At 38.1% G+C, this 72,089-nt stretch overlaps 3 protein-coding genes across 3 annotated transcripts; 2 read left to right on the forward strand and 1 right to left on the reverse strand.

Moving 5' to 3' along the window:
- Positions 1-15,118: 15,118 nt before the first annotated feature.
- On the forward strand, positions 15,119-16,084 carry LOC141649582 (uncharacterized). Its single transcript, XM_074458270.1, has one exon. The coding sequence runs from the start codon at positions 15,119-15,121 to the stop codon at positions 16,082-16,084; it is 966 nt and encodes a 321-aa protein (XP_074314371.1).
- A 10,562-nt stretch (positions 16,085-26,646) lies between these two features.
- Positions 26,647-27,759, reverse strand: LOC141649593 (uncharacterized). Its single transcript, XM_074458281.1, has one exon. The coding sequence runs from the start codon at positions 27,757-27,759 to the stop codon at positions 26,647-26,649; it is 1,113 nt and encodes a 370-aa protein (XP_074314382.1).
- Positions 27,760-36,469: 8,710 nt separating this feature from the next.
- LOC141595378 (uncharacterized) lies at positions 36,470-39,657 on the forward strand. The gene is made up of 6 exons (XM_074415361.1): positions 36,470-36,749; positions 38,207-38,406; positions 38,556-38,696; positions 38,828-38,908; positions 39,046-39,173; positions 39,508-39,657. Exons 1-6 carry the CDS (start codon positions 36,509-36,511, stop codon positions 39,551-39,553), a joined length of 837 nt encoding a protein of 278 aa, XP_074271462.1. The 5' UTR covers positions 36,470-36,508; the 3' UTR covers positions 39,554-39,657.
- Positions 39,658-72,089: the final 32,432 nt, after the last annotated feature.

The following is a 72,089-nucleotide window of genomic DNA, read 5'->3' on the forward strand; positions in this document are numbered from 1 at the left end:
GCCAGAGGTGGAGGTCATTAATGTGACCGATAATTAAGTATTTTTATGTTTTGATGAACTTTTGCCAGTCTGGCCCAGAGGTGGCAGACTTGTAAGTTTTAAAACTCTCTTTTTGTGGTTGCTCCGCCAAGGTGGCGGTTAAAACTCAGGGGCCGTATTTTGGAATATCCTTGCCGTGGTTTTGGCAAGGTTTAATTTATATCTTGTGTTTGTTTCTTAGATTCCCTTAGTTTAGTAAGTTGCCGTGTTAGCCTGCTTGGCTGATTTAGGTGAGTCCTGTCATCCTGAAAAGGCTGACGTTTTGACTCAGCTAGCTGTCGTGTCAGCCTGATGGCTGATTTAGGCATATGCCGCAATGTAAGGAGGAGTGGTCGTGTCAACCTAAGAGGCTAATTTAGACCAGCCTGGTCAGCCTGAAAAGGCTGATCCAGACTAAGCTAGCTGTCGTGTCAGCCTGATGGCTGATTTAGGCGTATGCCGCAGTTTTGGACTACTTAACCTTGTTCATGACGCAAGGTGTGTTCATCATGTTTAAAGCCAACATGGGCGTAATTTAGGCAAGTTTATTGTCATTCTAGGACCAATGGGATGTTGTAGGATTCTGGTAGCGCAGATATCCCTACGTTCCATGTTCGTGTGCATGCATGCTGGGGCCCTGATTAATTGCGATTAGTGCGAGCTACGTCCAGGGGGTGGTATCAGGGGTAGCTGGGTAAGCGTGTTTAGCTCAACCAGGCTCCCTTTCGTATGTTCCACAAATCCGCTTTGGTGAGGGTACTCCTTGTGGAGAAAATAGGTTAGGCATATTGGAGTGCCATGTGCCTTGTCACCCCGCGTTGGCAGTTGACAGTCCTGCTAGATATCCTTTCAAAGTACCATAGACACCAGAATTCAGAGTGATGTACCTAGAGAAGCCTGAAAATAGAAAAATCTATTAAAATGATGTGAAATACCTGTCACCATCTCATGGGGTACCAGAGCAATTGTGGTCCCAGGACGCTGCCAGACCACACCATCTAATAGTAGTTTGAAGTTTTAAAAAGAGCTAGAGACACCAGAAATAAAAGTGAAATTGGCAGTATGCCTACTACCGGATTTTTATTTTAACTTTAAAAATGATTTGGCTTTTCATAGTACATCATTCTGAAAGCTAAAGTCTACTTATTATTAAATGTAATATCTCTTCAGGTGAAGTATGTTCCATGGGCGTTGTATGATTTGACCGTCCATAGTCATCAGTCTGTATGCACCATGGCCAACAACTCCTTCTACCTGGTATGGTCCTTCCCATTTATAGGCGAATTTGCCTGCTTTTCGATTCTTGGTGTTTTGAAACACCTCTCGGAGAACCAGGTCTCCTACCTCCAGGAGCCTGACTTTCACATTCTTGTTATAACTCCTGGCCACTGACTGTTTGTAGGCGACCCGAGACGGATTTTTGCGCTTGCTCGCGACTCGTCAATCAGTGTCCCGGGCTTCGATCATCTCTCGCATTGTTCAGTTCCCCTGTCATATTTTCATACCTGTGAGTGGGAACTAGAACTTCTGATGGAATGACTGCTTCCGCGCCAAACACCAGGCTGAAGGGTGTTTGACCTATTGCTAACTTTGGTGTCGTTCTGTCCGACCATAACACTAGTGGCAATTCATCTGCCCACTTTCCTCCTAACTCTTGTAACCTCCTTCTCAGATTGTCCATGATGATTTTGTTGCTGGACTCAACTTGCCCGTTGGACTTCGGGGTCCTGGGTGCTGACTTTTTTAGGGTGATATTCCACCTGGTGCAGTATCCCTCGGTGTAGTTGGAGATGAATTGTGAGCCATTGTCACATATGATTTCTGATGGGATACCAAACCTGCAAATGATGTTTCGTTTTATAAACGAAATGACACGTTTATCTTTTACTTCGTGAATGCTTCGCCTCTATCCACTTGGAGAAGTAATCTGTCATTGCCGCATCCGGTTCTTTCCCGTGGCTCGTGGCCGAGGTCCTACTATGTCCATGCCCCATGCCATGAATGGCCAGGGAGAAATGATAGGGTGTGCAAAGGGTTCTCACTGGTGATGGATCATTGGTGGTGAGCGCGGGCAGCGTCACATTTGCGTGCGTACTCTCTTTGCATCTGCCTTCATTGTAGGCCGCAGTATCCCCTGTCGAGGGCTTTATTTGCCAGACTCCTGCCCCCTGCATGGTTTCCACATTCACCACTGTGGAGAGCATGCAACACAGTTTGTGCTTCTTTCTTTTCCAGGCAGCTCACTTCTTTCTTGTCGTCAATGAGTATGAACCTGGAGGCCTTCACTCTGAAGGCTCTCACTTCTTTCTTGTCGTCTAGCAGCTTGTTATGACGCAGCCAGTCTAGGTAAGGTGTACGCCAATCCCAGTCATCTGCCTGCTCAGATGTTTGATCAAGTGACTGTGAGTTCTCACCTTCCTCTGTAACTGCCTGGGTTCCTTCTCCGTTCTGCGGATCCTCCAGTTCTCCTTTGTCTATTTCATCTGCCTTCTGGATAGAAGGCTCTAGCATATGCGCTATTGGAATGTTGGATAGTTCTGTTGGTTTGATTGTTGCCCCCAGAGTTGCTAAGGCATCTGCTTCCACGTTCTGATCCCTGGGGATCTGTTTAAGCTTGCAAGTTTCGAATTTCTGTTTTAACTCCTTTGCTGCTTTTAAGTATGCAATCATCTTTGAATCTCTGGCTAAAAACTCATCATTTACATGGTTGACTATTAGCAAAGAGTCACTGGATATGCGCAGGTGCCTGACCCCTAACTCCAGAGCTAGCTTCATTCCCAATATCAAGGCCTCGTTGATTGATTAGGGTCAATGCGGTCTTACTCGTTGGTTGATCGTATGATTGTTCGTATGTTGATAAGTAAAAAGAGAAATAAAGTACGTAATGTAAATTGACACGCAAGATTTGGTGACGCGGAAAATCCGATGTGGGAACAACCGCGGGAGGGACGGTACCCTGCCAAATATCGCACTATACTTGAATAGGAGGATGATTACAATTGAAGCGTAAGCTAATCCTGCTGGCGCTAGGCGTCAGGCCTGCAAGATCTTGGACGGATGTATATTTGAGTATAAGAATATGCTAATGCAGTGGTGTTGATGTGTGTGTGGATGCGTTGTTGAATGTCCTTCTTGATTTGCTTCCTTGGCTATTTATAGGGTGAGAACCCTAGATATGTCCTACTTTGATTATGGAAAGGGAATATAATTTCCATAAGAACTCTTTCCAAACTCGGCCGCCTTTCCCAATTCTCCCTGATCTCCCTAACTTCTCCCTAACTTCTCCCTAACTCGTCTTTCCTTAATCCGGACGTCTCCTCTGATGGGCCCATGGTCTTCTTTCAGCCCGCTCCCCCTTTTCCTAATTACGAGCTTCCTTCCTCCTTATTATTCCTCTCATAGCCTTTTATTTCATTAAGTGGGCCTTCCTTATTATGCTATTTTTAGCCCAAACAGGCGTCACCACTCACGTCAGCCAAGTCGACCTCTCTCTCAGCCTCAGAAGGCTCCCTAAACATCGTCCGTGGATGATCGATGGGAACCGTGAAGGTGTCACGAGAGCACTGCCGAGTCAAACGCTCGCCCAAGTACCACACGGGTCCCATGGGCGTCCTCATCAATAGCCGACTTGAGTTCCTGGGACGAAGGACCTCGTCCACGAAAGCTGGAGCCTCAGGGTAGTCCTCCTAAGGTCTAGGCACCCACTAAAATAAGGAAACGAGGGGTCATTCCTATGATCAGCTCTAGGCGGGAGGGGGTCATTCCTATGATCACTTCTAAATGAAAGACAGAAAAGGAAAAGTAACCAGATAGGAATCAAAGGCACTTACGCTGTCCAACTTCAAGGCATTCACGCCCCCTTCGACAAACATCGTAAGAAGAGCGCTGGCTCTTCCTACGGCACACCACCCAGTCCCTCACGACAGGGTACGCCCTCGGCTCAGGCTCCGTCCTCTTGGGCGCAAAGCTAGGAAAGTAGGAGTACACCCACGCCTGCAGACGGAATAATGATTATTTTTCTACAATAATGATCTTTTATAATTCAATAGAAATAAGAAATAAATAATGATCCTTCATAAATCAAAGGAAAGGTTCATACCTCCAACAAGAGTCTAGGATTGACAGTGGCAGGAGAAGTCCCCTTCTCCATCAACTCCGGACGTACCATGGCCCTCATGTAGCGAGTGAGGACCGCAAAGCCAGGAGTAAACCAGTTCCAACGACCTAGGCTACTCAAGTCAGCAAGGAAGGGAAGGAGCTTCGTCGACAGCCTCTCCCCCTTGTCTCCAAGGTAAATCAAAGACAAGAACCACCACAACCACAGACGAGCCCTCTACTCAGCAGTACAAGGAGGAGGAGGCACCTTCCTCCCATCCATCGTCACCGTCGTCGGGATCCTACCTGCAAAGTAGTCCCTGACGTAAGAACTCGGTACCAACCCGGGAATGCTAGCAGCACCTGCCGCCAGGTTCCAGCCGATCAGCCTCCTCGCCTCGGCCGAGTATACTCTCATGGCCGTCAACGGCCACACCAAAGTCTCATCTCCACACGGCAGACACGAGATCATGCCGTAGTCCTCCAAAGTGACCCCGACCTCTCCAAAAGGCATATGGAAAGTCGAGGTCATATCCCAGTATCGATCAAGGAAAGCTCGAATCAGGCTAAGGTTAGCCCGAATCTTTCTTTCCCTAATCGCCCTCCAAGCTCCCACCAAAGCCCTGAAGGCTCCCAGCTCGATGACGACCTTCTCCTCCTCCGATAGTCTCTCGAAGGCATCCATCATCGTCGTGTAAACGGAAAAGGACCTCATGTTCCCAGCCTCCTGCATTAATTCAAAGCAAAGCTATCTTTAGCATAAAGACAAATGAGAACTGAAACGGCAAACAAATAGGAAAAGTGATAGGAAATGACAAGCTCGAAACTTACCAAACTCCTCGCCGTCCTATAAGACGGGTGGCTCTCTGCCACCCAAATGAGATGCCTACCATCCCATTTCTCGGCCCACTCGGGTGCACCCACAAGCTGACGACCACCTCATCCCACATTGGCCCTCTTCGGAACCTCCTCAACCTCCTCCTTGATCTCCTCCCCGCCTCCCCCCCCCCCCCCCCCCCCACGAGAGCACGAGAAGGGTCGAAGTCCATATCCATGGGGTCCCTCCCCGACGTAGAAGGCACGTCATCTGCAAAATAAAGATATACAAGGCCATGTCAAGCCATGACAAGCCTCTTTGAGGTCGTTTCAAGCATTTTCAAGCCCTAAAGGTGGCTTTTTCCCGTCATCTTTGGCCATTTCTTTCAAAACCCGACCACACATGTGGACGGTTGGGTCAAGTCAAGTCTAAGTTCAAGCCTAGTTGCGGGTTTGAGTCAAAATTTTGGCAGCATTTCGCTACAATAGCGATTATGCCTTAAAAAAGTGTCCTGAAAGAGTTGTCACAATTCGAAAATTCGACATGATAGCAAGTTTACCCATTGCACAAGGGTTCCAAAACATCAAGTTTCATCAAAAACTAGGTAGTATTCCGCGCTTCGCGCGGCCTGTTTTGAAATTTTATGATTATAGTTGAAGAAAAATAATATAATTCATATATGACCTTCAATATTTTCTCTTATAAATATTTTTTTCTCAAATTTAATTTTTTTTATGTTTAACTTCAATGTTTTAAAATAATTTACATAACAGTTTTAATTAAAACTAATAAGTGATAATTAATTATGCATGATCAACGTTGAATAAATAAATTTGTGACTGATGAAATATCATATTAATCAAAATAAAATTTATTCGAATAATATAAAAATCAACAATAAGTTCTCAAATTATATCATTTCACGATAGTTTATGTTTCAATTCAATATTTGTCCAAAATGATGTGAACATAATTTTATGTAATTTTTAATCTTTTATGTATAACATGTGACATTTATCTATCAAACATATATGGTTCAAACTTAACTTATTCAAATGTTTTGATTGTGTCTTGCATGTGATATGTGTCAAACATATCTATGAGAAATTTGCACCTTTTGTTTTTTAAACAACTATATATAATAATGTTTAAGAGTTTACCTGTAATATAATAGGTTGAACTTTCTCAAATATTAATTTTTGATATTTAACTTCAAAGTATTTAAAAAATAATGTATAAAATATTTAACTAAAAGTAATACAGAGTATTTGGTTAGTCATAACCAATATTTTATATTAGACATATACATATTTAGTTAAAGAAATTATAGAAAAATGTAACGTGTTTTCTACTTTTTCATGTCGTTTATAATATTATATTACTTAATAATCGTTACTTTTGTTTTGATTATTCAAATGCACTCGCGATCACTATGTACATACACACTCGTACACATACTCGTTATTACACTATTGAAACCTATCAAAATCTCATATATATTCAATTTGTCAAATATAATTTTTTTCATTCACACACTATAAAAATCTATCTTTTAGTAGTTTTTTTAAAGTTGTGTTTTTAGTATATACAATGACTCTTCCAAATATATTTTTCCTAATGTATATAATAGTTTAAACTCCGCATGTGAGTGTTTTCGGGCATTCACTGCCGGTCCCAAGCCCGGATAAAGGAGGAGGGTTGCGGTAGGTCTGTTGCAGCCAGCCTAAAAACTTAGTCACATTTTATGGACATGAATCAGAAATCATTTTGGGATTAAGGCTCTGATGATGTTGTTGTTGTTGTTGTTGTTGTTGTTGTTGTTGTTGTTGTTGTTGTTGTTGTTGTTGTATATAATAGTTTAAGTTTTATAACTTTCTTAAAATGTTTTTTTACGTAAATGTAAAACATTGTGAGACACTCACTTTAATCATCTCTACATATCAAAATAAATATTTCAATAAATATAATGAAAATTATACTCAATTGAAAGCATTTTTCACAATGAACGTAATTATTTACATTTTAAAATTTTTATCAAAATAATTTTTTAGTAAATTTAGAATTAAATCACCGTAATTATTTAATATAATTTCATAATAAAATTTATTAAACTATAATTAATATTTTGCTGAGATTTATACAGCATTTATTATGTTTGTATTTAATTTCAGCTGTAACTAATACGTGTATTTAAGGCTGTGTTGACACGTGGCGCATCCACAGCGTTTCAACCTAGTTATATATATATATATATATATATATATATATATATATATATATATATATATATATATATATATAGAGGAAGGATCAACTAAGGTCCATTATATATTTGAGTCCATAAGGTCTTTTGTGAGCCATTGGATGGAGGGAGATGGAGGGATGAGATGAACCCACCAAAAGTCATTATACAAGCAAATTAACACACTTTACTAATCCACCCTAATTAACCACTAATTTACTATATATTTGTTTTCTACCCACCTATTTCTCTCTCATCTCACACATTTCACTCTTCTCTTCTCACAAAAAAAAACCCAAAAAATCCAAATAAATAAAAAACCCAAAAAATCCAAATAAATAAAAAAAACCAAAAATTCCAAATAAATAAAAAAAACCCAAAAAATCCAAATAAATAAAATTCATTTCTCTCTTCCTCATTCACCACCACCCACCACTATCCCACCCGACACCACCCACCGCCCACATCCACCGCCACCTCCACCACCGCCGTCGGTAATTATATAAACTCGTTTTTTTTTTTTTTTTCCAGATTTTGCGTCTCGGTTTATTTTCGTCACTTTTTTTTTTTTTTTTTTTTTTCGATTTTGTGTTAAATTAGTTGTTTAGGGTCGGTTTATTCTATTTCTTAATTTTTGTTAGTTTTTATTGTTATTTATTCTTTTCAAATCTATTCTTATTATACGTTTTTTAAATAAAAATTTCGGGTTTTAAATATTGTTTTTTTTGCTGATGTACTTTTTTTCAACTAAGATCTACTAAAATATTGACTAAAGTTATACAAATAAGGACTAAAGCTATACAAAAATTGACTAAAGTTATACAAAAATGAACCAAAGTTATACAAAAATATACCAAAGTTATACAAAAAAAGACCAAAGTTATACAAAAATTGGACTAAAGTTATACAAAAAATTGGACTAAAGTTATACAAAAATTGGACTAAAGTTATACAAAAATGAACCAAAGTTATACAAAAATGAACCAAAGTTATTCAAAAATCGACCAGAGTTATACAAAAATGCACCAAAGTTATACAAAAATTGGACTAAAGTCATACAACAATGGACTAAAGTTATACAAAAAATTGGACTAAAGTTATACAAAAATGAACCAAAGTTATACAAAAATGGACCGAGTTATACAAAAATGCGAGAGTTATATAAAAAAAATTGGACTAAAGTTATACAAAAAATGAACCAAAGTTATACAAAAATGAACCAAAGTTATACAAAAATGCACCGAGTTTTACAAAAATGCACCGAGTTATACAAAAGTTAGTCCATTTTTGTATAACTCGTGCATTTTTGTATAACTCGTGCATTTTTGTATAACTCTGTTCATTTTTGTATAACTTTGGTTCATTTTTTGTATAACTTTAGTCCAATTTTTTGTATAACTCTCTTTTTTTTGTATAACTCTCAGTCCATTTTTGTATAACTTTGGTTCATTTTTGTATAACTTTGGTTCATTTTTGTATAACTTTAGTCCAATTTTTTGTATAACTTTAGTCCATTGTTGTATGACTTTAGTCCAATTTTTGTATAACTTTGGTGCATTTTTGTATAACTCTGGTCGATTTTTGAATAACTTTTGTCTTTTTTTGTATAACTTTGGTCTATTTTTGTATAACTTCAGTCCATTTTTGTATAACTTTAGTCCATATTTGTATAACTTTGGATCATTTTTGTATAACTTTAGTCCATTGTTGTATCACTTTAGTCCAATTTTTGTATAACTTTAGTCTTTTTTTGTATAACTTTGGTCTATTTTTGTATAACTTTAGTCCATATTTGTATAACTTTGGTCCATTTTTGTATAATTTTAGTCCAATTTTTTGTATAACTTTAGTCCATATTTGTATAACTGTTCATACACTGTTCATCCAGCCAGATAGATTTTACAAAACAAGAAGATTATCATATACTCAATGACCACTCCAAACACCCAAAACGCCAATCCTAGGCAACACGGGTAAACAGGACGGTCCTATGAGCTTACAATAACCAGAAAGAGTTTAAACTATCAGCCAAATCTTAAAGGGTATGAAGAGTAATATTGTTTCAAGTATCATCATTACCAAAAGTATAATCACCAGGAAGAACATTAATTAATTCTTTTAGCTAGTCATAGTTCAACATAAAGGATTTAGCCTATAAGGCTCATCCTTAAACTCAAAATTTTAATTAAAAATAGAAAAATAAAAAGATAAAAAGAAATACTTACAAACTTAAGGTTGTGCTCAGTAGAAGAAAGTTTATTTGATTATTTGAGAGAATTTTTACAAGAGGAGAGAGAGAGAGAAGGCAGAAGAAAACCTGATGCCTTCAACTATGATACAAGTCCTCTTTATATAAGCAGAGGAAAAACAAAAGACAGCTAAGAGTGCGTAAGCACTTACGTCATGACCGACAGCATAATTGCTGCTTTTACAAAAGCAACTTTATCTTTATAAAAGATAAGACTGAATGATTTAAATAGTATTGGACATCTGTCCTTCTTCTAGATTTATCTTTAGTTTATCCTACTTTTCAACCACTCTGCTGCTTTCTTATCTTCATTGCTGAGTGGGATATCATCATCCGGATTTTGAGCATCCTGCATCAGATTGCTGTATGATGTTTGGCTGTGTAGTGAAGCCATTGATATATCAGAAGTAGAGGCTTCCTCGTCTCTTTTCTTCTTAAGAGTCTTTGCTAAGGCTTTCTGGTATGCTTTTTGGTAAGCCGCCCTAATCTCCTCTTCACTCATATCCTCAACATCTAGGGAATCTTCTTCCGCCCATAAATTGATGACAGCATCAATTTCCTTTCCTCTTCGGCTTTTATCAGCCTTTTCCTTATCTTCTAAGTAAGAAGTTAACTTACTTTTTAACAAATTAATTGTAATGATGGAGTTAAGTTCTCCTTTTGCATCAACCTCCATCATTGTTTTCCAAAATTTGGAATAAGACCTATTTTTAAGACAGAATAGATCTTGGGTATAACCCGTTGTAGGAACTGCTCCCCATATCCATGGAATGGAGAACTCCATAAAGAATTTTAAATCCTCAGGAATATAATCCTGATCAGAGGGCTTAAGCCCTTGCCATTTTCCATAGTACTCTTTAAAGAGTTCTGGAAGAATAGCGGGGGTGGTGCCATAAAAATTCCACCATTTAATAAACCATGAAGGGACATTCATATTGTCCACATTGATTTTAATAAACCATGTATGAGTTTGAAACTCATTTTCATATAATAATGCCTTATCAAAGGCCTGGATATAATCCCAGTAGTTATATTTCATATGGACATTATTAACCGTAATCGGTTTTTCTTCCATGGGGGATATTCCCCATTCATTTATGGAATGTATTTTTCCAATAATAATTTTTGAGAACTTAATCGTTTCTCCTGCATAAAAATGTTTAAAAGTACAGCCATTATTTTCAAGAATCTCTTCATAGAAGAGTCTGTACTTGTATGTTTCCTGGGTATAACCCAGTTTACCAAGATATCTCTTTCGCAGATACCAGGGATTTGTTTCCCATTCTTTATCAGATTCATTCAGAAGGAGTATAACTCTTTCTTCTTTATCATTGAGGATCATATCATCCTCTTTTTTAATAATAGTTTGTACTGCTGATGAATACGAGGAAGAACTTCCGGGTATATCCGGTCTCCTTATTACTTCTGATCTGTTGGTTTCCATTGCAACCAACCTTTGATTACCATATTGAACAAGGATATTAGGTCCTTGTCCCCGTCCTCTACCTCTAACAGAGGTTCCTCTGCCTCTTCCTCTGGAAGAGGTTCCTCTTCCTTTATAAGAGGATAATTCCATCTGAAATATATCTGCATAAAGAACAACCCTAATTAAAAGCATATGACAATTTTTAATTGTATATAAATCCTTCAATACATTCATGAGTTTGTAAACGATATAATTCCAAAGTTCTATATTTACAGTCTATATAATAGGCTGAAAGCCTTTTCCTTAAGGATTGCTTAAAGCTAGGTCTTGGCCTTAAATAATCATATTGGTATTTTATCTTCCTATGTCGTCTTATTCTTTGTAAATAATGCTGATATGTAATGTTGATCATAGGTCTTACTTTTTGTAAATAATGTTGATATATCTTAATCATAAATATTCTCTTGTTAAAAAATCAGGAAGGTGATTATCTTCACCTTTTTTATAGACGATTTGAAAATCAAAAGGTGCCAAATGAGATTGCCATCTAGCAAACATTTGTTTTGACACATCATGTTTGAAATCCTTTGTAAACATATATTTAGCTGCTTTACAGTCAGTTTTTACTATGAAAGGTTTATTATATAAATCATCTTGAAATTTTAAGATACATTTAACAATAGCTAATACCTCCTTAGCTATGGTAGCATAATTACCTTGAGCTTTATTCCATTTACCGAATAAAATCGCACAAGGAGTTCTTTTTTAGTGATTTGGTTCTATTTGTTTTAATATACCACCATACCCCTTATCTGAGGCATCTGTTTCCACAATTTTTTCCCAATGGGGATTGGCTAAAGATAAACAAGGTAAAGATATAACTTTAGCTTTGATTTTTCTAACAGTATTTGTATGGTCCTCTGTCCAAGGAGTTGCATTCTTTTTTAATCTATCATATAAAATAGCTGTGTCTTCAGCAATATTTTTATAATAAGGAGATATATAATTAAGGCTCCCTAGAAATCTTTGTAACTGAGTCTTATCTAATATTTCATCTGGAAATTTTGATCCAAATTCAATACTTCATTAATAGGAATTATACTTCCTTTTTCTATGTTATGGCCAAGAAAACTTATCTTAGTTTGGAAAAGTGACATTTTTGGCTTAGAAATTACTAATCCATTTCTAATAATAATTTTTTGAAAAGTATCTAAATGCTTAAAATGCATTTCAATAGTTTTGGAAAAAACTAGTATATCATCAATGTAAACAATAATAAAGTCTACATAATCATTAAAGATTTCATTCATAATCTTATGAAATTCAGAAGGAGCGTTTTTCAAGCCAAATGGCATGACATTCCATTCATATTGTCCAAATGGAACATTAAAAGCTGTTTTATACCTATCATTTGGATGTATTTGTATTTGCCAATATCCAGATTTCAAATCAAATTTAGAAAATATAACAGAGTCATATAATCTGTCTAATAAATCCTTTTTATTAGGTATAGGATATCTAATCCATTTTAGCACTTTGTTTAAAGGTTTATAATTAATAACAAGTCTAGGGACACCCCTTTCTTGCTCTGTATGTTTATTGACATAAAAAGCCGTACACGACCATGGTGATTTGGATGCTGTAATTAATTTTTTATCTAATAAAGAAGCTATTTCTTTTTGGCATAAGGCTAAATATTCCGAATTCATTTGACAGGGCCTTGCCTTAGTTGGAATGTTTTTCTCATCAAAGTCTGTTTCATAGGGAAGAGTTACTACATACTTCTTTCTGTCCCAAAATACGAGAGGATGATCCCCACATATTGTATTAGCAAAAGTATTACTTATTAAAGTAATTTTACTTTGTAATTTAGGATTTTGTAATTTTTCATCAAGAGTTAACATTGTAACTTCTTGTTTTAGAAAGTTTAATTGTTTTTCCTTATTTATTAAATGGTCATAAATTTGATGTAAAACCTTAGTAATAGGTTTGGTAATAAATTTAAAAGTAATAGAATCTCCTTTGTAAGTAGCAATAATTTTTTCATTATCCACATGAGTTATAGGATAAAGTTGATTAATAAAAGGAGTTCCTAATATAACTGGAGTGGTTAATTTATCTTTTACTAATAGAAAAGATGAAGCAATGCATTTTTTATCCACACAAATGTATGCCTTAGGGATTTTAAATTCAATATTTAACTTTTCCCCTCCCGCATGGGATAGAGTATGAGAGGTTTTTTCAAAATATTTGGTAGGTATTAATCCTTCTTGAATAACATTTAAATCAGCTCCGCTGTCTACAAGGGCAATTAAATTATTTTCAAAATGATTGTTAATTTTTAAATTAATCTTTATATACCATTTTTGGTGAATAACAGATTCAATTGTCTGTAAAAACTCTGAATTATTTTCTGTAGAAATTAGTTGGTAATTTTTTGGAGATTCTTCTCCTTTTTCTATAACTTCATTATTTTCCATAATATTTTTTAAATCATTTCTTGAATCTTTATCTTGATTAAGGACTTGTAACATTTCAAGATTAGATATTCTTATATCCTGGCTTTTTGTTTCTCCACGAATATTTTTTATTTCTGATTTAAGATTTTCTATTTCTTTAAGAACATCTTGCAAAGATGTAGGTTTAGAACCTAATTTCTTTTGTTTTATTGCTTTAAAAAGTTCATTCATAGTATAAGGTTCCATGTCATTATTTTGGGGTTTAAATGAACTATTAGAACTACTAGGTGCTTCACCCATAAGATCAAGAATTTTTGACCTAACTTCTGGATCTTTAATTTTTTGTAAAATCTCAACCCAGTGATGAGATTCTAACATATTAATCTTATGATCTTCAAATTGTGATATTAGATTGTAAAGATCATTTTCTTCTTTTAAACAGGGTTTATTAAGGAACATGGTTCACATTCTGAACTAGAAGTGTCAGAAGACTCAGATAAATATGAATCTTCATCCATTATTTTGACTTCATCCTCAGAAGATGAACTAGAGCTATCTGATTTATTATCTGTAAGAAGTATTTTATATAGCTCATCTTTGGTTTTATCATCAATATTAAGGGTAGAAATCTTTTTCTTAACCCACAATTTTTTTTGCTATGTGACCCACCTTATTGCATTTATAACATACAATTGGGGTTTCCCATTTTTTAGCCTTCTTATATGATTTTCTTAAAGTCTTTCTTTCACTTTTTTATCTAATCTTGCTGTGAATAATGATGTTTTTTTCTTTTTTTCTATAAAAGGATGTTCATTAAAATTCTTTTTATTATATTTTTTCTTTTTAGGATAGGATACATCCATACCAAACTGATTGCAAAATTCTCCTAATTGATCCTTCTCAAGAAGATTTTGTCTTTTTAATTGTTGATTTAGTTTAAGCTCATTACATAAATTTAAACCTTCTTGAATACAAGTTCCTATGATACTACCATATGTATATGTATGGTAAGGAATAGAGGTATATCCATTTCTAAGATTATTTCTTATTCTTTCAGCAAAAAGATGAGGTAATCCATCTACAAATTTAGACTTCCAGTGGTCACTGTTGGCTTCCGGTAGTTCCATAACTCTACTAAGAAAAGTGTCCTTATACCACCTAAAATCTGTAAGAGTTTTACACCTTAAATTTTGTAATAAGGTTCTAATATTTTCATTATTATCGAAATATCTTCTGTAAAATGTTCAATAATGTTAACGCGCCCGGAGTATACATCGCATTCTCTTTTTGTGTACCATCAGGCATATCTACTTTTGTGTCAAGAACCGTAGTCCTGGCTTCTTGATTTAAAAATTGTCCCACCAACCTTTTAATTGGCGATAAATCTGCAGGTAATCATTCTAGCAACGTTGACATCACTATTACCAACACTCTTACAAACGAGTACCATACATCATCATCCTATGGATCGATTATAAATTTGTTTTTACAGAAAACCATCTATGTTCCATTCATAGATGCATTTTCCACTGTAACTATTATTTAAATGGTATTCTTGTTCCTCATGAAGAACATCTATGAATGGAACATAGATAATGATGTATGGTACATCATTATCTATGTTCCATTCATAGATGTTCTTCATGAGGAACAAGAATACCATTTAAATAATAGTTACAAGATGGAAAATGCATCTATGAATGGAACATAGATGGTTTTACGTAAAAACAAATTTATAATCGATCCATAGGATGATGATGTATGGTACTCGTTTTGTAAGAGTGTTGGTAATAGTGATGTCAACGTTGCTAGAATGATTACTTTGCAGATTTACCGCCAATTAAAAGGTTGGTGGGACAATTTTTTAAATCAAGAAGCCAGGACTACGGTTCTTGACACAAAAGTAGATATGCCTGATGGTACACAAAAAGAGAATGCGATGTATACTCTGGCAGTTAACATTATTGAACATTTTACAGGAAGATATTCTGATAATAATGAAAATATTAGAACCTTATTACAAAATTTAAGGTGTAAAACTCTTACAGATTTTAGGTGGTATAAGGACACTTTTCTTAGTAGAGTTATGGAACTACCTGAAGCCAACAGTGACCACTGGAAGTCTAAATTTGTAGATGGATTACCTCATCTTTTTGCTGAAAGAATAAGAAATAATCTTAGAAATGGATATACCTCTATTCCTTACCATACATATACATATGGTAGTATCATAGGAACTTGTATTCAAGAAGGTTTAAATTTATGTAATGAGCTTAAACTAAATCAACAATTAAAAAGACAAAATCTTCTTGAGAAGGATCAATTAGGAGAATTTTGCAATCGCTTTGGTATGGATGTATCCTATCCTAAAAAGAAAAATATAATAAAAAGAATTTTAATGAACATCCTTTTTATAGAAAAAAAGGAAAAACATCATTATTCACAGGCAAGATTAGATAAAAAAGCTGAAAGAAAGACTTTAAGAAAATCATATAAGAAGGCTAAAAAATGGGAAACCCCAATTGTATGTTATAAATGCAATAAGGTGGGTCACATAGCAAAAAATTGTTGGGTTAAGAAAAAGATTTCTACCCTTAATATTGATGATAAAACCAAAGATGAGCTATATAAAATACTTCTTACAGATAATAAATCAGATAGCTCTAGTTCATCTTCTGAGGATGAAGTCAAAATAATGGATGAAGATTCATATTTATCTGAGTCTTCTGACACTTCTAGTTCGAATGTGAACCATGTTCCCGTAATAAACCCTGTTTAAAAGAAGAAAATGATCTTTACAATCTAATATCACAATTTGAAGATCATAAGATTAATATGTTAGAATCTCATCACCGGGTTGAGATTTTACAAAAAATAAAGATCCGTAAGTTAGGTCAAAAATTCTTGATCTTATGGGTGAAGCACCTAGTAGTTCTAATAGTTCATTTAAACCCCAAAATAATGACATGGAACCTTATACTATGAATGAACTTTTTAAAGCAATAAAACAAAAGAAATTAGGTTCTAAACCTACATCTTTGCAAGATGTTCTTAAAGAAATAGAAAATCTTAAATCAGAAATAAAAAATATTCGTGGAGAAACAAAAAGCCAGGATATAAGAATATCTAATCTTGAAATGTTACAAGTCCTTAATCAAGATAAAGATTCAAGAAATGATTTAAAAAATATTATGGAAAATAATGAAGTTATAGAAAAAGGAGAAGAATCTCCAAAAATTACCAACTAATTTCTACAAAAATAATTCGTAGTTTTTACGACAATTGAATCTGTTATTCACCAAAAATGGTATATAAAGATTAATTTAAAAATTAACAATCATTTTGAAAATAATTTAATTGCCCTTGTAGACAAATGAGCTGATTTAAATGTTATTCAAGAAGGATTAATACCTACCAAATATTTTGAAAAAACCTCTCATACTCTATCCCATGCGGGAGGGGAAAAGTTAAATATTGAATTTAAAATCCCTAAGGCATACATTTGTGTGGATAAAAAATGCATTGCTTCATCTTTTCTATTAGTAAAAGATAAATTAACCACTCCAGTTATATTAGGAACTCCTTTTATTAATCAACTTTATCCTATAACTCATGTGGATAATGAAAAAATTATTGCTACTTACAAAGGAGATTCTATTACTTTTAAATTTATTACCAAACCTATTACTAAGGTTTTACATCAAATTTATGACCATTTAATAAATAAGGAAAAACAATTAAACTTTCTAAAACAAGAAGTTACAATGTTAACTCTTGATGAAAAATTACAAAATCCTAAATTACAAAGTAAAATTACTTTAATAAGTAATACTTTTGCTAATACAATATGTGGGGATCATCCTCTCGTATTTTGGGACAGGAAGAAGTATGTAGTAACTCTTCCCTATGAAACAGACTTTGATGAGAAAAACATTCCAACTAAGGCAAGGCCCTCACAAATGAATTCGAATATTTAGCCTTATGCCAAAAAGAAATAGCTTTTTATTAGATAAAAAATTAATTACAAAGATCCAAATCACCATGGTCGTGTACGGCTTTTTATGTCAATAAACATACAGAGCAAGAAAGGGGTGTCCCTAGACTTGTTATTAATTATAAACCTTTAAACAAAGTGCTAAAATGGATTAGATATCCTATACCTAATAAAAAGGATTTATTAGACAGATTATATGACTCTGTTATATTTTCTAAATTTGATTTGAAATCTGGATATTGGCAAATACAAATACATCCAAATGATAGGTATAAAACAGCTTTTAATGTTCCATTTGGACAATATGAATGGAATGTCATGCCATTTGGCTTGAAAAACGCTCCTTCTGAATTTCAGAAGATTATGAATGAAATCTTTAATGATTATGTAGACTTTATTATTGTTTACATTGATGATATACTAGTTTTTTCCAAAACTATTGAAATGCATTTTAAGCATTTAGATACTTTTCAAAAAATTATTATTAGAAATGGATTAGTAATTTCTAAGCCAAAAATGTCACTTTTCCAAACTAAGATAAGTTTTCTTGGCCATAACATAGAAAAAGGAAGTATAATTCCTATTAATGTAAGTATTGAATTTGGATCAAAATTTCCAGATGAAATATTAGATAAGACTCAGCGATTAAAAGATTTCTAGGAGCCTTAATTATATATCTCCTTATTATAAAAATATTGTCAAGACACAAATTATTTTATATGATAGATTAAAAAAGAATGCAACTCCTCGGACAGAGGACCATACAAATATCATTAGAAAAATAAAAGCTAAAGTTATGTCTTTACCTTGTTTATCTTTAGCCAATCCCCATTGGGAAAAAATTGTGGAAACAGATGCCTCAGATAAGGGGTATGGTGGTATATTAAAACAAATAGAACCAAATACTAAAAAGAACTCCTTGTGCGATTTTATTCAGTAAAATGGAATAAAGCTCAAGGTAATTATGCTACCATAGCTAAGGAGGTATTAGCTATTGTTAAATGTATCTTAAAATTTCAAGATGATTTATATAATAAACCTTTCATAGTAAAAAACCGACCAAAGCAAATAAATATATGTTTACAAAGGATTTCAAACATGATGTGTCAAAACAAATGTTTGCTAGATGGCAATCTCATTTGGCACCTTTTGATTTTCAAATCGTCTATAAAAAAGGTGAAGATAATCACCTTCCTGATTTTTTAACAAGAGAATATTTATGATTAAGATATATCAACATTATTTACAAAAAGTAAGACCTATGATCAACATTACATATCAAAGATTATTTACAAAGAATAAGACGACATAGGAAGATAAAATACCAATATGATTATTTAAGGCCAAGACCTAGCTTTAAGCAATCCTTAAGGAAAAGGCTTTCAGCCTATTATATAGACTGTAAATATAGAACTTTGGAATTATATCGTTTACAAACTCATGAATGTATTGAAGGATTTATATACAATTAAAAATTGTCATATGCTTTTAATTAGGGTTGTTCTTTATGCGGATATATTTCGATGGAATTATCCTCTTATAAAGGAAGAGGAACCTCTTCCGCAGGAAGAGGCGAGGAACCTCTGTTAGAGGTAGAGGACGGGGACAAGGACCTAATATCCTTGTTCAATATGGTAATCAAAGGTTGGTTGCAATGGAAACCAACAGATCGTAAGTAATAAGGAGACCGGATATACCCTAAGTTCTTCCTCGTATTCATCGCAGACAAACTATTATTAAAAAAGAGGATGATATGATCCTCAATGATAAAGAAGAAAGAGTTATACTCCTTCCGAATGAATCGATAAAGAATGGGAAACAAATCCCCGGTATCTCGCGAAAGAGATATCTTGGTAAACCGGGTTATACCCAGAAACATACAAGTACGACTCTTCTATGAAGAGATTCTTGAAAATAATGGTCGTACTTTTAAACATTTTTATGCAGGAGAAACGATTAAGTTCTCAAAAATTATTATTGGAAAAATACATTCCATAAATGAATGGGGAATATCCCCCATGGAAGAAAAACCGATTACGGTTAATAATGTCCATATGAAATATAACTACTGGGATTATATCCAGGCCTTTGATAAGGCATTATTATATGAAAATGAGTTTCAAACTCATACATGGTTTATTAAAATCAATGTGGACAATATGAATGTCCCTTCATGGTTTATTAAATGGTGGAATTTTTATGGCACCACCCCCGCTATTCTTCCGTAACTCTTTAAAGAGTACTATGGAAAATGGCAAGGGCTTAAGCCCTCGATCGATTATATTCCCGAGGATTTAAAATTCTTTATGGAGTTCTCCATTCCATGGATATGGGGAGCAGTTCCTACAACGGGTTATACCCAAGATCTATTCTCCTTAAAAATAGGTCTTATTCCAAATTTTGGAAAACAATGATGGAGGTTGATGCAAAAGGAGAACTTAACTCCATCATTACAATTAATTTGTTAAAAAGTAAGTTAACTTCTTACTTAGAAGATAAGGAAAAGGCCGATAAAAGCCGAAGAGGAAAGGAAATTGATGTCATTATCAATTTATGGGCGGAAGAAGATTCCCTAGATGTTGAGGATATGAGTGAAGAGGAGATTAGGCGGCTTACCAAAAAGCATACCGTAAAGCCTTAGCAAAGACTCTTAAGAAGAAAAGAGACGAGGAAGCCTCTACTTCGATATATCAATGGCTTCACTACACACCAAACATCATACAAAGAATCTGATGCGGGATGCTCAAAATCCGGATGATGATATCCCACTCAAAGAATGAAGATAAGAAAGCAGCAGAGTGGTTGAAAAGTAGGATAAACTAAAGATAAATCTAGAAGAAGGACAGATGTCCAATACTATTTAAATCATTCAGTCTTATCTTTTATAAAGATAAAGTTGCTTTTGTAAAAGCAAAGAATTATGTCAGTTTCGGTCATGACGTAAGTGCTTACGCACTCTTAGTCGTCTTTTTGTTTTTCCTCCGCTTATATAAAGAGGACTTGATCATAGTTGAAGGCATCGTGTTTTCTTCTGCCTTCTCTCTCTCTCTCCTCTTGTAAAAATTCTCTCAAATAATCAAATAAACTTTCTTCTACTGAGCACAACCTTAAGTTTGTAAGTATTTCTTTTTATCTTTTTATTTTTCTATTTTTAATTAAAATTTTGAGTTTAAGGATGAGCCTTATAGGCTAAATCCTTTATGTTGAACTATGACTAGCTAAAAGAATTAATTAATGTTCTTCCTGGTGATTATACTTTTGGTAATGATGATACTTGAAACAATATTACTCTTCATACCCTTTAAGATTTGGTGATAGTTTAAACTCTTTCTCGTTATTGTAAGCTCATAGGACCGTCCCCGTTTACCCGTGTTGCCTAGGATTGGCGTTTTGGGTGTTTGGAGTGGTCATTGAGTATATGATAATCTTCTTGTTTTGTAAAATCTATCCGGCGGATGAACAAAGTGTATGAACAAGACTGTCGTGTCATGTGTCATCGTCCCATATATATATATATATATATATATATATATATATATATATATATATATATATATATATATATATATATATATATATATATATATATATATATATATATAGAGTTAGGTTCAGGTGAGTCCACAAATTTGGTTGAGTCCATAAGTCCACATCTCTACCATTTGATCCTACAAAATGAATGGTTGAGATTAAAACAAAAAAAAACACTTACCCAACACTCAATTAATGCTTTGTCTCTCCTAATTTTAATTACCAATTTTGTAATCAATTACTTTCTCTTTCCTATCAACTAATTTATTAAATTAATATACTATCATTTATATTTCAATTATCAAAATATTAGATTTATAAAACGAAATTTCATACCCGCGTAAAATAAAAGTGAGTTCGTAAAATATTCCGTAAATCTTCATCCGGACTCCGATTTAGGCGAAACAAAATGCTAAATTTATTATTTTTTCGATACCGACGTAATGGTAATATTTTCGTATACAATTGAGTTCTCAAAATTTTGAGTACTGCTAATTACTTGGAAGTTACACCCTATTTGCTTGAAATTATCTCATTTGCTTGAAGTTACACCATGCCCACTTGAAGTTACACTATTTCTACTTGAACCTAATTAATTAATCTACTCATATAATTAATTGGATTCCAAATGAAGAGGCGAGGGTGGTGGGATAGACTAAAGTTACACACTTCCTTTATTAAAGTTATATACGTCACCTATTAAAGTTACACCTTCAACAATTCAAATTAGATAGACATGTGATAAATTTACACAAATTCAAATTTCATATATACAAAATGACCTTAAAGGACTAAAGTTACACCCGTCAAGGATAAAAGTTACAGTCGCAGAGCACTAAAGTTACACTCGTAAATCAATAAAGTTTCATAAACTTGTGCTAAAATTACAAAAATTAAAAATTTTATATAAAAAATTACCATAAAAGATTATAGTTACACTCGTATAAAATTAAAGTTATACTCATAAAGCACTAAAGTTACATTCATGAAGCACTAAAGTTACATAACTTGTGCTAAAACTACAAACATTCAAATTAGTAATATTCAAATTTGTATATACAAAATGACCTTACAAGATTAAAGTTACACTAATAAAAGAATAAAGTTACACTCGTATAGTAAAGTAATAAAGTTACACCCTTACAAAACTGAAGTTACATGATATACAACTAAAGTTACAAACTATCTACTTGGAGTTACACCCTTACAAGAATAGGTTTACACACTATATAATTGAAGTTACAACCTTCATCGCCAATCACCAATCCAAATCAATCAATCTAAATCTCACATCTTCATCGTCAATCTATAACACCAAAGACTCGTCAACATCTTCATCATCAATCAATATCGCCAACGACTTATCATCTTCATCATCATCAACATCTTCATAAAAAAAACTACAATTAATAATTAAAAAATGTAGATATAATTCATCAAAAAAAACAATCATACAAATCACTATATTTCAAATTATCAAACCATTTTAAATACCTAAGCAACGATTTCAACAAAATCCAAAAAAAATTAAGAAAACAAACACAAACCGTTATATTTCGAGCACAACCGAGGAGTACTAAATATTTTGAAAACTCAATGGTATATAAGAATATCACCATTGCGACGGGCTCGAAAAAATAATAAATTTAGCCTTTTATTTCGCCTTAATCGGAGTCCGAATGAAGATTTAGAGAGCTTTTTATGAAGTAACTTTCATTTTATGCGGAAATGAAAATTAGATTTGATTTAGATATGAATAAAAATGATAAAATGGGGAAGACAACTTAATAAAGTGAGGTGATGATATAGAGAAAATAATTAATTAGATGAATTGGGAATTGAATTTATGAGAGAGACAAATTAATGCAAGTGGGTGAGTGTGTTTTTTTCTTTTTCATCTCCACCATCCATTTTCTTTGTCTCTCTCTCTCTCTCTCTCTACCTCACTAATCTACCTAATTAAATATTAATTCACTATATATCAATTATTTTCATATCCACTTCTCTCTCATCTCACAAATATCATTGCTCTTATCTCTTTAAAAAATCCAAATAATTCAAAACCTAAAAAAATAAAAAATCTCAACCAAAAAATTCAAAACCAATTACTTCCCCCACATCCGTGACCCGACCACCACGGCCAACCCCCAAACACAACCCGACCACGGCCACCACAGCCACCACCCCAACACAACAACCTCATATCCCCTCGTCTCACCACCCACCACCAACACCTTCACGCACCACCTCGACACCACAACCAACCCGACACTCACCACCACAACCAACCCTACACTACCCACCACCTCGACACGACCAGGCAAGACACCACCAGGCACGCAACACCACCAGCCACACCCCACGTCTCCTCTAACATTGCCGTCAACAATAAAACCCAGATTCGCCGCCTCCTCGTCTCCCCTTACCCCCAACGACCCTCCTCGGCAGCCAACACCAACCGACACCACCACGAATCACCATGACGCCACCCGACATCCGCAAACAACACCACAAACCACCATTCGACGCCTTCGCTCTGCCGCCATCCGCAATGGTTTCGCCTTTTTTTTTCCAGATTTGAGGTGTTTGGTGTGTGGTGTTGGATCGTAATTTACATGGTTTCAGATTTCGTTGGCTTACTGGTTTTTACGGTTTCAGATTTTGTTTTATATAATTTCAATTTTTTTTTTCATATTTTGTTCTTATTAATTATGGTTGTTTAGTCATTTATTTTCTCAAATTTTTTTTGGTTGGTTGTTTTTTTGGTTTCTCTGTTTTCACTTACTTTTTTATTTTTATTTTTTCCATTTTTTTTTTGTTTTTTTAGATCTAGAAAGTTACACCTTGGTAGTTTCAGATCTGCTTGTTTTTTTTGTGTTCTTTTACATTTACACACGTTTTTCTTTAAATTTACACTTTTCCTTCCTCACATTTACACTTTTTTTTTGTTTTTTTTCCAGATCTATACACTGTGGTTTTTATACATTTACACATTTACTGGAGCATATCATAAATGAGTTAAGCTTAGAAATGTATTTGCAGTAAACAAGCCATAAACTTTATGGAAAAATCAGATTAAAGTAGGTTCCTTTTTGGTGAAAACTTTGAACAACTCTCAATAAAAGATGCAACAATAACAGGCTCACAATGAACGAGAATTGATGGTGACATTCACAAGAGTAAAAATGAAAAGACTAAGGTAAATTGCTGCCAACACAGGTCAGCTAAGGATTCAGTCCCACACAGGTAACTGGTCCTTGTACTCCACACAGGAAATAAGCTGCTGAAATGCAGGTTCTTCTTTTATCAAAAGCTGCCCTCATTCCAGGGATGGTTACAGAATTTATAGTCCTCAAATGGCAAGTGTTTGTAGGGTTTTAGAACAGAAAAGAACAAACGGAATTAAGACAGTACAGCTAGGAATGCAATGACTCATGAAATGGACAAAATAACAGCTACAATAGTACTCCTCCTCATGTGCTCCTGTTGGGTGATTTTTGTGTTGATGTGGACGTCAGCAGCAGGAAGGTTCCTAGGCAAGGTTGTAGTGGCCACCTCCCTTAGGCTAGATGGACCATGGTCAGGCCCCATGGTGTTAGACCTTGACCATTAAATTGCACCCATTCCCTTTGCGCAGGTGTATGTGCCTGGTTGTTTAGGATAGTGTCTGTGGTGGGATTCGAACCCAGAGCTCCTGCTCCAATCCCCTCTCCTTGAAAGTGTGCTTCATCTGTTGGACCTTCTCCATGAACCTCATCTTCATAGTAGGGAGATAGATCCCCAATGTTGAATGTTCCTTCTACCACATCACTCCCAGGCAGGAGGAGCTTATAAGCATTATCTCTCAGTTTCTGACTGATCTCAAAGGGTCATTCTGCCCTAGGCATGAGTTTGTTTTTCCTCTTGGCTGGAAATCTTTCCTTCCTCAGATGGAGCCATACTAGGTCACCAACCTGAAAGGGTTTTCTTGGTCTGGCTTGCAGTGCTCTCTTCTGATATCTTTCATTTGTTTTTTGAATCTTCTGTTGTACTAGTTTGTGGAGCTTGGTGATGGATTCTACCCTAGCTTGGCCATCAAAATTATACTCTTCAGTGGGTAACTTGGCCAGATCAAGGGGCATGTGTGGGTTCATACCATAGACTACTTCAAATGGGGACAGTCCAGTTGCTGCAGCAGGAGCCCTGTTGTAAGCAAACTCAGCTTGAGCCAGCTTTAGGTCCCACTCTTTCAGAGATTTGCTCACAATGCTTCTGAGGATCTGAGTTAAGGTTTTGTTGGTGACTTCAGTCTGCCCATCTGTCTGGGGGTGGTAGGCTGTGCTGAAAAGTAGCTTGGTTTTGAGCATCTTCCAGAGTGCCTTCCAAAAGTAGCTTAGGAATTTCATATCCCTGTCAGAGACCATGGATCTAGGAACACCATGTAGCCTTACAATATCCCTGAAGTATAAGTCAGCCACACTCATGGCATTCTCTGTGTTTTTGCAAGGTACAAAGTGTGCCATCTTGCTAAACCTGTCTACCACCACCATGATGGAATCCTTACTTCTCTGTGTCCTAGGCAAGGCCATAATGAAGTCAAGGCTCACATCATCCCACGGTTTACTAGGAATAGGTAGGGGCATGTATGGACCAGGCCTGAATTGACTCTTGGACCTTTGGCAATGGCCACACCATTGAATAATGGCTTGTACATCAGTTAGCATCTTTGGCCAGTAAAACTGATCTTGCAGGATTTCAAGAGTTTTGTTAATTCCAAAGTGTCCAGCTAATCCATTAGAGTGGACCTCCCTGATGAGGAGATCCCTTGTTGAGCTCCCTGGAATGCACAACCTGTTTCCTTTGAACAAGAAGCCCTGTTGCAATATTAGTTTACTGGGTTTGCCTTCCTTGCAGTTGTGGTAGTCTACTGAGAAATCAGGATCCCCAGCATACTGTTCTTTGATCATTTCAAAACCAAGGACTCTCCCTTCCAGCAGGGCCAACACATGGTGTCTTCTAGAAAGGGCATCTGCTACAATGTTGTGTTTGCCCTCCTTGTAGCTGCTGGTGAAAGAGAAAGCCTGTAAAAACTCCACCCATTTGGCATGCCTATGGTTCAACTTATGTTGGCCATTGATGAATTTGAGGGCTTCATGGTCAGAGTGTAGGACAAAGGGTTTGGGTTTCAAGTAATGTCCCCAGTGAGTTAGAGCCCTAATCATGGCATAGAATTCTTTGTCATAAGTTGAGTAGCCCAATTTGGCCCCATTGAGCTTCTCACTGAAGAATGCCACAGGTTTCTTCTCTTGGGTTAGTACTGCTCCTATGCCTACCCCACTTGCATCACACTCAACCTCAAACAGTTTCTCAAAATCAGGTAATGCCAGGATGGGTGCTTTGAACAAATCTTTTCCTTGATGGTTTCAAAGGCAGCTGTCTTTGTGGGGTCCATTCAAAATCTCCTTCTTGAGGCACTCGAAGAATGGGAGCAGCCAGGGTGCTGAAATTTTTTATGAACCTCCTATAGAATGAGGCTAAACCATGAAAACCCCTGGCCTCAGTAATATTGGTTGGGACAAGCCAGGATCTGATGGCCTCCACCTTCTCTTGGTCCACTGAGATACCCTGGCCAGAGACAATATATCCCAGGAATGACACTTCAGGGACCATGAATGAGCATTTTTCTAATTTCCCAAAGAGCTTGTGCTTCCCGAGAGTTAAGAACACGCCTCGGGTGCTTCAAGTGTTCAGATAGTCTTTGCTGTACACTAGTATGTCATCAAAGTATACAACTGCAGACACCCCAATAAAAGGCCTCAACACCTCAGTCATGAGCCTCATGAAGGTGCTAGGTGCGTTGGATAACCCAAATGGCATGACAAGCCACTCATAAAGTCCCAGTTTGGTTTTAAAGGCTGTTTTCCACTCATCACCCTCTTTAATTCGACCGATGGTATCCCCTGTCTTAGATCAATTTTGGAGAAGGTCTTTGCTCCACTTAGTTCATCTAATAGGTCATCAAGTCTGGGAATTGGGAACCTGTACTTGATGGTGATGTTGTTTAGTGCTCTGCTATCTATACACATCCTCCAAGTGCCATCTTTTTTTGGGACCAACAGAGCTGGTACTGCACATGGGCTTAGGGATTCCCTGACATAACCTTTACTCATAAGGTCAGCTATTTGCTCTTGCAGTTCCTTAGCAGTACCAGGGTCACACCTATAAGCAGGTTTGTTAGGCAAAGTTGCTCCTGGGAGGAGGTCAATTTGGTGTTCAATCCCTCTCAGAGGGGGTAATCCAGGGGGAAGTTCAGTGGGGAAGACATCTTTGAACTCTTCCAGAATCCTTTTGAGAGGTTCAGGTTGGGGAACACAAGAATGCACCTTGATTTCTTTGGGAATGACAGCAAAAATGAGGGTTCCCTGGTTGAGCTCTTGTAGTACCTCATACTCCCTGAGTAGTAAGGTTCCATTAATCTGATTTGTGGGAGCTTTCTCACTAGATTTGGGGGGTGTAGCCAGGGCCAAAGGTGTGAGGGTGATCCTTTGCCCATCTTTGGTGAAGGAGTAGGTGTTGTTCCTCCCATGGTGTACAATGCTCCTGTCAAATTCCCAAGGCCTCCCTAATAGGATGTGGCAGGCATCCATGGGAATGATATCACACATAACCTCATCAGTATAGGCTTGCCCAATAGAGAAGGAGATGAGGGCCTGCTTGTTCACAGCAATCTCAGAACCTTGACTAAGCCACCTGATCTTATAAGGGTGCTGATGTTCCCTGGTGGGAAGCTTGAGCTTCTCTATCAATGTAGTGGAGGCTACATTAGCACAACTGCCTCCATCTATGATTAGGTGACAAACCCTACCTTGTATAGTGCACCTGGATTGGAAGATCTGTTGCCTCTGACTTTCTTCTAGGCTTTGAGTGTGCATAACCCTTCTGAGTACCATCTTGGACCTTCATCGGGGGCCGATTACCTCTCTATCGATTGTCCCCGACTTCTTCTTCTGTGGACTCCTTAAAGGGGCCTTCCACTTCAATATCCCCATCCTCTTCCATAAGTTGGATTTCCATTGCAGTGAGGGTTCTTTTGGTGGGACATTCTCTCTTGAAATGTCCATAACCCCGACATTGGTAACACCTTCTCTTGGTCACCGGAGGAGACCTACGATCTTTAGTCTTCCCCTTTTCTTCTTTAGGAGGCATATTAAACTTGACAGGGGTGTAAAGCTTGGAACTTTGGGGTTTGTATTGTGTTTTTGGTGCAGTGGCCTTTTCTTTTCCTTGTTTTTCCAACTTTTGGGACACCCTGACTACTTCATCAAAGGACCATAGGGGTTGTAGTTTAACCTTGGCAGCAATTTTTGGGTCTAACCCCTCTATGAACCTAGCCATTTTCTGTTCTGGTTTCTCTTGTAACTCACACTGTAGGGTTAGGTTTTCAAATTCCCCGAGATAGGCTTCTACGAGTCATCCCCTTGCCTTAGGTGAGTAAGTTTCGAAACAAGTCTTGGGTGTAGTCGTAGTAATAAACTTAGTTTTCATTTTTTTTTTGAGTTTATCCCAGGATTTGATAGGTTCTTCCCCCCCCCCCCCCCCTAATCTCTGGTTTTTCATGCCTTCATACCAGAGTGAAGCATAGCCCTTTAGTTTTAGGATAGCTACCTTAAACTTCTTTGAATCATTGTATCCTTTGAACTCAAAGATTCTTTCCATGGACCTAAGCCATTCTAGGAAGTCATCTGGGTTCAGACTACCATTAAACTCAGGGAAATCTATTTTAATGGAGTTGTCATGTTTACCTGATCTAGGCCTTCCTGGTATTGCTTCATCGTAGTCGAGTTTTCTTACGTGGCTCGATCCCGAACCAGCCTGTTGACATCAGTTGATATGATTTCCATACTACCAGCTAATCTCCTGACAGTATCTTCTAGGAGGTTTAATCTCTCATTATCCATTTGTGCTTGCTTTTTTTTTTGAGTTTTTTTTTTAGGGGTTGAAAAAAAAGGCGGTGTAGTTATAGGTAGTTTTAGCCTTGGCTCTGATAACCAATTTGGAGCATATCATAAATGAGTTAAGCTTAGAAATGTATTTGCAGTAAACAAGCCATAAACTTTATGGAAAAATCAGATTAAAGTAGGTTCCTTTTTGGTGAAAACTTTGAACAACTCTCAATAAAAGATGCAACAATAACAGGCTCACAATGAACGAAAATTGATGGTGACATTCACAAGAGTAAAAATGAAAAGACTAAGGTAAATTGCTGCCAACACAGGTCAGCTAAGGATTCAGTCCCACACAGGTAACTGGTCCTTGTACTCCACACAGGAAATAAGCTGCTGAAATGCAGGTTCTTCTTTTATCAAAAGCTGCCCTCATTCCAGGGATGGTTACAGAATTTATAGTCCTCAAATGGCAAGTGTTTGTAGGGTTTTAGAACAGAAAAGAACAAACGGAATTAAGACAGTACAGCTAGGAATGCAATGACTCATGAAATGGACAAAATAACAGCTACAATAGTACTCCTCCTCATGTGCTCCTGTTGGGTGATTTTTGTGTTGATGTGGACGTCAGCAGCAGGAAGGTTCCTAGGCAAGGTTTAAAGCTGCGGGGTTATGAGATTTGGGAAGAAAGGCAAGCTAAGCCAGAAGTTTATAGGGCCTTATGAGATCTTAGAGCGAGTTGGGGAAGTTGCTTATCGTCTGGCTTTACCAGCTGCGTTAGAGAGAGTACATAATGTGTTTCATGTATCGCAGCTGCGGAAGTATGTGAGCGACCCTTCACATGTGTTAGAGGCCGAGAACTTAGAGCTTGATGAGTCTTTATCATATCTTGAGGTACCTAAGCAGATCCTAGACCGAAAGGTTAGAAAGACTAGGGGTGGTGAGACTGTTTTGCTCAAGATCCTTTGGTCTAACCACGAGACCGAGGAAGCTACATGGGAGGCAGAGGATATCATGAAAGAGCGTTACCCCTTCCTTTTTGATCAGGTATGTATGGTTACGGGGACGTAACCTTGTTTCTTTTAGGGGGGTAGGAGATGATCGCGAGCAGTTTCTAAGAGCTTTATACACCTTTTTATATGTTGCGTCGGTAGGTTGTCGGGATGAGTTGGATAAGTAGCGTGTTTTATATTGAGTTTTGTTTTGGTTGTTGAGTCGGGAATGTTTTGGAGTACCTTTGTTTTAGTAGTGGTTTGAACTTCGGGGACGAAGTTCCTTTTAAGGAGGGAAGACTGTAATACTCCGTATTTATATGTCTTAGGGTACTCTATCGAGTAGCCCTTACTCTGTCGAGTATGGGCAAGTTGCGGAATAAAATAGTTTCTGACCTGTTGGGTACTCGATCGAGTAGCTGGGGCACTCGATCGAGTGTCCGGTTTTACGGGGGAGTTTTCTCGGGTTTTGTTAATTACGCGATTAAGGTATTTAAACATATTCGTAATTGTTTTAAATCACTTTTTACAAAACCTAAAACTTGTTTAAGAGAGAAAGCAACTAGTTCTTCTTCCTAATCGCGTTCTTGACAATTCCCGGAGTTCAGACGGTCAGTTCGTATCGTAGTTCGTGTCGTTGGATTCCTTGCATCGAGGGTAAGCTTTTAATATAATTTCTATAATGTTTTGTTAAGATTGATGAAACCCTAATTTAGGAATTGGGGGTTTTTATGAGTAGTATTTGAATGGTAGCATCTATGTGTTGTATGGTAGGAGGAGAATTCGTAGAGGAGCCGTTTTGATACAAATTTGTAGATACCGTCTGCGTGTTGTGCTTTCCGGTAGGATTTCCTACTCGCATTAGTCCCATAACGGGATATTGGTGATGTCTTTGTAGTTAGTTGTTTGATATGATGATTGTGATTGTGATTGTGATTGTGGTTGTGTTTGTTGATGGTTCTCGAGATGCGTTCTCGGTTGAGTGGGGTCACTTGCGGGAGTGATCTCACGCCCTAGTTTCGCCCTTCGTGGAACCCGCCACGAAAGGGGATGTGCACATTAATGGACGGGGTTATCGCTCGTACGATGAGCGGGGCTTAGGTGGGAACGGCTGCGGTCCCCATCGCGGGCTGGTCCAAAGTGGACGATCGATGCTCGAGGTGATGGGAGTTGGTGGTGTGTGTGTATGTGTGTGTGACAGATTCAAATTGTCTGTTTGTCTTATTATTGTTATTTATATTGATTGTGTGATTAGTACCGACCCGGTGTTGTTTTGTAAAACCTGCGGTGATCCATTCGGGGATGGTGAGCAGATATTGAACAGGTATAGAGATGAGTACTGGGATAGCTGGGATGGCCACGACATGACGATAGAGTCTTCCGCTGTAGTTTAGCATTTATTTACATTTCAGTTGAGAACAAATAGTTTGGAATAGTGTATTGTACTTTGGTTTGGTTTTGAGGATTGTATTTATCATTAAACTATTTATAATAAAGATTGTTTCCGTTTTGTCTATTTGATTATCATACCTCGGGCGACCGAGATGGTGATGTCTTCATACCTGAGTGGTCCTGGTAAGGCACTCAGAGTATGGGGGTGTCACAGCCCATGTCGTGCTTTGGTAATCCAAGGTTCCGTGGGAGAAGTGTCGCCGCCTCAAACATCACAACGCACAGGTGCGAGCGGCACGGGTGGCCCATGTCCACAATGGGGTGCCTAAGGATATAGTGTCAGATAGGGATACGAGGTTCATATCACGGTTTTGGAGAGAGTTGCAGGAGTTGATGGGAACTACTTTGAAGATGAGTACCAGTTTTCATCCTGCGATAGATGAACAGATAGAGAGGACCATTAAGACTTTGGAGGATATGCTGCGAGGTTCTGTGATGGAGTTTGGTGGTAGCTGGGAGGATAGGTTGGATCTGATTTAGTTTTCTTATAACAACAGCTATCACACGAGTATTGGGATGACACCGTTTGAGGCTTTGTATGGGAGGAGGTGTAGGAGTCCGATTTGCTGGGATGATTGAGCTGTGGCAGTGGTCTTAAAACCACAGATGGTACAGGAGATGATAGAACAGGTTAAGCTGATCAGGCAAAAGATGAAAGTGGCCCAGGATCGACAAAAGAGTTATGCAGACTTACATCGCCGTGACATAGAGTTTCAGGTTGGGGACAAGGTTCTGTTGAAAGTGTCTCCTATGCGTGGGGTTATGAGGTTTGGTAAGAAAGGGAAGCTGAGCCAGAAGTTTCTCGGACCATATGAGATTTTGGATCGTGTGGGTGAGGTTGCTTATAGGTTAGCGTTACCAGCGGCTTTGGGTTGGGTGCATAATGGGTTCCATGTGTCTCAGTTACGGAAGTATGTGAGCGATCCTTCTCATGTGTTAGAGGTGGAGAACATAGAGTTGGATGAGTCCTTATCTTATCTTGGGGTGCCAAAACAGATTCTTGATCGCAAGGTTCGGAAAACTAGGAATGGGGAAACAGTGTTGCTTAAGGTTCTATGGTCTAATCATGAGGTTGAGGAAGCTACTTGGGAGGCGGAAGAGGCTATGAGGGAGCGATATCCGTCTCTTTTTGATCAGGTATGTGTGGTTACGGAGACGTAACCATGTTTCTTTTAGGGGGGTAGGAGGTGATCGCATAAGGTTTGGGTATGGTTTATGTTGGTTTTGCATAGTTAGTAGTTGTTTCGAGTCGGTTTGAGTTTTGGTTGGGGGTTTTGTTTTGAGTTTTAGTTGCATTGTTGTGTCGTGTGTTTGGGTTGAACTTCGGGGACGAAATTCTTTTTAAGGAGGGAAGACTGTAATACTACGGTTTTCTATGTCTATGGATACTCTATCGAGTGGGGCTTACTCTATCGAGTAAGTCTGTTTTTATACGGAATAGTAGGATACCTGATGGGTACTCGATCGAGTATGTCTGACACTCGATCGAGTAAGGGGCACTCGATCGAGTAAGTCACTTACTCGATCGAGTAAGTTGGTAATACATGCTGTTTTAGCCGGGTTTTGTTAGTAACGCGTGTTTAATATTTAAGGGTTCCGTCATTCTTCTTAATCACTTTTCACTTTCTAAAACCTGTCAAAGAGAGAAAAAGAGTTATGTTGCATTGTTCTTCGTGTTGTTAACAAATCCAAAGGGCTAAGATCGTCGGATTGTCTTGTTCTTTACGCCGTTGAGTTCGTCGTGTCAAAGGTAAGATTCTTGTATAATCTTTATACTATTTCATTGAGTTTGTTTAAAACCCTAATTGAGTAGAATTGGGGGTTTTGGGAGGATTATATTGATTAGGTAATAATTGTATGAATATGTGAATATAGGAGGAGGTTTCGTAGAGGAGCATTACTGATTAGCTGCTGTGACGGTCTTGTGGTTGCTTGTTTCAGGTAGGGTTTCCCTACTCAGTATTGATTACGTAATGTTGTTGATGGTTGATAATTGTTGTGATTCATATCGTATTGAAATTGGTAAATGGTAATTGTTGTGGTATAATGTGGTTGGTTGTATAATTGTTTGTGGTTCGCGAGGTGCACCCTCGGCTGAGTGGAGTCACTTGCGAGAGTGGCTTCACGCCCTTGATTCGCCCTTTGTGGAACTCGCCACAGAAGGGGATGTGCACATTTAGGAACATGGGTTATCGCTCGGACGAGATAAGCGGGGCTTAGGTGGGAACGGCTGCGGTCCCCCACTGGCGGTGTGGAATACTCGTTGCGGCGGTATTCTGGCAGGACTCGTTGCGGCGGTGTGTGGAGTTTTGTTGGAGGATTGGATGATTGTGTATTGTTTCTGTTGTATTGTTTTATGTAATCAGTACTGACCCCGTTTAACTGTTTTGAAAACTGTGGTGATCCATTCGGGGATGGTGAGCAGTTATTGAGCAGGTATGAGATGATGCGCATGGGATAGCTGGGTCGAGTTGCCACGATATGTCTAGAAGTCTTTCGTGGTGTCTTAAACATTTAATTATTTCATTTGAGTTAGTTTTTTGGAACAGTTGTAATTCTCTTTGACAGTTTTGGTTTTTGGACTTGTATCGCTTAAATTATATTTAATAAAGTACGTTTCGTTATTGTCTATTTGATATACATTGCCTCGGGTAACCGAGATGGTAGCACTCCCATACCTCAAGTGGTCCTGGTAAGGCACTTGGAGTATGGGGGTGTTACTGTAACACCCCCATACCCCAAGTGCCTTACCAGGACCACTTAGAGCATGGAAGTGCTACCATCTCGGTTACCCGAGGCAATGTATATCAAATAGACAATAAAGAAACGTACTTTAATAAACGAGTTTAAAGTGATACAAGTCCAAATCCCAAAACTGATAAAGTAAATACAATTGTTTCTCAAAACTGTCAAACCAACTGAAATAATATTAAAAAATGTTTATGACACAGCGGAAGACTTCTAAACAGCTCGTGGCGACTCAACCCAGCTATCCCATGCGCATCAACTCATACCTGCTCAATAACTGCTCACCATCCCCGAATGGATCACCACAGTTTTCAAAACATTTAAACCGGGGTCAGTACTGATTACACAAACAATACAACAAAAGCAATACAACAATCCAATCCAACCAAACCAATCTCCATCATATCACCTCATATCACCACATATATGACTACACACTAAAGTGCGTAGTCCTGCCAGAATACTCATCGCAACAAGTATTCCACACCGCCAGTGGGGGACCGCAACCGTTCCCACCTAAGCCCCGCTCATCTCATACGAGCGATAAACCTAAGTTCCTAAATGTGCACACCCCCCCCCCCGCGGCGGGTTCCACAGAGGGCGAATCAAGGGCGTGAAGCCACTCCCGCAAGTGACTTCACTCAGCCGAGGACGAACCTCGCAAACCACAGACAATTATACAACAACCACATTATACAACCAACAATCACCAATTCCAAATCCGATATGATATAAATCACAACGATCAATCATCAACAATGCCATGTAAACAATACTGAGTAGGGAAACCCTACCTGGAATAGCAACCACAAGACTGTCACAGCAGATAATCAATAATGTTCCTCTATGAATCCTCCTCCTATAACATATATTCACATAATTATCACCTAATCAATATAACACACCCAAAACCCCCAAATCTACCCAAGTAGGGTTTTAACCAAACTCAATGAAACATAATAAAAATTATACAAGAATCTTACCCTTGACACGACGATCTCAACGGCGTAAAGAACAAGACAATCCGACGATCCTAGCCTTGGGATTTGTTAACAACGCGAAGAATGAGAACTACGTAACTTCCTTTCTTTTGAAAATTTTTAGAAAAGTGAAAAAGTGATTAAAGAGAATGACGGAAACCCTTTTATATTAATCACGCGTTATTAACAAAACCCGACTAAAATAACCCGTAAGACTCACTTACTCGATCGAGTAAGTCACTTACTCGATCGAGTAACTCACTTACTCGATCGAGTGCCCCTTACTCGATCGAGTGTCACACGTACTCGATCGAGTAACCAACAGGCAGATTACTATTTTGCGTAAAAACATACTTACTCGACAGAGTGAGCCCCACTCGATAGATTACCCATAGACATAGAAAACCGTACTATTACAGTTACAGTCGGGTTTGGAGGTAGATGATGAAGTTGGTGGTCTGGTTGGGAGATAGACGATGAAGATGGTCATGTGTTTGGGTGTAGGACGATGAATGTTGACGTTTGGGTGCCATAGATGTCGCTTCTCCTCGTCTAATATATATAGGCTTGGATCCAACGTCTTACCTGGACTCGGACATTGAAATTCAACGTCTTGGTCATGGTCGGACTTTGAAATTCAACGTCCGTCCATGGTTCGGACTTTTAATTTCGTTTTGACCGTTAATTTTGTATTTAAATGGGTTTTATTTTTGCCTTTCTATTCAATTTTACACGATTCATATTCATTTCATACTACGCAATGTGTGATTCAAACGTTAAAAAAAATTACAATTCGATGATACGTCGGTCGCAATTGATTTCGATGGTTCGTCGTTCGCCATGGAATGTTGTATGCAATAATTGTATTGTTTTTTTTTTTAATTATTTTGTTATATGGGAGAATTTGGGAGAGAATTGGGTAGAGAGTTAAAGTGTCAAGTGTATGTTTGTCTTTTTTTTTAAAAAAAAAACGTGAACGATTTTTTACAAAACGTCGACGACCTTTTACAACCCCCTTAATAATGTTAATAAATTAGAATTATTACTTGCTTGACATGGGAATTAGCGTCCATAGTTGAGTAATTTGACGAATTTGATTAATTTTGTGAGGAAGAGAATTAGAATTAGAGAGTCTTTGTTTATCTTGGTTTTTGGGGGGAAGGGAGGTATGAAAAATTAATGATAAAAAGTCCATGAAAGAGTAATTCTTATCCATGAAAGAGGAACTACAATTAAATATAAGTTCCAAAAGAACATGACCTAAATCTTAATCCGTATAATGTCAAGTTCCAAAAAAACAGGACCTAAATCTTAATCCGTTTAATTTCATTCCATATTAATGACAAAAAATTGAATCAAATTTAGTAAAGAAGCAACATTTATTACATTCCTAAATCAAGAGAGATTCATCCTTGAACAAAATGACCAAAAACAATTAACTCAAAATCCCAACAAAAACAACTCACACGTTACTACTACACAAACATCATAAAACTAATAAATAAAATTCCAATCTTTGATCAAAAACCTAATCATTCACATAAACTTAATTACTCTAAAATAAAGTAATTCATTTAAAAAATTATGGGAACAAGAAGAAATGAAACAAAATTATCATTATCATTGAAGAAGATAGGAAAATGGGTACGAAACAGAAAAATGAAAGAAAAAGTAATAATGGGTGCAATTTCAGGAGTTATGTTGTTTATATTTTTGATGTTTTACGTAGAAGATTATTTCTACTTTTTTCTACCTAGTCGTTTTGCACATGCTGCTGGTCTCTTGGTCCTGCTTTATAAACTCCACCGTTCTAAAACTTGTGCTGGTATTTGCTTTTTTCTCTTCATTTTGTTTTTCAGTTTCAGCTTATACATGTTTGAATACTCCGTATTTGTTTGATAAGGAAACTAGATTGATGTCTAAGGTATGCTCGACTTTTCATTTTTTTCATATAACCGAGAAAATTTAAATGCATTGACTTTTAAACGACCGAGTTAGAAACGAGTGACTAACAGAGGTCGTAAAATCAGGGACTTTCTTATATAGTCTCACAAATTATACATTTACTATACATTGCTGAATTTGATTGACAAGTATTTGACTGTTGAAATGGTTAGGGATACGAACTAATCAGCATTGGAATCATTTAGAAAGAGGAATATTTTCAAAGTAATTCATGGTAGATGGCAATACTGAAAAATCTTACTCTGGACTCCGTAGTACCCAACCCGATCAAATCAGATTTACCTTGACTTGATTCATAATCGTGTTTGATCAACGTTAATAGTCTGAACCTGATAAGTTAGAAATTACTCCGTATATTAATTTGAATTTTCTTTAGATAATGTCGTTTTATAGTAAACAAATATTCAAAATTTATTTAAAATTAATTAATTATCAAAAATGGGTTCAAAAAGCGGATTTTCGGTTAAAAAAAAAACTGAATTCCTTCAAAACATTGTACTAAAGTGGACAAATACTTCTAGACCCGTCAAACGAGTCATTCGGTTTAGTTTCGGATCGGGTTAAATCGGTTCGATTTAAATCGGGTTGACCCTAGTTTTGGTTTCAGTTCAATTTCAATCGGGTTCATTTCAGTTAGCCACTCTAATGGGGCTATTTTGAGTCGGCTACGGTTCACGTTAGGTCAATTTCAGTTCAGTTATGGTTCGGGTCATAATTTTCTTGAGTTAACGCTAAAAAACTAGCATAAATGTATGTTATCCTTTTCAATTTGAAAGTAATAATTCAAATTCCATTAATATTGAATCAATGAAAAAACACATAAAATATGAGCTTTTAATTATATAAACTAAATACTTTTAGTCCAGGCCGATCGGGTTGGTTCTTGGAAGAGTATAACACTTGAATATGTAACGTACTATGTTTGACACCCATATCCGAGTCTTAGCCTAGTTATACGAAAGGGAGGGGACGGACCGATGGAATGCTCATGGTAGGGGTGGGGGCAATTCACGTGGCGGGGAGGTGATCGGCGTGTGTTTAACACTCCTATTGACTTTACCAGATAAACTTGCTGACACTTGTTTTCACGTTAATGGACTATCTACCTCTCTTCCGCAAAGGCGCAAATCATAGGAAAATAACATTTGTTTTGTTTTGAGGTTGAAATTTAAATTGAATTCACTTTGATTAGCTTATTTTAAGGATAGAAATTGAGATTACCATTCCTTACACTATAATAAGCTCACTGTAAACATTACATATGTAGCAAATGGCATGTCTAGCTAACCTCCATTTGAATATGGATTCCGTTGACAGGCCTCTCCCTGAAAAGTCAGGAGCTCACAGCAATCCAACTTGTAGTCAGACTCGTATGCTCCGTTGTATTCCAGAGGGATATCCATATTTACCTCGATTTAGTGACCCTTTGCGCTACGCTTTGGGTGATTTACGTGATGCGAATCAAGTTGAAATCAACTTACATGAAAGACCTAGACAGCATGCCCCTCTATTATGTGGTAATTGTTTCCCTTCCATCATATTGTTATTCTACATGGTACCATCTCTTTTTAATCACCTAAAAACAAAACCCGAAAAAGGTACAAAAATTGATGACTCAATGTGTATGCATTAGCTTTGATGGTTTATGGTACACTATTGTTTACAGTTAGTGCCGTGTGCTATTGCTTCAATTCTAGCCCATCCAAGAGGACATTTTAGTCTGTTGATACGGTTTTTGTGGCCGTTCAGTATGGCTGTCGAAGCCATTTCTGTGCTCCCTCAGCTTCGTTTGATGCAGAATGCTAAGGTAACAAACACTCCCTCAGACCCTCTTATATATGTAAATTCCCTCAGAAGCTTTTTAACGGATTTTGTAGTCGCGTGTGAAAATTTGAATGAACATTGACAAAATGAAGTGTTAACATGTTGTTCATGCAGATGGTTGAGCCTTTTACAGGGCATTATGTATTTGCGTTAGGCGTTTCAAGATTCTTCCAATGCGCTTACTGGATAATTCAGGTAATAAAAGATAACCTGTTGTCGTTGTAACAATAGTCGGTCTCACTCGTTTACTTACGATCTAGTTGCTTTTGTTGTTGATGCTAATGCTCATCCGCCTTAAGGCCTTAGTACTGTAATATTTGAACTTGGAACAGATAATCGACTCAAGGGGACAATACTTGATGCTAATAGGATCCGGACATTTTTGGATATTGTTAGCTCTCACCAGCGAGGTGGTTCAGACTTTTATCTTGGCTGACTTCTGCTATTATTACATCAAAAGGTACGCCTTTAAACTCCGAACTTTAGCTGACCAATCGTTCTAAAAGTACTATCGCCTCAGCTAAATGTAGCCAATATCAGCTAAAATGTGTTGTTGCAGTAAACTTTGAAACCTTAAAGCAACCGATATTCAAAACCATTGGATAGGGTTGGACATTGAATAAGCAAATAGTATCGCCTCAAGCGCAAGTAACATGTGACGGTCTCTTAAGAATTGAACCTGACCAGTTTTCACAAATTAAGCATAAATCATAATTCTGGGTTCGTTTAAGCTTACTGTCGATTAAGACGAGTATGTACTAACTCTACTAAGGTGATTTTTCGGGTGATTACAGTGTTATGGCCGGGCAGCTCTTAACGAGACTACCTTCTCTGGTTTGACGGGAAAAAAACAGCTCCAAAAATGTGTAAGACACCTACATTCTTAAGGCAAAGAGGAGCGTGTATTCGCGCTCGCCCCCGTAATTGTGACGGGAATTGTTGTATGTTATTGATGAGCTTTGGATTAAGAATGTGTCCTGTTCTTTCTTGTTTGAGGAACTACATTTTCCTTAGCTTTCCATTATGTAATCTAAATCAATAGCTCTTGGTTATAACTACATTTTTCATTGTCAAGCGGGAGCGAGCGCTACTCGTAGTTTCCCTAAATCCGCCATTGTCCCTACCTGTTAAGACGTGGATCATCCACACACTAGGATATTTTTTCTTTAGAATGATTGATCGATTCAAAATGGTGTTATTGACTATCCCGTTGATTGTCACTCACGTCTCAACCAGTGGGGGTTTTTAAGATTGTAATGATGGTGTTCGAATTTTGACATAAATTTTTTCACGATAAAAGTGTGTAACCATTAGAATTTCATCTCAACAAAAACAATTTTAAATGTTTATTAAACCAAAAAAAAAGGTTAAAAAGTGATAAAATATCAATTTTACCTCTTAAATCTAAAATAATGTGACCATTTTTATTTTATTTTATTTTATTTTATTTTTAGTAATGGAGTTGGGTGGTAATTTGTTATCAATGGATAATATTAGATGTTCGCCCTTTTCTTTACTAAATTTAAAAAGAAGACGGTAATTTTGAAATAAATTTAGAAGGCGGAGGAGATAATAAAAATTGAAATGAATTTGAGTATTTTTTGTACGGTGAAATACCAAAAAAACAACTCAACTTTTCACAAAAGGATCTATATGAAAATAAAAAAGGAAATTGAAAAGATATGTTTAAGAAAACATTAAAAAAAATGTGAAAAGAAAATGTAAAAAGAGGAAAATGGACACAAAATACTGGACCTAGAATTGTAACCATGACCATTAGGGTGAAAAACTTCTTTTTTACCACTACACTACCATACTTCTAATATTAACATCTTGTCATAAGTTTTTCAAGGGGGTCGCATGGACCCCATTGGAAACGTCAATTTTTTTTTTTTTGGCAGCTGTAAAAATATTGCAGCTTGGAGAGCACAAACCCGACTCCGAGAGTCGGATTTTATTATTACATTATTCGGATAGGAAATTGAACTATGGATGGGGGTGACAAACAAACTAGGTTTCTTGAGGAGATGATCGGACTATGCCAAATGTGCGAACATTTCTTTTCTCTTCTTTATTAACTGGGTTTCAGAGGAGTACTTCCAACGAGAAACACTTACGCCACGAAGACATATAAATCTATGGGAGAAAATCTGCTTGAAGAGTGATGTAGTTTTAATTACCTCGTAAGTGAACGAGAATCGTTGCATTAAGTGAGGGTCGAACCACAAGGAACACGACAGGCTCGAAATCTATTAGGCATGGACTCAGGCTAAGAATGCTCCACAAGATTTTGCTCTTGAAGAGGCTTGAATCTGGGTCTCCTGGGAATTTCACCCAAATTTTAACCACTAGACTCCACCCTTGCGGGCGTGAATCACAGGAACAAAATATAAACGCTGACATCATCAATACAACTAACTCGCGAATACATACAACCAGACTTCTGTTCCTTTATTCACGTACCTTCTTATTTATTCATTTCTAACTTAGTTCATTTCTCACCGTAATCATTCGGTAAACGACTCACAAGGTCGTGTAGACACCTCGTTTCTGCACCTCCCGCCAAACACCCAGTGATGATTGGGCCGCATGTTTAGCATATGTCACGATTTTATGACGTTTCGTAAATCGGTTAATAAAAGGTAACTCATAAACTTGTGTCTACCCGTTGATTGTCATCTAGGTGTCATTACGGTCGTTTTGGCTGTAATTAGAGTACATTTGGAGTTCGGGTCAAAAACCGTCTTCATTTCCTAAAACAGTCAAATCCTGAGTCAAAAAGCAATGTGCTTGTCTACCTAAGGTTAGGATGTCTTAAAATATTATAAGTATATCTCATTTTGTGTTCCATGTCACTTCATTAGGCTAAATTTAAAGTTTACATTATAAAATGTGCATTTCATTTAGCTAAAATAATAACCCGAACTTTAGGCCCGTTTTACGAGGTGGTAGCGACTTTTTTGGGTCTGGCCTATTTCAAAGAAACTTCTAGATCTTTCTCTTATATTTCCAACTCCACCGAAATCACTTTAATCCGAGTCTTGTAGAGAAAGTTATGCATAAAATACGACAGGCTGTCTAACGCGTTTTCTCACGCAGAAGAACCCTACCCGAGAAAGGACGCAGTAAGTACTGCGCCTCTTCCAAGGGACGCACCACCTGCTGCGCCTTTTCTCCAGGCTTTCTTTTTGTCCAAGTTTTCGTGTTTCAACTAAGTCGGTTGTTTCCGGATCTTTCTTTCCTATTCCTTCCCAAATTCTACCCTTACCATAATTCCTCCGTGTGTTTAATATAAATAGAGGCCTTTCCCTCACATATTTTTCACGCGAGTGTCCGCCCTTCATTCTCTTCTCCCTTTACATTCTAGACCTTGCTCTAAGATTTTGACGCCTACGTGCCTGATCAATCGACCACGTAAGCTCAGATCATTCTGAGTACCAGTCACGTTTGCATGACCGACCAATTTGACCATTACACAATCATTTAATCAATCTTTTAATTCCTTTTTCAAAAGCACTTTTCATATTTGCATAGATCGAGTCGAGTTACCACTAAAGGTCGATTTACTTAAATCTCGTGACGCTAACATGTAAGTCTGAGGGTGTAAATCCCATCTTTTTATTGTATTTTATTTTTGTACTCATTATTGTAAGATTCACGTCAAAAGTATGCTTAAAACCGACTGTTAAAACCCTTTTATCAAGCTGTTTTTACAAAATAACCGCAACCAGACGTCGAGAAGAAACGCAGCAACTGTTGCGCCTCTTCGAAGGGTCGCAACATCTGTTGCGCCTGTGGACATGGCCCACCTGCAAGCCCAGCCGATCTGTGGACATACAACGGTCTTTTGAAAGCCACGCTCGGCGGCGTAAAAATGCTTTCGACCGGATCGTTTTAGATCGGTCGGTTTCGTCTCGGCAAGGGTCTCGAAACGATTAGAGATGTTCAGAGTCGCCACCAAGCATTTGTGGGATGCCTGGAACCCGTTCGAAATCCACTTTATACCTCGGTCAAATCGAAGCACAAAGCAGCGTTTGACATAGGTACTAAAGATAAGGAAATCGTCTCTCTTTAGCATCCTATCTCTAGAATGACTCTCGTACGCCCTGGCTAAAGTCGTCCACTATCCAAAGTTTTTGATTAAGAGGTGAAGGTACGTAATGGGAAGCCCTTTAATCAGATACCCAATCCCGCCCGCGGCAGCGGCCTCTACTGATTGATCTTGGTTGGTTGAATGCAAAAGTTGATAAAACGGTTTAAATGCATGAATGCGCATCCAATAATTTAAACCTAACATGTGAGAGCTTTCTAAGTCGGTTGATTTAATCCAAGTATCAAGTATAAGATGTCGAGTTGGATTTATGGTTGATTTGCATGCAAGACGGGAATTAAACATCCATTTACCGTATTAGGTTTAGGGTGCATAACATGATCCATTTGTCTTGGTAAAGCGTTCTGCAAGTATGATTTTGAATAAGCAAATAGTCATCTGATTCGTCCTATATCCAGGCTAACCGGAGTAGGGATCGTCCTAGACTAATGCTGGAAAGGGAACAAGCCCTGTACAAGACGGCTACATAAGGCGCGAGCCAGCCGGCGGTACAAGGGGCCTCCCCCTGGTTTTGAAAATGAGAATTGAAAGGCCTGTTTGAGGCGCGGGTCAACCTACGGTTATATGCCGTGTTCTGACCATTTAGAAAACGTTATAAAACGTGTTGAAAATTGGGTATTTTAACCCGATTTGATTTGAAAGGGTCGTTTAGACCGCATTTGTTGATTTGAGGAACGAGATTCGAATAATCATCATTGTTTTGATGATATTCGGTGTCGGGTTCGACTTTGACAAACTCGACATGAATAGTTTTGAAAATTATTATGAACTAATTGTTTTAAGTCCATTTGAATGTAATTTGTTGATACTCATCATCGTACCCGGGTTAAAATCCGGCATGGTATGTAGAACCAAGGATGACTTTGTGTTGGTGACTAATATGCTTGTTTTGAAAATGTAAAGAAATGATGAAAGGCTTTAAAATACCTCCCAAAAACGAAATAAAAGGCTTTAAAATACCTTTAAATGTTATTAATCAAATATTATCACCGAAACACGGATTTAACCGTCATGGTATGAGGAAACAAGGGTGAAAAATGTTTTATGGTTAAAACAAATGAAATAAAATAAAAAAAGGTTTGAAAATATTTGAAATGGTAAAAACCGATTACAAATATGGAAATGAATTAAAGGGGAAGGACGAGAACAAACACGGTTGAGTTCTGACCTGGACACCCCATTTAGGCGCGGCAACCCGGCGAGCCAAGGAGCTTCTGTCTCGGGCCAAAAATCGGTTTTGGCTCGTTTATCCCATGTTTTGGTTCATGTTATGCAAGTTTTAGCATGTTGTAGTCATGAAACAAATAAAAACATGATAAAAGAAGGATTTTTACACCCTCATACTTACATGTTTGGTTACGGCGAGAAACGGGCGTAAGTGTAACAACTCGTTTGGTCGGAAAAGACTCGGTTTAAAACCGTTTTGGTAAGTAAAAAGAGTGTTTTAAGATTAGTGACGGTGTAATGGTCGAAGTGGTCGGTCAGGTGATTTAATGCACGATGATGGTACCAAACAATGTGTAAGGCTTGTATTTACGATCGGTAGGTCGTAAATACGCGTCGGGTTGTGACTTAAGAAGTCGAGTCGAGAATTTTAAGGGAGAAAAGAGGGGGCGGACACTCGCGTAACTCTCAAATGGGGGCATTTGAGGGGTATTTATAGGAAAATGAGTGGTTGTGTGAGTTTTGAGCGACGTGGCCACCTGGGCTGCTCAAAGAGGCGCGAGCCACGTCACGGGTCTTCGAGTTGTCTTGTCGCTTTCACACAAGAGCTGTAATATCCCAAGTTATTGAGAGTAAGGTTGTCCCACATCAGGGAATTGAGGAGGTTGTGATATGTTTATAAGGGATTCCACCCACCACTTAGTAACAAGGCCTTGTGCTTTTGGGCTTAAGTGAGGACAAGTAATGGGCCCAAAGGTACATATCCCATCTTATTGGGTTGTGTTACGACCGTGGTGGGTCGGGTTGTTATAAGAGCAATCATGATTTGTTCTATCCTAGGATTTGTAGTCATATGTTTGGTACTTGACCAAACATAAATCCGGGAAATCTTAGCATATAAGGTTTGAGAGTTTTGTTTTTGGTGGTTGACTCGGTTTGAATCGTTGTTGGAGTCGGGATTTGAATTTTGGAGTCGGTTTTTGGTCCGGTGTCGGTTTTGACTCTAGTTAGTGTCATTGCGACCCCGTCATCGTGCATTAAACACTCCAAGTATTTTTGAAATGTTTTATTTTCGAAATCGTTTTAAATTTTCCGACGTAAAGTTGTACACAAACTGTCAATCAAACGCCGCGATTCCAAAGCATGTTATAGTCCGATATTCATCGGGTGTTTGTTGGAGTCTCAGCAGATACTGGGTATCTACAGAGCCCCCACTTTCACTGAGGCTTAGACAGGGCGAAAGTCAAAGTAGAGCCCCCAGGTCAATCGAAGATTACAACCTGGAGACCCGAGCGACGTCAAGGCGGCTCGAAAGGATTCGGGCCAAGGACCTGCCGTCGGGAAGGGCGACGCCGAGGCGACTCGATGGTACGAGCCAAGGACCTGTCGTCGGGAACAGTTTAGAGTCTTTCAACTATCCGTGCGGGTCGTTTAAAGTCAGTTAGACTACGTATAAAGGCTCGCCAGCCACAAGAAGGAGTCATACCCGAGGCATCTTCGGATACGTCCTTACATGTTTGCGGATAAAGGGTTGCCAGCTGTGGTGCGTTGTAAGGCTCGCCAGCCATGGCGCGTAGTAAGGCTCACTAGTCATGGCACGTAGTAAGGCTCGCCAGTAGTAAGGCTCACCAGCCATGGTGCGTAATAAGGCTCGCCAGCCATGGCGCGTAGTAAGGCTCGCCAGCCATGGCGCGTAGTAAGGCTCGCCAGCCATAGTGCGTAGTAAGGCTCGCCAGTCGCGATCTGTTGTAAGGCTCGCCAGCCATGGCGCGTAGTAAGGCTCGCCAGTCATGGCGCGTAATAAGGCTCGCCAGCCATGGTGCGTAATAAGGCTCGCCAGCCAAGGGCGTATCTGAGGAGGGCTCGCCAACTGCGACGCGTTGCAAGGCTCGTCAGCCATGGCGCGTAGTAAGGCTCGCCAGCCATGGTGCGTAGTAAGGCTCGCCAGCCATGGTGCGTAGTAAGGCTCACCAGCCATGACGCGTAGTAAGGCTCGCCATGGCGCGTAGTAAGGCTCGCCATCCATGGCGCGTAGTAAGGCTCGCCAGCCATGGTGCTGAAGGGAAATATCCGTAAAATTCCCTTAATTTTAAGGATTATAACGTAAATATAACATGCGATTTTATGGTCATAAACGAAATACAATAGAAAACGATAAAGATTAAGAATCAACCTCGGGTCCTTTGATGTGCGGCGTAAAGAACAGAAATCAACAGAGATTTCCTCCTAATCGTTGCACCCAAGACCGTCTGAGACTATGCCCTTGTGCTAGAAATGCTCTCTAATTGACTTGCAATATCGAGAGAGCTATTGTGAGGTTATTCGATGTGAGATCTAGAAATTTCAGAGAAGAATGCTCCGAAACCCTAATTTCTGAGACAAATGAATTGCTTAGGTCAAAAGGAGAGAGGCTCTCTCCTTTTGTCTTGTTCGGCCAAACCGAGAGCCCAAGGGGAGGGAGTGGGCTTTCACTTCCTCCTTATTCTAACTCGTAGTTCAGCTCGAAATTACTAAAATGTATATGACGGGTTTTCAATTATGAATCGTCATCGGTTATCGGTTATTAACGTATCAACTAGTGACATGACTCAGTCGATATATTAATACATGTCCGACAAAGACAATATTGTATAATTAAATAAATTCAATATACATTAATTAAATATAAATCGTTTATATTTAATTTACTTAATTAATCATGCTTAATTCGCCTTAGCCATTATTATTTAATCCGTATTAAATAAAATATCTCAACATCACATTTGACTAATTATTAGTCAAATAACTCAGACTAACTGCTTAGTCAATTATTGGCATCAACATGACTGTATTTTCATACCGTCACATCTCTCAAACGTATCCTATAGGCGTGACTTTTAGGGACCAGTTGATCACCGCCATCTGTATGACAATAACGTCAAACTTATCTAGCAAGCCAACCGTTATTGATAAACGTGGACCAACTGATAATAATACAAAAGTATACCCTTTGATCCTTTTAGAGATTTGTAAGTCCTTGCACTAACTGTAAAGGACACCAGCCCCAACAAGCTCCCACTTGTCCGTACAAGTGTATGTGCAATGACGTTATCCGCACTAACTGGAGGACACAGCTCCAACAAACTCCCACTTGTCCGTACAAGTGTATGTGCGATAACCGATTCTCATATTCATTTAAAATTTCTCCCACTCAATGTAAAACAATTTGCAGATCCGGATCCGCAAAGGTCGTATTTTACAATCGATCTGGATCAAGAGTGGTTTCCCCGACTAGAGAGTAACTCAACTGATAAAACGAATTCGTATTCGAGCATGACCATGCATTTCAGTTACAGCTCCTCGAGTGGCCCTGAGAAATATCGAGTACCTGATAAAGGCTGAATATTTCCTTCAACTCGACTCCATCCGATCTAAGCACAACATGAAATGACCCAGAAAAAATCTACTTGGCCCCCTGTTACGGATGACCGTGAGAAAGAAACCAAAGTTACCCAAAATCTGCCTTAATCTCAAGAGACAGTCGATAGTCAAAAGAATCGACTCTTAGGATCACCATGGAGGTCCTATCCACGACCGGGGCACCGAATGTTATAAAACATTTAGGACTCCACGTCGATGTCACAATTGTGTCCTACGAGATATCCGTATAAATCGCCTCTGTGATTGGTCAGTCAACCTTTTGACTTATGGCTCGTTGAACCCACCATCAACCGACGTCACAAAATAATTACCTTGAGTTATCAGCTCACGTGGGCAATTAAGGACCAAAAATATAATGTTTGTTCAGTTCACTTTGTGGTGTTCAAAATTGTCGTACAAATCCACATGAAAAACAAAATATATAAATATCAAAATGATGATGTCGTATAGAGTACAAAAGAGAATGAATCTGATCCATAAAAGAGTACTACAACATAGGAACACGTTTGATTCCCATGGAATTAACATGCCCTTCATGCTTATCTTGTCGTAATGGTTTAGTGAGAGGATCTGCTATGTTATCATCTGTAGCAATCTTTTCTATCACTACTTCCTTTTGCTCCACGTAATCTCGGATTAGATGAGCTTTCCGTTGTACATGTCTAGACTTGTTGCTAGACTTTGGCTCCTTAGCTTGGAAGATGGCACCACTATTGTCGCAATAGATGGTGATCGGGTCATTCGAACTAGGCACTACAGATAGTCCATGTAAGAATTGACGCATCCATATCGCTTCCTTTGTAGCTTCAGACGCGGCATAGTACTCGGACTCGATCGTAGAATCTGTTGTAACAGTTTGTTTGGAACTCTTCCAGGTGATCGCAGCGCCATTAAGAGTAAAAACGAATCCAGATTGAGATTTCGAGTCATCTCGATCCGTTTGAAAGCTAGCATCTGCAGAATCCGGTTGCGCATAGCTTTTGTTCGCCTCCATAAGTCAATGCCCAATCTTTAGTCCTCCGTAGGTACTTAAGAATGTTCTTGACACCATCCAATGTGATTCACCTGGATGTTGTTGGAATCGACTTGTCATACTCAATGCATATGCCACGTCCGGACGTGTGCATATCATGGCATACATGATTGATCCTATAGCCGAGGCATAAGGAATCCGTGTCATGCGCTCTTTCTCTTCCGGTGTCTCTGGTGCCTGAGACTTGCTCAAATGCACCCCCGGAGCCATAGGAAGAAACCCCTTTTTGGAGTTAGTCATGCTGAATCTCTCTAGGATTTTGTCTATGTAAGACTCTGATCGAGAGATAACATCCGACGTGATCTATCTCGATAGATACGGATGCCCAGAATTCTTTGTGCCTCACCCAGATCTTTCATCTGGAAATGGTTTTTCAACCATACTTTCACCGAAGTTAAGAGAGGTATGTCATTCCCAATCAGGAGTATGTCGTCAACATACAATATTAGGAAGACAATCTTGCTCCCACTCGACTTGATATACAGACATGGTTCCTCGATCGATCGAATGAATCCATTTTCTTTTATCACTTGGTCGAAGCGATGATTCCAACTCCGAGATGCTTGCTTAAGTCCATAAATGGAACGCTTAAGCTTGCACACTTTCTTAGGATGTTGTGGATCGATGAAACCTTCGGGCTGCACCATATACAACTCTTCCTCCAAAAAGCCGTTTAAGAAGGCGGTTTTCACGTCCATTTGCCAAATTTCATAGTCATGAAAAGCGGCGATCGCTAAGATAATCCGAATGGAACGCAGCATGACTACGGGTGCAAAAATGTCACCGTAGTGCAAACCTGGCACTTGGGTGAAACCTTTAGCAACTAGTCGTGCTTTATAGATATCTTGTTGACCTTCCACAGAATGCTTTATCTTGTAAAGCCATTTGCATTGTAGGGGACGAACCTTAGCAGGTAAGTCAACAAGATCCCATACGTTGTTCTCATACATGGAGTCCATCTCGGATTGCATGGCCTCAAGCCATAGCTTTGAGTCAGAACTGGTCATGGCACCTTTATAGGTTGCGGGTTCACTACTCGTTAAGAGTAGAATGTCATCTATGTCATGTTCCTCGACCATACCTATGTATCTGTCCGGAGGAATAGAGACTCTTCCCGACCTCCTAGGTTCCTCAGGAATATTCACCGCAGCCGGGATTGAAGGAATTGGTTCCTCCAATATTTGCTCGGTGTTTGGTTCTGGAATCTCCGACAGGTCGAAGGTTCTATCACTCTTTGCATTCTCGAGAAATTCCTTCTCTAAGAATGTCGCACTAGCTGCAACAAAAACACGTTGTTCGGTTGGCGAATAGAAGTAATGACCAAGTGTTCCTTTAGGATAACCTATAAAGTATGTCTTGACCGATCGCGGGCCGAGCTTATCCTCGTGTCTCCACTTGACATAAGCCTCGCAGCCCCAAACCCGTATAAAGGACAAGTTAGGGACCGTTCCCTTCCATAGTTCATATGGAGTCTTGTCAACAGCTTTAGACGGACTTCGGTTAAGTATTAGAGCGGCTGACAAAAGAGCATAACCCCATAATGAGTCAGGCAACACGGTGTGACTCATCATGGATCGAACCATATCAAGTAGAGTTCGATTTCTCCGTTCGGACACACCATTCAACCGAGGTGTTCCGGTGGAGTTAACGTAAGGCAATCCCACCGTCTTTAAGGTGTTGATCAAACTCGTGAGAAAGATACTCGCCACCACGATCCGAACGTAGTGTTTTAATCTTTCTACCCAGTAGGTTTGTACCCTATTCTTGGTATTCTTTGAATTTCTCAAAGGATTCACTTTTGTGCTTCATTAAGTAGACATAGCCATATCTACTTAAATCGTCCGTGAAAGTGATGAAATACCTATAGCCTTCTCGTGCGGTGATTGACATAGGCCCACATACATCCGTATGTATGAGTCCTAATAGGTCAGCAGCGCGCATTCCAACACCTTTGAAGGAAATACGAGTCATCTTACCGATGAGACATGATTCACACGTGCCAAATGATTGAAAATCAAAGGTCGAGATAGCTCCATTTTGGATGAGCTGTTTTACGCGTTTCTCATTAATGTGTCCCATACGGCAGTGCCATAGATACGTTTGATCTTTGTCACCAACCTTTAACTTTTTATTCATTACGTGTAATATTTCGGTGGTCTGATCTAAAACATAAATTCCGTTCATGGAGACTGCCTTGCCATAAATCATATCGTGTAATGAGAAAATGCAGGAATTATTCTCTATTACAAATGAAAAACCAAGTTTGTCAAGTGCAGAAACCGAAATAATGTTTTTAGAAAGACTGGGTACATAATAGCAGTTATATAAAGATAACTCAAATCCGCTAGGAAGCTGGATCACATATGTTTCCCTCGAGACGGCAGCCACTCGTGCTCCATTCCCGACACGCAGGTCCACCTCACCCTTTACGAGGGGTTCGATGTTTCGGAGCCCCTGCACATGATTACACAGATGAGAACCACAACCAGTATCAAGTACCCAAGTTCCGTAACTTGCGTGGTTAATCTCAATCATATGAATAAAAGTAGAAGAGGATGAAGACATACCAACAGGTTTAACACGACCTGCCTTTAAGTCCTCATGATAAACAGGACATGTACGCCTCCAATGCCCAGTCTTGTGGCAATGATGGCATTCCATGTTTTCATTCTTGCTCTTTGTCGCGCCTGATGAGGTGCTCGACTCACCAGGTCCACTCTTCCCTGTCCCTGACTTCTTGAACTTCGGTTTACCTACTGCTAGGTTTGCTTGAGCTTTGCCCTTACCCTTGCCCTTGTTTGACACAACGAGAACATCCTGTTTCAAGCTCCCACTGAACTTCATATCCTTCTCGGTCCTGCATACGAGAAGGGAGTGCAGTTCATGGGGACTTTTCTTCAAATCATTCATATAGTAATTCGCTCTAAAGAGCGCAAAACCATCGTGGAGTGAATGAAGCATGCGGTCAATAACAATGTTCTCGCTGATCTTACAATCAAGCGTCTCCAGCTTCTCGACATTCTCAATCATGCTGAGAATGTGTGGGCTAACTGGTTGGCCCTTCTGGAGTCTCGCATCAAAGAAGCGAGTGGTATGCTCATAGGTCACGATTCTCGGTGCTTTCGAGAATTCCTTAGTGAGCGTGGTGAAAATCTTGTTTGCACCATGGGCTATGAAGCGTTTCTGCAAATTGGGTTCCATTGCAAAAATGAGTACGTTTTTAATCGCACCCGCTTCGATACGTAAATCGTTAAACTTGGCGATCTCATTAGCTCTAGCCGTGGGACCTGGGTTTGGCGGGATGAGCTCTATTAGATATTTGAGCTTCCGTCGGCGCCAGCGGCATTCCGTAATGCCGCCTCCCGGTCCGCGCGAAGTTTGATCCATCATTCTTCGATCGAGTAGACGATTCATCCGATTCATGAAGATCCGAAGCCAGGACTCACGGTCCAATGTGGCACTTGGCATTGGGTCGTTAGTAGGACCAGCCATTTCGTTATAGCAGTTTAATTGATCGTGTTCTACACTGAAAAAGGAAGAAAAACAAAAACGAAATAAGCAACTCATCGAGGTGATTTAAGTCTATTTAAAATTCATTTTAACGTGTAGACTCATTGCACTTGCATAATTGATCTCCCTCAAGAATGATACAAGTGATCCCAAGACTCAATTTCCGTAAATTGATAAGCCAACTGTTTAGCTAATTCTTCCGTAAGAACTCTTGGTCGATAGATTTCCGTAAATCCTATCTATAGTCCACCATAATCACAGGATCGTACGAGTGACCATAGTGTTGAGATAAAATAGGTCAATCGGTTCCAACTTACCCGACGTAGAAGGGGTCATATTATGCCTACCGACGAAGAAGGGACTCATTGGAGTTTGACCTACAAAGACCATTCTCAATTTAGGTTTATACGAGGAAGATCCCATCAACTTAATTTTAATTCATTTTAAGTGAACGAAAAACTAGCATTACATGAATGAATTAATTTAGGTGATGGCTTAAAATCGTGTGACATATGAATGTCATAGAAAACTAACGCGTGACCTCTATATGAGTCAGTTTTCATGCAATTATTAGGTGGTTTGGTTTTAGGCGGAAAATGATGCATATTATCGTTACGAAAAATAAATAAATGAATGCAATACGTAAATAAAATTCCTAGTGTGGCCTATCCTAGTAAAAAGAACATAATACAACTTTGGAATCCACCATTGGACCCGAAAAGCTTGTCTTGATGTTCCATCTTTGTCCATGCAAATGAGTGAGCATCCTGTTCTCCATCTTTGGTCTTCTCAAAAATTACAATTTAAAATTTACAAATATAAACCTATTTACATTCTAAATACAAAAACTGTAATTACAAGTGAAAAATCCAAAACGGAGATACGAGATCTCAAAATACAACCAAGACCGTGTTCCATCATTACGGTAACACGTTCTACTAAGGCCACACTAAGTTACAACTGTTTGTAAAAATGAATAAATACGTAATAAAAGGCATTCAAGGCATTCAACAAAAACGATAAACAAAATGCATCAACTAAAACAAATTTATTCGTGACATAATTCCGTAATTATGTTAAATTTATTCAAGCCACCTTTTAACGATTAAAATTTATGTGATAAAACCGCTTCTATCAGTTTAATTTTAATCTAATACAATCCATTACTTTAAATACAATTTAAAATAACTATATGGTACGTGAGTGAACCGTTTCACTATCAAGCGAGTGTACAACATCCGTATGATGTACAATTTATGGCCAAAAGAGAATTTAAAACAAAAAGAGTAAAATTCAAAGCTGCCAAAACAAAATCCCTCGATCCAGGGACAAAAGTGCTCGATCGAGGAACAAAGGGCTCGATCGATCAATCGCAAGTCGATCGAGAGGTATGCCAAACAAAAAGAACTCGATCGACAAAACTGGTGGTCGATCGAGGACTTTTATCGAAGAAGATCGCTCGATCGAGTACGAGGACTACTCGATCGAACAAAGGGGTTTTAAATGAGGTCGATCGAGTAAAGCATGTGCTCGATCGAATGAAAACATCATCGAAAAGCTCTCGATCGACAAGGAAATGGCTCGATCGAGATGAAAACATGCTTTGAAACTTTAAAACCCTCGTGAAAAACAGTTGTCAACACAAAACCAATTTCAATTTTGATCAAAAACGCATGAAATCAATTCTACAATTGACAAAACTTAACATATTGCTATAATCTCCGTATAAAATAACAATATGCAAAAGAACAAAACGAAAACAAGATAAAACATCCGTGTAAAACATGTCACGGTTTCAAAATTGCAACAGCCGAATCAAAAAAAAATTCTACCGTGAGAGTATGGCTGATGCCGCACGGTTTTAAGACAAAAACAAAATCGTTTCAAATCGATTTATGAAAAATCACAATGAAAATTTACGTGGCCTCGCTCTGATACCACTTGAAGGGAAATATCCGTAAAATTCCCTTAATTTTAAGGATTATAACGTAAATATAACATGCGATTTTATGGTCATAAACGAAATACAATAGAAAACGATAAAGATTAAGAATCAACCTCGGGTCCTTTGATGTGCGGCGTAAAGAACAGAAATCAACAGAGATTTCCTCCTAATCGTTTCACCCAAGACCGTCTGAGACTATGCCCTTGTGCTAGAAATGCTCTCTAATTGACTTGCAATATCGAGAGAGCTATTGTGAGGTTATTCGATGTGAGATCTAGAAATTTCAAAAGAAAATGCTCCGAAACCCTAATTTCTGAGACAAATGAATTGCTTAGGTCAAAAGGAGAGAGGCTCTCTCCTTTTGTCTTGTTCGGCCAAACCGAGAGCCCAAGGGGAGGGAGTGGGCTTTCACTTCCTCCTTATTCTAACTCGTAGTTCAAATTTCGAAATTACTAAAATGTATATGACGGGTTTTCAATTATGAATCGTCATCGGTTATCGGTTATTAACGTATCAACTAGTGACATGACTCAGTCGATATATTAATACATGTCCGACAAAGACAATATTGTATAATTAAATAAATTCAATATACATTAATTAAATATAAATCGTTTATATTTAATTTACGAATTAACTGCTTAATTCGCCTTAGCCATTATTATTTAATCCGTATTAAATAAAATATCTCAACATCACATTTGACTAATTATTAGTCAAATAACTCAGACTAACTGCTTAGTCAATTATTGGCATCAACATGACTGTATTTTCATACCGTCACATCTCTCAAACGTATCCTATAGGTGTGACTTTTAGGGACCAGTTGATCACCGCCATCTGTATGACAATAACGTCAAACTTATCTAGCAAGCCAACCGTTATTGATAAACGTGGACCAACTGATAATAATACAAAAGTATACCCTTTGATCCTTTTAGAGATTTGTAAGTCCTTGCACTAACTGTAAAGGACACCAGCCCCAACAGGTGCGTAGTAAGGCTCACCAGCCGCGATGCGTTGTAAGGCTCGCCAGCCATTGCGCGTAGTAAGGCTCGCCAGCCATGGTTTGTAGTAAGGCTCGCCAGCCATGGCGCGTAGTAAGGCTCGCCAGCCAAGGGGCGTATCTGAGGAGGGCTCGTCAGCCGCGATGCGTTGTAAGGCTCACCAGCCATGGCGCGGTTGGTTAATGGACCGTGAGAATAGCCGCGTCAAATGGGTTTGTTTTGAAAGTAGCGAACTCATGATGCCGCCGTGGAAATAGTGAATTTGAATTTTCACTATCACCGTTTTTTTTTTTAAATGAGCGGGTTCCGCAAAGAAGCCCCCTGTTGGCATTTGAAGGAATAGTGAATTTTGAATCTTCACTATTCGTTGTTCTCTTTTGAATTTGAAGGAATAGTGGTTTTGACCGCCGTCTGTTTTGAAGAAAATAACAAATTTTAAATTTGCTATCATGCTTTGAGTGACGGTTTATGTGCCGCCGTTGGCATTTGAAGGAAATAGTGAATTTGGAATCTCCACTATTAATTGAAGTGACGGTTTATGTGCCGCTGTTGACATGTGTAGGAAATAGCGAATTTGGAATCTTCACTATTAATTGAAGTGACGGTTTATGTGCCGCCGTTGACATGTGTAGGAAATAGCGAATTTGGAATCTTCACTATTAATTGAAGTGAAGGTTTATGTGTCGCCGCTGACATTTGATGGAAATAGTGAATTTCGAATCTCCACTATTAATTGAAGTGACGGTTTATGTGCCGCCGTTGACATGTGTAGGAAATAGCGAATTTCGAATCTTCACTATTAATTAAAGTGACGGTTTATGTGCCGCCGTTGACATTTGATGGAAATAGTGAATTTGGAATCTCCACTATTAATTGAAGTGACGGTTTATGTGCCGCTGTTGACATGTGTAGGAAATAGCGAATTTGGAATCTCCACTATTAATTTGGACTGACGGTTTATGTGCCGCCGTTGACATGTGTGGTGAGAATAGTGGAATTTAATTTCCAACTATTATTTTGAAAATGACGGTTTTAATTGCCGTCGCTTGAAATTTGAAGAAATAGTGAATTTTGAATTTTCACTATTGTTTTTGAAAATTGAAGAAAATAGTGAATTTTGAATTTTCACTATTGTTTTTGAAATTTGAAGTGAAAATGGCGGTTTTGATCCGCCGTTCGTCTGAAATTTTTGAAGGAAAATAGTGAATCTTGACTTCACTATTTGTTTTTGTATTTGAAAAATGACGGTCCTTAATGTCGTCAACGAAAACTCGAAGTTTAATATGGGGAATTGGGCCAAAGTCCAAATTTCGGTGAAAAAAAAGAAAAGCAAGGGAGGCCTGATTGAGGCACGAGCCACCTTGCGAACCAAAGGGGCTTCCCTTTTTTTTCTGTAAAAGACGCGAGGTTTGGCTGCATACCATCCCCCATTCATTTTGTCTTCAACCTTCGAAAATCCCGCAAAAAATCGCCATTGTTGGACTTTTGCTAGCTTCTATTTGTGCCATCAATCATAATGTCATCTCAAGGTATGTATTTCCTCTTGAATCCATTTGTTTTTGTTGGTCTTTAGCTTAATTGAATTAGGGCGAAATTTTACCTTAAAATATCGATTTGGGCGTTTTTGATTGAGCCCATTTCGAATGAAATTGATGATTGCATTAGGTTAGAAACCTGTTTAGGAGTATAGGGGTGCTTTTAGTTTGCATTTTGGTCCCCGTTCCCGCTCCCTATGCTCGAAAAATGTGAGTGAGGTGAGGAACCGTCTCATCTCGCAATGCTAAGTCTATTTGCTTGGGTAGTGGGTCCCACTAGGTTGCTTTGTAGTCGGGAAGAAACCGTATTTGCCATTGTGGAACTTTGTTGGGTATTGTGGGCAAAATAGGAATTTTGCCTTTTGTGACGGTCTTATGTCTGACAAAATAAGTGTCTGTTTGGGCTTAAATTGAGTCAGTTTGCCTTGAAATGGACCCTATTGATAGTTTAGGTCACCTTGAGGTGTGATAAAATCACGTTTGCCTCTTTGCGGTCGTTTTTGAATTTTTGACCGGCTTGTGCTCAAATTAGCATATGAATTGTCTTTCTGAGCCGTAGAAAAATTCCTCACTGCATTGGGAATGTATTTTTGGTTCGTTGGCGGACCTTGTTGAAGGAAATGTAGATTCATATACATTCTAACATACTCATATATGTTTAAATTAATTTGTCATAAAATTAAATGTGGATTTTATGCATGCAAACAAATAAACAAAATAGAGAAGAAATCATCTTCTTACAATGGGTATTTCGGTTTTATGGGCACAAAAGAAATCTCCTTTTCTTTTGTTCTTGAGCTTTCCTTTAATGGAAGAAACAAGATCCAAGTGTAGGATCTCTCCTTAGGAATTATACCCAAAGCTAACTCTTAATAAGATCAATATTATATGAACTAGTATAATGTTAATCTTGTGAAAAATTGAACCAAAAATGGTTGGTTCTTGGCTCCTATAACCGGGTAGGAGAAGAGGGATTATAGAGGATTTTCTCTTTCTAAAAACTCTTATTTTTGAGATGAATGAATAATTATTCACATAACATTGTCAAAGTGAATAATAGGCAAAATAATGAAAAATCACTAGGATTTTGTCTTCCCCAAAACCGGTGGGAGTGGAGGGAAAAGGAGAGCCAATGCATGCCCATGGTTACCTTCACAAGAATATGTAGGTGTGCATGGCTAGCAATAGGTTTTCATAATTATGTTTTCCATTAACATAATCAAACAATTTTTATCCTAATTCTCCTCCTTATTTCGGCACAAAAGGGTAACATGGATTCCATATTATTTTTGTCAATTGTCAATATGTCACATGTCAAATGTAACATAAAATTGTTATGTATTTTTAACATATTAAAAATCAACGTATTATTAAAAATACGTCACATACAAAAATCGACTTAGTAATTCATAATTACTTGTACCAAAATATTTTACCAATTTATAAATCGCATTTATAATAATTTATTCAAATTCAATTGTTTCTTTAAACAATAATTTCATCTGAGTAATGATACAATTCGATTACTCAGACCGTATCTCATTTTAATGAGATACGTAAATATTACATCCAAAATCGTCCGTCAATTTTTCAAGTAATTTAATTAACTCGTAACATTATACGATTAATTAAATGATCAATTAAAAGTGTTGCCCTATAGGTATGACCTAGGGGGTCAACTGATCACCACCGTCACACGACGGTAATGTCAAACTCTAGTCAGCCAATCATTACCAATATATGTTGACCAGTTGACAGTATAAATACTTCCCAATGGTATTCTTTAAAATGAGATTTTAATAATGATATTTAAATCATATGATCGCACTATTGTTGAGGACACATTTCCCAACAATCTCCCACTTGTCCTCGACAAGTGTGCGTCACCAATTCTCTTGTCCTATTACTATCTCCCACTCAATGCGAGGTGTCTTTCAGGTCGTACTTGCAAGTGATCATATCGAGAGTGGTTTCCTCGATCTGGAGAATAACTGATTGACCGGACTTATCTATCATAGATACTTTCCGAGCGTGGCCACGCATTTCCAGTTCATTACTCCTCGAGTGGCCCTGAGATATTGTTTTAACCCTGACAAGGGGATGGACAATTCCTATCGCACTCATTCCCTTCGACTAGCCACAGCCATCATAACCCAAAATATGCCCATTTGACCCCATTTACGAAGGTCGTAGTAACACAAATCAAAGTTAATCTGAAACTGTGCCATCTTAGGTGAATAGTCTTTAGTCAAAAGAATCGACTCATTAGAATACTATAGCAGCTCTCGCCACGACCAGGCTATATAAATTTGCCAGAACTCTATAAGCGGTCATAAGGCCCGACAAAGTGTTCCTAACAATCTGCCTATGTGATCGACTAGTCATCTCACATGACTGTATGGCACTTGAACTTGCCATCAATCGCATCACACTCTAGTCACTTCGAGACGTCACCTCATACAAATGACTATGGGCGAATACAATGCTAATCCGTGTTCACTTTAACGGGGTTCAATTGTCTCTACAACCCGTTTGGATGTAACAAAGTATAATAAAAGAGTTTTAAAGTAAAATTCGAACGACAAATGTGATTATCACATATGAATAGTCAATGCCTGATTACTATTTCATATTCTATAATCTAATTTGATCTTGTACGTAGTTGTTCATTTCAATTCAATTGAAATGACATGACTCATCATGATTAGCCTTTGAGAAGGCTTTGGTTAGTAGGTTTTATCAACTTCTTGTACCTTACTCAACCTTACTACATACTCGTTTTCCTTTGTAATGTATACATCTGCATTACAAAACTTTCTGAGTACGTGTCGAGATCCAATCAAGACATAGGCCCTCTAGCCTAAGAATAGCTCCCACTGTTTTCACATTAAGTGCGGACTCATCTTTCTTGCACATCTCATGATCGCAAGTGTACTCAATTTCCGTTATAAATATCTCTCATTGTTCTTTATTGCCTAGAACGATTCTAGAAAATCTACTTCTTAATTAACATTGCCACAATGGTATCTTAACCATCCTAATGTGTTTTGATTATGGTTTTGTCGGAAACCATGCGCAATCTCAATTGTCAATTGTCACTTGTGTAACACCCTTACACAATATTGCATCATAAACACTTTGCTTTACTTCCTTAATGCTTTTGCAAGCATTTAAGGGTAATCTTTATAGCTTACTTGGTAAAGATTACTTAAATTCGATTTTGAAAAAACAATTCATCATACTCAAAGCATATGAAGTGTTATACATCATTACTCATTTAATTGATCCGGCAGCGGAAGCAAAAGGAATCAATCAAATATGTTCAAATTAATTGAACTAGTCATGAATCTTATCAACATAAGACTTCTTATTGACGCTAATATCATGTGGATTTATCTTCATAAATCCAGATAATAAAGATGTATTATAATACTCCAAAAGTCTTATATCATTCGCAATGATCAATATGTCATCCACATATAAGACTAATTAAAACTTCCGTAACTCCCACTAAACTCCATGTATAAACACAACTTCTCGACTTATCGAGAAAAGTTTTATCACATGATCAAAATGTTGACTCCAACTCATTGATCTCCTACTTAAGATTCTCTCTTAAGTTTCATATTATCTTAGGATTGCAAGAATCTATAAAACTCATGACATGTATTGAATACATTCCTTCTATTGAAGAAGTAGGTTTTAGATTCACTAGCTGTATGCATATCCTCATAATGAAACACAATCCCTAAGAAGATCCAAATAGACTTAATCATTTCAATTTGTGCAAAACCCTTTGCAACCTATCTTGCTTTGAAATATCTCTTTATTAGTGCAAAACCCTTTGTCACTAATCAAGCCCTTTCGTTTCGGATTTTCATGGCTCTAAGCCTTGTAATGAGTTGTGACTTAAACACTCTTATGTAAGTCATATGTTCATTACTTTCTAGAAGTAATCAACTTGAATCAAACAATTTCTTTTGTAAGTTATAAGCACTTTACTTTCTTAAAAGTAGCATGAATTCATCATTTTTAGCAAGTGACGAATTTAACCTCCTAGGTTTTTGAAGAAACAATGTCTTACACAAAACGTCTCATGTAGCCAAGAAAGACCAGTTTCTTGCGACATAACATTCTCTGTGGCATTCTTTGTGGCTCTTGAATAATTTCTCCCACTCTGTCTTCTAAAAATAAACTTGTATTTTAGAAAGACAACTTCACGAGCCGCAAAACCCGTCGTACTCGTGATAATTGAAAAGGGAAAAATGAGCATTTGTTTCTTGTGAAAACTTACAAACATGGTACCCTTACCATTTCATATCTCATATGATTCGATTTAGTGGAAAAATAATTTAGACAAAAATGATAAAATCCCCAAAAGGATCAAGTAACTCAAAGTAACTTGATTGAAGTCCAAACCATATCGAATAGCGTTTGATTTCTTATCCAACCACACATTAATCCATAATGCGTGCTAAGAGAGATTAACTTGTGATTCTATATCACATTTTCTTTGGCTTATATCAAAGTCTTCACTTTGATAATCCCATCACGACTAAATCGCGTTTCCTTGAACTCTTTGAACTTCTTCAAAGATTTCTCTATTTACCTTATTAAGTGAACACATTAGGGTCAACTTAAATCGTTGGTAAAAGAAAATGATCAACCTATTTTGGATCAATGATTTGCAACCTCGATCTCCTTTTCAACCAAAAGGCACGAGACATCTTGCTTTGAATACAAGATACGCATATACCATTAACAATCTAATGGTTTCAAGAGTACTCGATAACTCTTTGCGTTCATCATTCCAAAATTTAAGGTTTAATCTTGGGTTACCAATTTGAATCTTACATCATCTACATGATATATCATTCTAGTTTGGTTAAGAATATAATCACCTTGACAATGGGCTAGCCATAACTCAAATCGTGGTGTATAGGGTCACAAAAGTGAAAACCTCTTTTGTCTCTTAACAAGTTTATATTCTTATTTAGAGTTTATGCACTTAATAGTCACAATTAAGTACCACTTTAAATCCAAAAACTAGATTGAGTACACAATTACTCTATCTCTCGACTTCATTGTTGCTAGTCGTCATATTCTAATCATCCTATGTTTCAAACATAATGATGAAAACCACCACCGGTTTCTAATATTGACGAAGTAATACTAGCAAAATTTATGTTTAATCAAATAAACATTTAACGAAGAAGGTCCCATTAGATGTCCCACAACTAACTTGTTGATTCTTCAATAATTTGGGGTAGTTTCCTTTCTCGTGTCTAACATTTAAGACAATGGAAATTTTATCGGTTGGGATTGATAGGTTTAGTATCGTCATTCTCAACAACTTTACCTTTAACATAACCTTGTATCAATTCCATTCTAATTTTACTTCTTTAACCTCGTCCTCATCTTAACGGTTTAAGAGAATGCTCCCACTCTTTTCAATGAGTCTTTACTTAGAGAAGCAAAGGTGAATTTTATAAAGATTACTCTTCAATTCAATCGTTTTAGTCTTAAAACTTTCATTGAAGTGGTTGCGTTATTTTGGTCAATTACGAATTCTGACAAAACTAATTACCAAAACAATTCATCGCTTCAAGGTACTTAATTCAATTAAGTATATGAAAAATAATCCATCGTAAGTAGATGTGTTAGTCTAGAATCAAAAACCTGTTTGATAATGAATAACATTAATCTATACTCCTTGCAAGAGATCCTTAGCAATGGTTAAAACGAGGTTTTTAGAAGAAAAATTCAAATTTTGTCTTTAGTTACGATGTTTTAATGGAGATTTGAATCGAAATGATATCGTATATGAATTGTGATAAAGAAATAGAACAATGTAACAACGGAATAGTGGAAAACTTAACATTTATCGTTTCAATAATACTTGTAGATAACAAGTAAAGCATTTACATAGTGACCTCTACCCAACTATGATAAATGATTCCAAGACCCAAATTCATATTAACTTGGGCACGGTCTGGCCGATGAAACCCTTATCAATATAACTCGGTGGATTAACGTTTTAATCGATTCTACTTTTAGAACTCTTGGTCGATAAAATTACTCTAATATTTATCTATAGCCCGGAACACATGCAACTACGGTCGCGAATACTTCCGTTGAGCTCAATCCAAATTTCGAATAAATGTGTCCATGATCCAAATCCACATCAACTTGGGCACGGTATGGCCGATGAAACCCTCATCAACATGAATTCGGTGGATTAACACTCATCACCCACTTCCCCTACGTAACAAGGTTTGTACCCCGGTAGGGCCGAGTGCACTCCCTCGCGAAATAGGTTTTCATGGTTTCTACTATTTGGTAAGGCTATGTCTCAATTGTTTATTTTAGCGAGAGGTCATGTCAATTTATTATCTATCACGTTTTAAGTGAACTAAAGCGGTGAACTACGATAATTTTAATTGACACGGTCGATAAACTCGATAAAATAAGGATGCATGTTTTAGTTATGGCGATTTATCGATGCATGTGACATATAAATAAAATGCAAAGCATAAAATAAATAAATCCTAGTATGGCCTTTCCTAAAATAGAAAAACTATTTAACTATTACATATTCGGAAACCAACTCCATTGGTCCCTTGAACTTCGGTTGTGACACGCATCTCGAGGCAACACCGTCTTTATGTATCGCCATCTTGAAGAAGTCCGTCTTTGGGAACTCCGAGATGAATTTAAATTACATAATAAATTACATAATTTCCTATTATACATTTGTAACTAAAATAAAATAAATCTATTAAATTACAAAACGGTGATACGAGATCACAATAAAAAAATTACAACCGTATCGATATTCCCATACATTTCGGGAAATACCAATTTAAATCTAAGGCCATACTAAGTAAAATTACATAATTCAAAATTACATAAATTAAAATTATGACAATCATAAAGGAAAATGCAGCATTATAATATGTAAGAACATGCCCAATTTTATGCTAAATCGCCTTTAATTAGCCAATATCGTATATTACTCGGTTTTTACGGATTTGCGTGATTTCAACATTTTTATAATCACAAAAATACATAAACTCATATTTATGTATAAGTTAATTACCCTAACCTCTTAGGACTCAAAATTTAGTCTTCACTAATAATTTGACCATAATTAACCCATATTTTATAAAATTGTTCATAAATGGACCAAAAATTACAAAAATAAGCTATAAACTTCAAATAAATCACAAAATTTCAAATAAATTCAAAATTTGAAATTTAAACTTATGAACATTCTGGAAAAATACCATGACACTCATAATGTTCGAAAACTTAGGTTAAAAATTTCGAAAATTTTCCGGAAAAACAATGTTGCGGTTTATCGGTTTTAACAAAAAATAATCATAAAAACATGGAAAAATTATATTCATTAACTTTTCAATTTTAGATCTGAAAAAAAATATGATTAAATGCAACATTGGACGTTTTTCCTTAGTCATAGATTATGTTTTATTAATTTTTCACTAATAATGTCACTATTTATGCTACTTTTCTTCAAAAATCCATAAATCATGCAAAAGGACTTCTTTATAGCCAATTATTTTACACACATCTTGTAAAATTGCATGTGACAACATATTAAATTTCTATAACCAGATTCGAAATTTATCTCATATTAACCTATTTTTCACCTAAATCCGAATTTAATAATGAAAAATCCATTTTTCGAGCATAAAAACTCATAAAATTATGAAAATTTCCAGATCATCTAAAAATAATATATGTGAAAATATATCCAAAAACCACTGGAAAATTCGAAGTTTAGCTAATTTTCGTGCAAAAATGACATTTTTACTCATAAAATCATATTTAAATGCCATTATTGTATAATATGAACAATAAAAATCCGTAAAATTAACCAAAATATCCTAAAACATTTTAGGACCAGAAATATTAACATGCATGAATTAATTTCGTGATATATCATAATAACACAAATTTTACAAGTTTTATATGTTATTCTTATAACTCGGAAAAACTTTTAACCGATTTGCATGCAAACAACCGTGGCTCTGATACCGATTGAAGGAAATGTAGATTCATATACATTCTAACATACTCATATATGTTTAAATTAATTTGTCATAAAATTAAATGTGGATTTTATGCATGCAAACAAATAAACAAAATAGAGAAGAAATCATCTTCTTACAATGGGTATTTCGGTTTTATGGGCACAAAAGAAATCTCCTTTTCTTTTGTTCTTGAGCTTTCCTTTAATGGAAGAAACAAGATCCAAGTGTAGGATCTCTCCTTAGGAATTATACCCAAAGCTAACTCTTAATAAGATCAATATTATATGAACTAGTATAATGTTAATCTTGTGAAAAATTGAACCAAAAATGGTTGGTTCTTGGCTCCTAAAACCAGGTAGGAGAAGAGGGATTATAGAGGATTTTCTCTTTCTAAAAACTCTTATTTTTTAGATGAATGAATAATTATTCACATAACATTGTCAAAGTGAATAATAGGCAAAATAATGAAAAATCACTAGGATTTTGTCTTCCCCAAAACCGGTGGGAGTGGAGGGAAAAGGAGAGCCAATGCATGCCCATGGTTACCTTCACAAGAATTTGTAGGTGTGCATGGCTAGCAATAGGTTTTCATAATTATGTTTTCCATTAACATAATCAAACAATTTTTATCCTAATTCTCCTCCTTATTTCGGCACAAAAGGATAACATGGATTCTATATTATTTTTGTCAATTGTCAATATGTCACATGTCAAATGTAACATAAAATTGTTATGTATTTTTAACATATTAAAAATCAACGTATTATTAAAAATACGTCACATACAAAAATCGACTTAGTAATTCATAATTACTTGTACCAAAATATTTTACCAATTTATAAATTGCATTTATAATAATTTATTCAAATTCAATTGTTTCTTTAAACAATAATTTCATCTGAGTAATGATACAATTCGATTACTCAGACCGTATCTCATTTTAATGAGATACGTAAATATTACATCCAAAATCGTCCGTCAATTTTTCAAGTAATTTAATTAACTCGTAACATTATACGATTAATTAAATGATCAATTAAGAGTGTTGCCTAATAGGTATGACCTAGGGGGTCAACTGATCACCACCGTCACACGACAGTAATGTCAAACTCTAGTCAGCCAATCATTACCGATATATGTTGACCAGTTGACAGTATAAATACTTCCCAATGGTATTCTTTAAAATGAGATTTTAATAATGATATTTAAATCATATGATCGCACTATTGTTGAGGACACATTTCCCAACACTTGTATGGGTCTTGAAATGCCGTTTTTTTTTGTAGTCGTTTTGACTCGTCTTTTGCTTGAAAAGAAGGGCGAGTCGTTTTTTTTTTGTGCGTTTGTTTTTGTGAATTGTTTTGTGGTTGTTTTGTTTGGTTGGGTTTGGGCGAGGTTGCCCTTGTTTTGCTTTGCAGGGTGTGTTTTTTTGGATTTGTCCATTTTACGTCGTCATAATGCCGAAGTTTCGGCTGATGTTCTTTTGTTTATTCTTTTGATCGCAGGGTACCATTCAGGGCCTACGGGGTCCGCCGTGGAGGCCTTGGAGGAGGAAGATGATCCTGGAAGGGGAGGGTCGACTGTTTTTTGTTACAGGCTTGGTTGTGTTTCTCCCTGGCGACCTTTGCCCGGCCAATGATCGGGTATCGATCGTTGGTCGTTGTCTGCAGAGGTTCGGATGACCGATGAGTGGGGTTCAATACGGGCGTGTTATCCCATGTTGCCACTTTTGATCTTTGTCGAATTCTGGTGATTGGAGGCCAACATCGGGGTAGTGTCCGTTGTCATGGTCCTCTTTCACTCTTGAATTCTGCTGATTGGAGGTCAACGTCGGGGTAATGTGATGAGTTATGATCCTCGGTTGTCGTGTCGTCCGAAGTCTGCCAGGCATCATTTTTCTTTTTGTCGTGGAGGAGGAACGAGGTATTACCGTAATGGTAATCACCTCTACTTCCGTTGTTGCTCCTCTGTTTCTTGTGTTGCCCCCTTTCTTTTCTGTTTGAGAGGATAGAGAGTGCTTAGTTCGGTAGGTGGCGGATAGCCCCCAGTTCATTGTCTTAGGCCAGTGTCTGTATGATAGATGGTTGTTTTAGGCCAGCGTCTGTATGATAGACGTCTGTACTGGATTCTGTTTGTACGGTCAGTTGTTCGTATCAAACGTGTGTCGATGTATTTTGCGTGAGGCGGTTTGTATATATGTGTTTTTGGATTGTGGTTCATTTTGTAATTTTTGGCTTTTTTGTGTTGTGTTTCGGAGGAGCGTTGTCGGCCATCAATTCTCCTTTTGCTTTGCACCAGTTCCTGCATCGTTAGTGTAGAAAACAGGCAACAGGTAGCACATATACATAAGCGTAAACACGTAAAAGCATTTGATTGAAAACAAAATTAACCAAGATGACTTGAAGTTAAAATGGAATTTTGAAAATTGAAATGAATTTTGAAAATTTTTGCAACAAGTCGTCGCTCTTTACTCCCAAAAGGAATTAATTTGAAAATTGAGCAATTAACTCGTGTCTTGAATTAAATTGCATCGGGAATTATTGAATTTGGTTTGTGACTCGAAAAATTTCAAACTCAAACCGTCACGGATGAATTTTAGAAGACAAATTTTACGAGTGTATTTGATTTGATTTTCGTGAGGTCAAGACTCGAATTTGTGAGTGCTTGAATTTTGAGGAAAATTGATGTCGTGTTATCAATTTTTGATTTTATTTTGATGGAAAATTGTGAAAAAAGCCGAAATTTTTTCGGAAATTTCGACATGGAAACGATCCGTCGCGGATCGGGGCGACTAGCCCTACCCCCCTTAAAAAAGAAAGAAAAACCCGTATGTTTAAAGCTGCGTCATGGAAACCGTGACGGATTTCGTAAAACGCGAAAGCAAGGAAACGTGAGTGTGAGGAAACACAAAATGTCCTGGATCATCCCGAAGAGGCGCGAGCGTCCTGGCGGGAGGTTTGAGGTGTCAGGAGAAAACACAAGTTGAAAGAGACAAGTCAACAGCGGGAATCCTGGGGAAGGCCCAAAGAGGCGCGAGCTGCCTGGCGATGGAAGCCATCTCTCCCCTTTTTCTGAAAAATGCGTTGATCATTTTTGTATAAATAGTGATGTTTGCGTTTCATTGTTTCATCATCCGAAACACAAAAACATCTCGACAAAACTTCTTCTTCTTCCACAAAAATATTTCATGGATGCCTTAGAGAATGCATTGCGACAATGGTGCCGGGATTTGTCACCTCCCAAAAAGTATCAACTCATTTGCATGGTAGTTAGTTAATTGTTGGTGCTCCGTCAAGTCAAGGTGCAACCTTCATTTCTTGAAGCATGTTCTCGGTTTTGGGATTCGAAACACCATGTTTTCGTTTTCCTGAAAGGTGAAATTTGTCCTCTTGCCGAAGAAGTTGGAGCCATTCGTGGGTGTTCGGGTTGTGTTCTGGTGCTTCCTCCGACTCGGTTGTGCTACAAGGAGAAATTCCGTTCTATGTTGGGTTTGTCGACAAATCAAGTCAATTTCCTTCTTGCTCCACATGGTGTGGATATGTTGGCTCTTATGAACATCTTTTCAAACCGATTAGATGCCAATGTCTCGGAGGTGGTTAGGAAAAGGGCTCTTACCTTTTGCCTTGTCCATGTTTACCTCTTTGTTGATGTTTTGAAGAAGCAGGGGCCAAAATGCTATGGTAGCATGACCCTTATCCATGTGGTTGAGCAAATGGAGCATGGTAGAGATCCATCGTGGTTGGTGCTTGGCGAGATCATCCAAGCTTTGGACAAGGAAGGCTCTTTTGGAGAAGCTCCCTCCTTCGGATCCCCAAGGATCCTTCAAGTGTGGATATTGGAGAGGCTAAGGTGTGTAGAGCCTTCGGTTGATTCTTCTTCTTATTCCTTCCGTCACCTTACCATGAGGAAGAAGTTGTACTCGGATAGTTTTGCTTCTACCGAGGCTTATTGGTCCGCAAGATTGGCGGAGGAGGGTGGTCCTCATATCCGTTGGGTGGTGCCGTGGTGGCACTTGAGGTCCTTCACGGGGTTGCCCGCTTCGGGTGCTAGTCCTCGTTCTTTGATGGTGGTGGGTTTGAAGGTTGTTTCCTTCATTTATCCCAAAAGGCTCATGAGGCAAATGGGGCGTCAACAAAAGGTGCCCGCTCAAGATATTCTTGTCCAAGAGAATGTTTTCCGGAACTCCGAGCTTGTGGAGGTCTTCGAAAGATGGTGGGCCACTCGGCCGCTTTGGGAGGTATCAAACCCCGTTGCCACGACATGGGTGACCCTTGCTTATGTCAAGTGGTCACGTGCTCCGTCCTTGGAAGAGAGATCCAAATTCCGTAAGGACGAGGTTGTCGACTTGAAGTATCGAGAGGTTGGCAAGGCCAACCGTGCCTTCTTTGAGGAGTATGTTGATGGAGCTACCCCCGATGTGATAAGACCACCGAAGAGGAGGAGTTCCGGCCCCAAGAATACGGTGAGCCATGCATTGGCTCGTTTTGGGTCGAACATGGGGTCTTGTGCTATACCGGAGGCCGTCGCCATTTTAGATCCGTTGAGGATCCGTTCCGAGGAGGAAGTCCATGCTAGGCGGTCCAACAAGAAGAACAAGGGGAAGATGTACCCCGAGGAAAAAGGCAAGGGTAGAATGGAAGAGTGAAGACCTCCATTACCCATTTTATTATTATGTTGTATTATTGTTGTGAGTTTTTATTATGTTATACTAGCTAGTTATTGTGTGTTTTTTGCTAGTTTTATTATGTGAGGTGTTTTAGTCGACACCTTAGCTTTGACAAGTTGTAGACTCGTCGAGCTTTATTTGTTGTTGAAATTTTAATCCCTCCCATTATTAATTAAATAAGGGGATTGCTCGTGTCGAAAATTGTGAACGCTTGTTTCTTCCATCCATTTTGTAAAGGCAATTCGATTTGAATTATCCTAAACATTTGCACTTGGGAAAGTGGTATTTTTGTGAGGAAGGGAGAAAAGCTTATTGTTGTATTTTGTGGGAAAGGGGAATGCTTTTTCCTTTCTTTTTTGATGGGGATGATGTTTTGTATGTGGGTTATGTTTTTTTATTATGGGGATGGTTGTTTTTTTTTATTGTGGGGATGGTTGTATCCTCCTTGTGTAAGAAAGGACTGCCTACGTATTCACCTGAATAGGTGAAATCAAACCATGATCGTAGTTCGAAATTCTTTGTAAATTTTTGATTAGGTTTTGTGGTTGTATCCCTCATGCATAAGAGGGACTGCCTACGTATCCACCTGAAGAGGTGAAATCAAACCACGTTCGTAGTTCAGGGGTTTTTTTGTTGATTTTAGTGCAAATGGATGTTGTCTTTGACAAATCAAAGGACCTTTGAAACGGGCAAGGTGCCGCAACTTAGACTCGATAAAACATGCAATATCAAATCAGAACGTGTTGAGGAACTTGACTTGAAGGGGGTGTTAGTGGTTGCTATGGTTCAAGGGTAGTATTTCTTGAGTTGGTCTAGGTTGGTCAGGTTTGTAAAATCCTCCCCATCTAAGTCACTCAGTCTCAATGCACCCCCCGAAAGTATTTTCTTGACCAGGTATGGCACGGCCCAGTTGGGTTTGAATTTTCCCGTCGGATCGACGGGTAGCGGTGCTCGAACTGACTTGAGGACCAAGTCGCCCTCCTGGATGTTCCTGGGTTTAACCTTCTTGTTGGATGCCCGTTGTATACGTCGTTGGTATAGCTGGACGTTGTGCAAGGCGTTGAGCCACCGCTCATCTAGAAGAGTGAGTTGCTCGTACCTTTGACGGGTACATTCCGCCTCAGGGACTTGACTCTCCAGTAGAATGCGTAGAGAAGGGACTTCTAACTCTACCGGTTGAACCGCCTCCATACCATATGCTAGGTAGAAGGACATGGCGCCTGTCGGTGTTCGAATGGAGGTTCGGTATCCCCATAGTGCGAATGGGAGCTTGCTCGGCCAATCGCGGTAGTTGTCTTGCATTTTCTTGATAATGGTGATAAGAGTTTTGTTAGCTGCCTCCACCGCTCCGTTAGTTTGGGGGCGGTAGGGGGATGATCGATGTCGTTTGATCTTGTATTTGTCCAACAAGGCTTGAGTTTCCGCCCGGAAGTGAGAGCCTTGATCGCTGATGATTTCATGGGGTACCCCATACCGGCAGATGATGTTGTTTAGGATGAACTTGGCCACTTGTTTGGCGGTCAAGACTGCATATGACTGTGCCTCTACCCATTTGGTAAAGTAGTCGATGGCGACGAGGACGAAGCAATGCCCCTTGGTGCCTACCGGGTTGACTTTCCCGATGATGTCGATGCCCCAGGTTGAGAAAGGCCAGGATGAGGTCATTGTGTATAAAAGGGATGGTGGTATGTGTTGTATGTTGGCGAAGACTTGGCAATTGTGGTAATGTTTGACGTAGTTACGGTAATCGGCTTCCATGGTGGTCCAGTAGTAACTTAGCCGTGTGATTTTTCGAGTAAGAATCATTGCGCTCATGTGAGGGCCACATTCTCCGTCGTGGACCTCTCCCATGACTTTTTTGGCTTTGTGATGGTCAATGCAAAGGAGGAGAATTCCTTGGGGTGTTCTTTTGTATAGTTGATTTTGGTTTATCACGAATTGTGATGCAAGTAAGCGGATGGCTCTTTGTCCTCTTTGATCAGAGTTGGGAGGGAATTCGTTTTTGGTTTTGTAGTTGAGGATGGCTTGGTACCAAGGTTCATCATGGATTTCCTCGTCGTCGTTGATGGCACAAATGTGGGCTGGCTCGCTCCTTCTCTCGACACATAGGGGCATTTATGTCATGTCGTCAGGTATGTTGACGAGTGCGGCAAGTTTTGCCAGGGCATCAGCAAATTGATTTTCCTCTCGTGGCAAGTGGAAATAGTCGATTTGGTCGAAGAACTCGGCCTCTTGATTGATCTTTGCTCGGTAGGGAGCTAAACTGTCAGATCGGATTTTCCACGATCCGGACACTTGATTGATGATGAGCGAGGAATCGCCGTGGACCCACAATCTCTTGATGCCAAGTGTGATGGCTGCTTGTAGGCCGATGAGGCATGCTTCATATTCAGCGGCATTGTTGGTGACGGGGAAGTCTAGTTTGACCGAGATCGGAACATGTTCTCCCTCTGGTGATATTAGAAGGATTCCTACCCCGAAGCCTCTCAGATTAGATGCACCGTCGAAGTATAGGTCCCATGCGTCGGAATTGGCACAAAGGATGTCTTTGTAAGGAAGTGACCATGTATCAGTTGTTGGATCTTCATTGACGGGATTTTCTGCCTGGAAGTCGGCGACTGCTCTTCTCTTGATAACCTTAAGGGGTACAAACTTGAGATCAAACTCGGACAGCATGAGCGTCCACCTAGACAGCCTTCCGTTTAGTACGGGTTTTTTTAAGATGTATTTGACCGGGTCCATCTTGGAGTAGATGTGAACCGTGTAGCTGTGCATGTAATGCCGCAGCTTCTTTGTTGACCATACTAGGGCAAGGCATGTGTTTTCCAGTTGGGTGTACCTTGTCTCGTACTCAATGAACTTTTTGGTGATGTAGTAGATGGCTCGTTCTTTGCCGTCGACTGTTTGTGCTAGCATAGCTCCCATGGCTGT

This window comes from Silene latifolia, chromosome 1, assembly GCF_048544455.1.
Source record: "Silene latifolia isolate original U9 population chromosome 1, ASM4854445v1, whole genome shotgun sequence".
NCBI lineage: Eukaryota > Viridiplantae > Streptophyta > Magnoliopsida > Caryophyllales > Caryophyllaceae > Silene > Silene latifolia.

Coding starts and splice junctions, on each gene's coding strand:
- LOC141649582 (XM_074458270.1), top strand. CDS start 15,119: ATGATTACTTTGCAGATTTACCGCCAATTAAAAGGTTGGTGGGACAAT.
- LOC141649593 (XM_074458281.1), bottom strand. CDS start 27,759: ATGGTACTCAGAAGGGTTATGCACACTCAAAGCCTAGAAGAAAGTCAG.
- LOC141595378 (XM_074415361.1), top strand. CDS start 36,509: ATGGGAACAAGAAGAAATGAAACAAAATTATCATTATCATTGAAGAAG. Junction 36,750..38,206: donor CCGTTCTAAAACTTGTGCTG/GTATTTGCTTTT, acceptor TTCCGTTGACAG/GCCTCTCCCTGAAAAGTCAG. Junction 38,697..38,827: donor GTTTGATGCAGAATGCTAAG/GTAACAAACACT, acceptor TTGTTCATGCAG/ATGGTTGAGCCTTTTACAGG.